The sequence below is a fragment of the Cyprinus carpio genome, chromosome A24 (assembly GCF_018340385.1).
Source record: "Cyprinus carpio isolate SPL01 chromosome A24, ASM1834038v1, whole genome shotgun sequence".
NCBI lineage: Eukaryota > Metazoa > Chordata > Actinopteri > Cypriniformes > Cyprinidae > Cyprinus > Cyprinus carpio.
Genome location: NC_056595.1, coordinates 5,451,302 through 5,523,390, shown reverse-complemented (window position 1 = coordinate 5,523,390; position 72,089 = coordinate 5,451,302). Strand labels below are relative to the sequence as shown.

The following is a 72,089-nucleotide window of genomic DNA, read 5'->3' as shown; positions in this document are numbered from 1 at the left end:
GAGTGCAGCCTTCGACACCATATTGACCATGACATCCTCTTAAATCGACTCAAATGTGTAGTAGGAGTTCAAGACATGGCATTACAGTGGTTCACCTCTTATTTAAAGGGTATGACTTTTTCAGTAAATATTGGGTCGTTCACCTCACCTTCTGTGCCCATCCCTTATGGTGTTCCTCGGGGTTCTATTCTTGGCCCTTTATTCTCGCTCTACATGCTTCCCCTAGGCTCCATTCTCCAGAAATATAATATTAACTCATTAAATCATTGCTACACCGATGTCCTCCAACTTTACCTTCCAATCAAACTTAAATATGTCTCTCCTTTACAGCTTCTTTTCTCATGTTTTGACGAAGTGAGAACTTGGATGGCTAAAAATGACTAAACACTGACAAAACTGAGGTGCTTCTGCTAGGCCCTGCTGAACTCAATACTACTCTTACAAGTATGTTAGGTTCCCTTAGTGTTAACTTACAACACCAGGTAAAAAATCTAGGGGTCCATTTTGATCCATTACTACAATTTAACAAGCATGTAAACACTAACACTACTCATAAAGAGTAGCTTCTTCCACCTCAGATCTATTGCGAAAGTAAGACATAAGTAAGACAGAAGAGGCAAGGGGTACCTGTTCTTTGTAGTGATGTCGTTCAGGCCTCGATGATCTATACAGGGATGCAGGGAGCCGTCCTTCTTCTTGACAAAGAAGAACCCGGCACATGCAGGAGATGAAGAGGGTTGGATGAGACCGGCTTTGAGGGATTCATTAATATATTTGTCCATGGCCTTTCCTTCAGGACCGGAAAGGGGAAACAAGTGACCCTTAGGTGGAGAAGTGCCTGGGAGGAGCTCGATGGCACAATCATATGGGTGATGCGGAGGCAAGGAGGTGGCCCGGAACTAGCTGAACACCTGGCGCAGGTCGTGGTACTCCGCTGGGGCCCCGGTCAAATCAGCTGTCTCTGGCTGCAAGACAGGGCACACAGACACAGAAAAAAGAGGCAGGACCCAAACGAGATGCAAGACAAAACTGGCTATGTCTAGCTATAGTAGCATTCGGGGATTCAAGAAGGTACAGCATGGTCACCTATTGGTGATTGCCTGAGACTCAAAGATTGACAGGAGGGGTTGCATAGGAGAGGAAGTGATTAAAGGGGTCATATGATGCTGCTAAAAAGAACATTATTTTGTGTATTTGGTGTAATGAAATGTGTTTATGCGGTTTAGGGTTAAAAAAAACACACATTATTTTCCACATACTGTACATTATTGTTTCTCCTGTATGCCCCGCCTTCTGAAATGCATAGATTTTTGATCCGTGAACCATGGCTGGCTTGAGTGAGCAGAGGCGGCCGGCTTGAGAACGGTGCGGCAGGTGGATTCTACGAAGGAGCATACCTTGGGATTGCAGCAACCTCATGTGACGACCCCAGGCTGGACTCTGCATCGCCCATGGTGAAAGCCGATTCAACGATCCACAGTGCAAAGTTGATGTATTTCCTCAGCGACCATCACGGATCACCCCAAGGCATGACGAAGCGGATATCTTTTGGAAGGACAAACAAAGTAGTTTCGCTTTCACAGTGAAACACACAGCGTCTATACGACATGGCGGCGGCGGCAAAAACAATACTACAACGAGAATAAAAGGTATGCCTTCTTTCTTTGCATGAACATCTGGGTGGTGTTATTCAAAACTTCCCACATACTGACGTAGATATGTGGGGGTGTGTTAGACCAAGAAATTGTATCATATGACCCCTTTAAAGTGCCGTTCAGGGAATGGGCAGGAATAGGTTCAGGAAGAGGAATGGCAGGAATCCTCCACTGGGTGGCTAGAGAGCTATCCATAAAGTTGCCCTTGGCTCCTGAATCAATCAAGACCCAAAAAGGAGTTAGAAAAGTCACCAAACTGAATAGAAACAGGAAGGAGAGTATGAGAGGAGGGGGAATGCAATTAAGGGGTAGTGCTCACCAGGATACCCCTCTTTACTGACGAGCCTTGTCTTTTAAAGGACAGCCTGCTGCAAAGTGACCAGGCTCGTCCCAGTACAGGCACAGCCCTAGGGCGAGATGTTGCTGCTTCTGTTGGAGAGTGAGGCGAAGGCGCCCCACCTGCATATGATCAGGCTCAGTGGAAGAAATATTCGAGGAGTCTGTAGGGGAAACAGAGACAACTCCTTCACCCTTCAGGATGGATGAACTGCCAGGCTCTGACAGCTGAGGCAAAGGCAATCCTCAGTCCGCAATGCCATATTGATAAGGTCGGCAAGTCATGAGTGGCCAGTTCATCCTGAATGTCATCCTCCTGCCCTGCACGGAACATGGATCGGCAGGTCCTTTTATTCCAGTCACAAGAAGCTGCCAGGGTCTTGAACTGGATAGCATACTCTGTCACTGAACGACCCACCTGATGAAGCCATGCTAGTTGGTCAGCTGCTTCCTGAACCCTGGCAGAGTGGTCAAACAGCCTCACCATCTTCTGGCAGAAATCATCCAATGATGCACAACAGGGAGCTTGCGTCTCCCACATGGACGTTCCCAAGTCTCGAGCCTTTCCAGTTAGAAGTGTCAGTACAAAAGCCACTTTGGATTCCTCAAGTGCATATGTGCGTGGTTGTAGAGCTAACGCCACAGAACACTGGGACAAGAAGGCCAGGAAGGAGTTGGGGTCTCCATCATAGGGCGGAGGGGTTGTTGCATCGTGGCTCAGGATCATGACAAGGAAGAGGATGAACTGGGCCACCCTGGGCAGCTTCTCGCTGCAGCTCTTGAATGCGAGTGGTAAGCTCAGCTACTTGGTTAGCCAGAAACTCCAACTCCCTTGTGGTGTTGGTCAATCTGGCTTCATGCTGGCCCAGAAGAACTCCCTGCTGGGTGACCGCGGTTTTGACAGAATCTGGGCCTGCTGCGTCCTTCTTGGTCAGATTGTTCTGTCATATATATATATTTAATAAGTTTATTAATAAGTCCAAACAAAAAGGGAAATTCCTCAAAATCCTGCCAGGGTATTAGGAAAAATAGTGATGAGCAAACAAAACACGTCCTTGCAAAAACACCCGGCAGAGGGTGTTCAACGGAGCGGCCATGTGGGTAATTAGAGAGTGGAGAGGGAAGGAAGAAGCGAGGGAGCTGGCATCTGAGCAGAGCGAGAAAACTTCTGAGGGAATGCAGATGCCCGGCCTAAGAAATGAGGAAGGAGAAATGGAAAAACAAAACAACTAGAAAAAGCAACACAAACCTGACAGGGAACCGACAATGGCACAACTAAACAGGACCAGACAGAGCGGCTGAGCATTGGCAAACTGGCGAATAACTATCTGGCACCAGACGACACACAACAGGGGAATAAATAGAGCGAGAGATGAACAAAACATTGAATTCAGGTGAGCGAAATCAAAAAATGATGAGCAGTAAGGGTGGTAACGAGAGGGAGGTAGGAATGCCACAGAGGAGCACATGGTGAACGATCAAAACAAAACACCATGTGCTCACAACATGCACACAGATACAAAACACAACAACTGAAGGACAGGGTAGACAAAATGTAAATGTTGAGAATTAATGTGATGTGCAGAAAATCATTGAATCTCCTCTTCAGAAAATGCTAAAATACCTTGAAAAACCTTGTCATTTAGTACAAGAACATTTAAGATCTTTATAATTACATTATTTGAATCAGTTAATCAATGCATACAATTGTACATAATATCCCTTAACACATCATGTAAGGTGGGGACAGCTGATACAAACTTTTGGCTTGCAGATAAGCAAAATTCTTAGTGCATTATTAATCCTTTTATTTATTTATTTATTTATTTATTTATTTAACTACACTTGAACTGCAAGTATGCTGTATAAAGTGAAGTACAGTTTGTTCTAAAGAGAGCTATTTTAGCATTATCTGTGCACATATGGAAACTGTAGGTAAGCATGTTTGTTTGTGCATACAATGATGATGCATGTCATCATTTAAATAACTCCCAATGATTTGACCCAAATATTTTACTCTATTTGCCGCATTTAATACTTGATCTCCCATATAAAATAAAGGAAATTTTAGCTTAAGGTCTTTAGTGTTATCCATCATGACCACACTCTTTTTTTAGGGTCTCATTTAATATCCCACTGCATACCATACTGTAGTTTGAACAAACTCAAATCAGTTGTTGTAAACCCACACAATAAGGAGACATACATCAGATGGTATCTCCCACCATGCATCCACTCTTACATTCTTTTAACTTTCTTTAAGAGATCATCCATATATTCAAATAAACACAATACTCCACCGTGCCGAACCCCACTCGCCATATGGTACAAATTTGTATAATATAGGGAGCTAAAAAGTCAAAATTACAGCATTACATCTAAACAGCCATACAAGTTAATATAACCTCAAGTTCTGCTTTGTATGTTACAGTAAATTATTTCTGCACATGTTAACACTGTGTCTGGAAATATTGTTAGAGGGAACTAACAAGATCTTTTAATGACATGGTAATACAATGATAAAAAATAGGGATAAAATGGATATTATAATATTAAAATTATTTTGTTACTAATACATAATGGCCAAAGCTCATGCACTCAATATGTTAAGAAATGTAATACATACATACATACATACATACATAATTAAATATATAAATAAAAAAATAAATAAATGTTACGCTCAGTCTGAGATAAGAGCTATGATGTAAGCTCATTCATTCTAATGGGTTTCGCAGCCGTTCCTTCTTTACATTAACAGAATCCATTCCACTTGGTCAGCACTGTCGTGTGAAACTGAACACCAGTTATAAAATACATTACTCACATAATCTCTTGGCTTTCATTCAGCCTTTCTGAATAGCCCACAGTTTGCTGTTCTCAAAGCAGACACACTTGGCTCCCACAGGCTGGCAGTGGGTGGAATCAAGCCTGCTGACAGACCAGAGGGGTAATATGTTGTCTGTTTCTCACACCTTTGTCTATTTCATGTATTTAGACCTACCTAGCAGTGTTGTTTTGGATAGAGAAAGATGTGTAAATTATACTTGCTCATTCACAGTTCACCCTGAGAAAGCCAAAGCTCTTGTTACACTTATTACTAACTTACTAATAAGCAATGCCTTCTTACTTTTCACCATCCAATGTGGTTTTACAATATGCAGTGTTGTGCAGTCCAGAAGCATGAAAAGCTTCAGAAAAGAAAATGCAATCTCCTGCAAACCAACTCTCCAACAAAGGTTCATTATCATTAGTGGTGTTTGCTAAAGCAAACATCATTATTACTATTGCTCATACTTAGTGTTAGGGTTTGCTGTTTACTCCAAGTACTAAACTTCGACTGCACATATTAATTGTCTAAGCATTTTGATAAATGGTTGAGAAAGCAAATAAATACAATTGACAGAGCAGCTATATAAGACCAGAAAATCATAAACTTCCAGGAGGGCTCTTTTGACTTGGGACAGTAAGTAATTACCTAGCAATGCATTTGCAATCGCTAACTAACCACCCATAACCCATAACTCCTTAGCAATGACCTAGAAACCAGACTGAACACCTTAGCAATGGGCTTTGCAAATGCTGGGAAATTTATTTCCTCATTACAGTTGAAATCGCCTCAATATGCTAAAATAAACCTTTCACCTTTATTCAGCTCTGATATGATTGTGTTCTTCTCCTATTGATATAAGTTCATTCTTACAGCTAAATTTAAGTTTGGCCTATCAGTGGAAGTTCTATTAAATTAATTTTCTCAAAGAATTCTATTAATCTGAATTTCTGAATCTAATTCCATATACCTAATTAGTCTGAAGTTTGCTAGGCCTTGGACTCATATTCATTGAATCTGTAAATATGACCCATATAACAACCATATAGGAAATTAATGTAAGTTAAATTGATTAAATCATCAATGTATTCTGGGTTGTTTCATCCTTTCATGTATTTTGTGGCTCTTCTGTCCATTTACCTGACAACAGAGAACATTTTGGCCTGATCAGGGGTGCGTTTCCCGTACAACTATGTAACTCGCTGATTAACCACCATAGTACGATGCATCGTTATGGAAACGAACTAGCTAGTCACGACTGTTTCCCGAAACCATGGTACCTGTGTCGCAGATCCATCGTTCAAACTATGTTGGTTTGAGCTGTCGTTCTTCTTCTTCTTCGATCTAATGGCTGACTGGAGCCATGAGCACATACCGCCACCTACAGTAATTTGGTTTTATTTTCTCTTTTCTTCGACTCGAATTACGCTTTTGAAATGACGTTACGTAGGAGTCGAGTAATAACGAATCATTCATTTGTTCTGCAATATATTATATACATAAAAGAGCACATTTTTAAATGTGTGTGCGTATCTGATCCCAATGTCTATAATTTCACAATTTCATATAAATACCATTTCTAATTTAATATTGATAGGCCTACATAACAGCACAGTTGAAAAAAATACATGGGTGTTTGAAAAACTGTGATGAAGTGTTTTACTACATCACAAATTTCAATATGTAAGTCTTCTTGCCATTGAGCCATGTGTTAATAAAAATTGATGATTGAAAATGAAATTTCTGTTCTTTTGGAGGAGGTGGAAAATAATAAAGTCCAGCTATTTTCAAAGCTGAAAAAATACTGCATTACAAATACTGACAAAATATAAAATCTGGACAGAAATCACTCAAAAAATAAATGATGCTGGTTATGGATACGAACAAAGCCCAGAAGAAGTCAGGAATAAGTGGAGGGACTTCGCAAGTGTGACAAAACAGAGGGCTGCGGCACGTTTTGGCCATCCTGGGGCCTGTTGCAATGGAAGGATCCTTGGAGGTATAGATACATGTGCATCAACTAGGCCTTTGCCTTCAAAGTTCAGGCCTCCAACATCAGGCCCTTTCCACCCTGGGCCTCTAACATCAGGCCCTCTCCAGTCTGGCCCTTCAACATCAGGCCCCCTCCTGCCTGGGCCTCTAACATCAGGCTTCACATTTTCAGAGGGCAATAAGAAGAAACAACGCCTTAAGTTCAGTTGTTAGCTATACACTGCATTATTATGCTGATAGAAATTTTATGGAGGTGGTGGGTGATGGCCTGGGACTCAGCAAATCTTCAGTCAGCAAAACTGTGACAGCAGTAACACCTTTGCTGTTACAACTTATGAAGAACATCCTGATTTGCCCCCAAACTCCTGAAGAAATTCAGCTGGCCAATCAACAGTATTGACAACATCTCCAGAGTTATTGTCATCACTGATGGCACCCTTATCCCAGTGTCAAACCCTGTGGAAAATGAGCCCTTGTACATTTACAGGAAGGGATATCCAGCCATTAATGTTCAAATAGTGTGTGATCACAAGGGGATGTTCAATGACATTGTAGCAAAATGGCTTGGAAGCACACATGACTCTTTTGTGTGGGCCACTTATGCAGTTAGCAGGTGGCTGAAGAGGGTGCATGGCTTTGGTGATAGCTGGCTGCTGGGAGACAGTGGATATCTTCTTCACCCATACCTCCTGTCACCTGTGCAGCATCCAGCCACCATTGCAGCTTAAACCATTTGTTTAATCTGACATAACATCTGTTAAATATTTTGTTTATTTGCCAATATGCCCCCTGCCCCGCAGACTTAAATGAACAAAAATAAAAAATACTTTTGCAAACAGTGTATATATGTGTATGTGTGTGTGTGTAATATATATAGTATATATATATACATATATATAATTATATATACTATATATATATATTATATATATATATATTATATATATATATATATATATACATATATTATATATATATATATATATATATATTATATATATATACAAAATACTCAGAGAATATTCTAATTCTGTATATAGGTACATTTTTGTTACTGATTTGGGTACATATGTGATTTGAGTGTTAACATAATATAAGTGAAAACTTTTATATACTGTTTTACCAATACTGTTATATGAGAAATATTCATGATGTTTTAAAATACTCACTATCATTAAACAAAATGAAGTGTGTTCCAATCAGCATGATTAATGCTTTCAGAGGGCACTTCGAAGCGAGGGCCATGCTGCTATATAGTTTCAAACTGAATTTGTGATTTAAATATTTAAAGGTGAATTAAGATCTACGCACCACAACTTTCTTCCAAATCACTCAAAGTGGATGGTGAACGCTTCGAAAGGAATAGGGCATAGGGTCGATAACTCTGAATAGAACACAGCCCAGGTGCGGCGCAATCAACGACGTCGACACACCAAACTAACGACGAACTATGCCTCTAACCACAGGTGAAGAACTGTCGTTCCAACGACACAAGTTTGCGATGCAGTTTGCAAAAGTTCGTTTGAACTATGGTTTTGGGAAACACCGAATCGTTGAACTAGGTTGGTAACGACGGAACTTGCGACCATAGTTGGCTAACGATGCTTTTGGGAAACGCACCCCTGCTTAGGTCCTCTTTGGCTAATTTAAAAAACTGGTATAAATTGAAAAGATGTGCTTCTTCAACATCAACTTATACCTGTACTGAACACTACCGGTCAGCCATTTGGAAGGTCTGCTTCATTACCCAGCAGTAATGACACTCATTTCTCATAAAACGTCCAACAATTTCCAGGAACCTTCTATCCAACTCGATGCGGTAAATATGGAAAGAAATGCTTTTAGTAATAATTCCAGAGCTGAGGGCAGAGAACAGCTTGATCCATTAAACATCACTCAGTGTGTTTAGTGCTGAGTTTGGTAGAGAAAATTCCACTTGCACAAGGTAATGACATCATGGAATGTGAACAGGGCCGGTCTGATAGACTAGAAGAAATTAGAGAGCTGCCAAGAATTTGCTCCGGAAAAGTGTGAGTCCACTGCTTACAGTACATGTTCACTAGGAAAAACAGCCAACTATCAGAAGCAGCCATTAGTCCCAACAGCACAGTGTTTGGCAGGAGCAATAGAACTGGGAAAGGTATAAATGAAGGACAGCGAGCTGTTTAAAACCCTGGGTAAGAAACAGCAAATCTTGTGGTTAAGAATATCTCTGAGAAATTTGAAGTTATTGTTTTCTTTTTATTATAATTGTTTTTTCAGGGTTTTAAAGGGATACTCCACCCCAAAATATTTTTTTTTGCCATTAATCACTTACCCCTATGTCGTTCCAAACCCGTAAAAGCTTTGTTCGTCTTCTGAACACAATTTAAGATATTTTGGATGAAAACCGGGAGGCTTGTGACTGTTCCATTCAATGCCAAGTAAGTTACACTGTCAAGGTCCAGAAAAGTATGAAAGACATCGTGAGAATAGTCCATCTGCCATCAGTGGTTCAACCGTAACGTTATGAAGCGATGAGAATACTTTTACGCAAAGAAAACAAAAATAACGACTTTATTCAACAATTTGTCTCCTCTGTGTCTCTCTGCATCAATGTAGCTTAGTTTTGGAAAACATCGGCTGAACGCAAGCAGCTTACACTCTTCTGTGTCACGCGCTGCACGGATGCACTGTTTTCGTTCATATCAAAGCGTAAATACATGCCCTAAGCACACATTATGAAATGCCGTCCGGGCCAGCAGCCTTGCGTGATCTGGCTCAATGCAGTGTGGACATCTGTGGAGGTGAGTTTGAGGGGTTGGTGGTGTGCTGAGAGTCTGATCTTGGTGTTACTTGGTGTTACAAAACGGTGTTACTGTGATGCGGAGAGACACAGAGTGTGTCTGTTCTGAAGTGGCAACCTATTGTTGTTTAGTCTGACTGCTTTTCTCCAGCTCATTTTCCTCCCCATGTGGCTGCTTTCCTGGAAGACCGTGCTGGTTGCCATTAGCTATTGTGTTCTTCAAAATCCAAAAAGAGCAAAGGATCAGCCCAGTACATCTGTTCTTGCTGTAATGATGGGGCTAAAATGAGAGGTTTCCAACTGACAGAGAGTTGGAGTGGACAAAAAGTAAGAATGCAGGATGGCATGGTTATTTTGGTAAAGGCCTTTGTTGTTAAATTGGGAATAATGCAGTATGGTTCACTCTATGCATTCATCACCAAGACTGTACATTTATTCAAAGAGATAGAGAGAATGGAAAGGGAAAGGCACAGAGCCCAATAGTAAATTATACTTGCCACACGACAGAACCTCAGGGTTTATTTATTTTTTTTTTTTTTTACAGTTTCTAGAGGCATGCAAGCAAGTCTTGAAATATATGCGAGGGGAAAAAAGTGTCATCAGTATATTTGAATGCTTAGTGAGTTTCTTTGGAGATTCTGGTGTCAAAGTCACTGGGATACAGCTCAGCCAGATTTGAGCTTCAGGTCTTTGTGGTCACAAAGTTGAGCTGTACTACTCCATTTTCACAAGGGGAAAAGGAAGGGTGATGGGTTCAAATGTACAGCCCCAAATGTACTCTTCTTTCCTAAACTCTGCTTCTGCATGCAACTTGGAACTTGAAGAAGTGCTAAAAGCAAATGAAATAAGCACTGAGCCAAAAGAAGCATGCAATTGCCTTATACTACCAGAGATGCACAGCATTCACAGAACTGGTCTAAGTATTGGTGCATGGTTGGCTCTAATTGAATGGGTTATTTGCTGTCATGGATAGTCAGCTTTGATTTAAACCACAGCAGCAGAAAAAAATCAGTCTGCCTGTGTGGGATATTCTCTCTCTCTCTCTCTCTCTCTCTCTCTCTCTCTCTCTCTCTCTCTAACAGTGAGATAATTTGTCTTCCTTTCTAATCATGGAGACCCGTGATTAGCATCCCAAATTTAGGGTTGACTCAATGTTAGGTTTGTACAAAATCTGATATGCCTGGAGGTTGTAATGCAATTGCACTTCCATGAGGTTTTCTTGGCTAGATCTAACCATTTGATGATATACTCTATCACATGTTGTTTTTTAATTACTGATGCTAAATATTTGATTAATTACAGCAATTATTCCAACTGTTCCCTAACTTTCCGTTTGAAGTATTTTCTATTTCTTCTTGCCAGAGAACTCAACATCCATCTCATTTACTAAATTTAGAGGAAGCTGATTCATGTGATACATTTATCTTAAGCCAAGCAATCATTACATGACTGAAGCTTGTCGCCCATGCATGTCTTTAGTCTGCTACAAAAAGCCCCGGGTTGTAGCCAACTCTCAGCATGTTCCCATCCGGTCTTCTAGTCTAGTATAAGCACTTCTTGGTGCCCCCCCTCTTTTATTTTCCCCAAATAAGTGCAAACATAATCACAAACCCTTGTTATGTGTATTTGTGTGAGAACAATTTCAGAATAATATCTATAGCTGGGGAGGACAGTGGTTCCAAAAAAGGCCCTTTGCACATGACGTCACGTGACTTCCGCTTTGACTCGAGCACTGTATGTTTGTTTTTGAACAGCAAAGTGTAATGCTAGCACCACTAGCACGGAGTTCACCCAGTTTCTTGGACATCTGCCACAAATCCGGCTGGAGAATGACTGCAGCCACCTACTCTCATATGCATTGTAAGGTACTATACAACATAAGTTTAAACAAGATGAAGTTCAACATAAGCCTAAATACCAATAAAGTGAGGTCTATACTTGTATCATTTTTATTTTGATAAACAATACAGCACGTCATTATCAAATCATTATTTTACAACTCTGACAGCAATTCAGTGACGTCAAAACTATTAAGTTGCTAAAGTTGCTACTAGCTATACTTTCCCAACTATCAGGCAGAATGTTTAATTGTAAATATTATTATTCTAAACTTTACATTTCATATTTCAATTTGTTGTTGAGTACTCCTTTATTCCTTCATACACTGCTTTGCAGAAAGCCTGAAGTTGACTGGCATGATTGTGAAAATTCTCGGCCTATTCATCGTTCACAACCCTGCACCTGGAGATACACAAACAATAAAATGTTGGACACCTTCCTTACCTAAACCACATTTTTAAATCTTGGAATCTCAACTAACAAGCTAGTGAATTTAAGCGTGTGTGTTTTGATTAGGAATAGTTTGAAAATGTGTACTGTTGGTGTGCCTCCAGGGACAGGGTTGGGAATCACTGCTGTACTTGATGCCCCTAATTAATGATTAGTTATATGAAATGCACATCAACACAACATTAAACAAGAAACTGTCTTTAAATGTGCACGGGACAATGCCTTTCAGTTCAGAAGATAAATATAATATGTAATTTTCTGATGTATAATTTTTTGAGAGAATGTGTTTTGTATGTTTGATGCGTACATGTGAAAAGTACTCATTTCAGACGTCTCGAGAGAGACAGAAGCAATAATCAGTAATAAACACTGAGCAGACAGCCGTGAAACAAGACAACACAAACACAAGATGACAGCACTGCAAACTATTATGACAGGGATGCACCAAACACATGCAGATTTTTCCCACTGTTATGCACAATCTATAATGATTTATAAGAAACGAGTCCAAATTGGGTAGAAAGGAGTGCCGAGATAATATTTCTCAGACTCACGTTTTACATACCTCAAAGAACCTGTTTGAACACAGCTGTCTTGATTGAAAAATCAGTTTTGCTTCTCCCACAGGTTGTTTGTTGAATTACTGTACAGAGGACTAGATTTTTGTTTTGTCTGGTCATTTGTAGTTGCTTGCACACATGTGGTCCGATTGATAGACAAAGTCCAAATTGCGTAGAAAGGAGTGCCGAGGTACACTTTGTGGAGTTATATGACTCTATTGCCGTCAGATTTGATGGAGGAGTGTTTTGGTTCGCTGCTCAAGCTTGAAAAACACATTAAATCAACTCTGAAGTCTTTCTCTTCCTCTTAGTCTGGCAGCGCAGAAAGAGAAACACTATTGTGAAAAAACAGACATCATTGGGTCCATTCATCCTGTAAAACCACATGAAGTTTGTGTCTGTGTCAGAACACATTCTTTGACACACAAACTTGACTGATTTTCTATGTACTCAGTGTCTGGCTGTGTTTGGCACAGCATGCTGACAGATTGGACCTGTAGGCATCATACTTTTATGATTGCGCACACAAACACACATGTGATCTCTTCCAATTTCCAGAAACACCCCAGTGTCAACATCATAAACCCTTATCTCTCAAATAGGAACTCTTGCCAACGACCCTTTTACCCTCAACTAGACTCATGTATCCACTCGAGAGAGAGGGGTAGGTATTAAAAAAAACTAAGACAGCCTTGGAGACAGTACCACGCACCCATGCTCATGAAACTGTTTGTGGGTAAAGATCTCATTTTGTGTCTTTCCATTAGTTGAAGGATATACGTCTGGGAGTGTTCTAGTTTTAAGATTGTTTTTCCAGAGTGTTGCTGTGTAATTTGGGCTAAATGGGCTTTGCCCGGCATTTAAAACAATCCGGTTGAGGACCTCATGGTTGGAAAGTAAATAAGCTGATGCACTCACAACCATACAATCGGCTCTAATTACTGTTTAGGAGAAAGGATATACCACTCACCTGAAAAAGTAGTAATGGTTCTGGGCGTTAGCGCCAAATGACTGGTCTTAACTATGAGGGCAGTAGGCATTTTTTAACACATATTTTGCACAGTGTGGTGTCTGTGTTTAGCTCTATGGCCGTGAGTGGTCTGAAATAAACATACAGGGTCCCAGTGGCAGCTGCCCACATTCACTGCCCTCTAAATAAAAAATAAATTAAAAATAAAAATAGCAGTCAAGTGTGATGACATATTATTATTATTATTATTATTATTATTATTATTATTAAGCAGCTAGCAGAAGTTAGCATTTTTTTTTTCTGAATGTGCGAGTGTTCAGTTTAATAAGCTACTTTAATTCAATAACTAGAAGAATAATAAAGTGCACTAGTTGTGCTTAAAACTAGTGTGATTATGAATGCTAAATTGAACTAATATGATTACAAAAATCAGGTTGTAATATAAAGCAGCTCAACTGTAGGGTGGCCATTCGTCCTCTTTTTTTTTTTTCCGGACTCAACTGGCTGTTTTGTACAACTAAAAGAACTGGAAGCAATCGACATCGGAAAACCTTACACATTCAAGTTACAATAATGTAATGTAATGTAAAAAAAAAAAAAAAAATATATATATATATATTATTAATAATAATAATAATATATTCACTATATCTATCTAAATATCTATCTATCTATCTATCTATCTATCTATCTATCTATCTATATATATATATATATATATATATATATATATATATATATATATATATATATATATAATACTTATATAAAGCCTAAATTGTTCCCCTAAAATGCTATTCTTCCCCCTCAAATTACTGTTTTATTTCAAATAAAATCACTTGAGCACACATCACATGGTAAATACTTACAAACGCATAAGTAAGGCTTGAGACAGCATAAACTTAAATGCTTAGCATGACTAGAACCTAAGAGTCTGTTTTTGTCTTGAAGTTTATTGAATATTTATTGAAAAACCAAAAGCACCATCTATACCACATTCACAACTGCACACACACAATTATGTGTACAGGCACATTAACATTCACTGTTATTTTAATAGGACAAGCTCCTCCTCGAGATCTTGTCCTGACCTTCTGTTACTCATCATTTTCCCCATTAGTACTTTTCCATGTGTCAAAATAGCGACTGACACACTGATTCATCTTTTCCCCCTGAGCTTTCCATGCCTGTCCAGCTGTGGTGAAACGTCTCATTCACTGAAGATGCACCAAAGGCCTTCCAATCACACTTACCATTCCAGATTACATCAGAGGGTAGCTGAGTGAATTCAGGTCTCATTTAGGTGGTGGGCTGTTCTTCAAACGTCTGAAATGTCTACATTGCTCCTCTCACACGCCTGATGTCATGTCTGAGTTTCAGACCTCTGATCATTCTCTCCAAACCAGGAAGATCTGTATGTTCTAATCCACTTTTACAAAATGAACTAAGACCAAACCCAATCATGGTCACCGAATTCATTTCATTTCTGAACATAAAACTTGAAAAATAAGGTTTTATTTTGTTTCTATGTTGGAAACTAACAAGATAGTTTAGATAGTTTAGACCAGTACAAATTCCCATGGTGGTCCAGGCTGGTTTGGAGTTAGTCATATATATTATCAAGTTAGTTAGCTAAGAATAGGAACACCACAACACAGTAGACCAGTATCCAAAACATGCTAACCTTTTAAGTAGAAAATACTTTTTTTTATTCCTCTAGTGGTATGAATAGCTATGCCGTAAATTGCAGAATATTTTCAATACCTAAACTCCAGCCTCTAGGCACACAGTGTTTGGTTAGTCTGCTGTGTTGGATGTTTGGCACTGGTTTGTGGGCACTGGCTTTCATTCTGCCAACTGTTAAACAAAAGGCTCCACCCAGATCCCTCAGAATACAGGGTGGTTCCACTCAGTGATGACTCTAGAGACCTGAATTTGTCTCTGCTCTGCCCCATAATAAATGTGTGAGAGTGTAATTAGAGAAATGGAAAGGGTATTTGTGTGTCTGGATTTCTTCTTAGACATAAACAGATGACTGGCCAAGTTCCTTATGTGGTCAGGCCTGCGCTGTGTGATCATTACCTGTCAGTGGTCACTGCAGTTAGAGGGACACGTCAACAGACTTACACGTTCAACAACGACTCTCTGGTATTCCCTTCACCAAACCATGATTTCCTGTCTTTGACCTTAAATGGACACCATGAATGTAACATTTCTTTTTTTTAGGAAACTGTGTAATTTATCATAGATGAACCTAGGGTGAACATATATTCACTTTTTCACGGAAATGTCCTGGCCGGGATTTCTAAATTGTCGAAATTGTCCAGGTTATAGGTGTGTTCGGCTTGAAGCAGCAATACGCAGATTGATCGGTGTTTGACAACAAAGTACTGCGAGAGTGTTTCGACAGCATGCAGAGCATTTTCTCTCTATGACTCTCATGGTACGTTGATGTCAACATTGTCAAAACAATCCCTTTTCACATGAAATGTGACTAAATTACTAAAACCGCTGTATAATGCATGCCAGGCCAGTAGTTGGCGATGTCACTTTATAAAGAAACACTATGTGCATGTGCACATGTATTCCTATAGACTGAACATGTAATAAGCATGTTCATTATGTATATGCATCTACATTTTCGCAATTCACCGAGACACCAACAGTATAGTTTTCAAAAACTTGCACTTTGAAACCAATTTTCAAACGCTTGCAGTTTCAGGCTCTAAAACACCAATGTTGTGTAAATTAACGGCCAAAATATAGACAATATAGAATGTAGAATATAGTGTCATCTAAACACCACCTTCAGTCAAAATAAATAAATAAATAAACCTAGCCAAGTGGCCTGATCTGACTTCACACTTCCTGTCCACTTTCACCTTTCATACTGATCGCCTTGACTACAGCTTTCCCTCTCAGCTCTGTTTGATAAGTTATCCTCAGCAAACCTGTAAGTTTATTAGCCTTGTGTGTTTCCTGTACCACTGCCCTGCATCGATGTAATCTTTCAGAGCCGTTAGCAGGCGGGAGAGCGGCTACAAAGGGATCTTTCTGTAGCTTGCTGCTGCACTCCTGTCTCTGACCTACATGCCTCCCTCTCTTGCTGCATTTCTCAGCAGCTTCTCAAACCCACAGACCCAGACGGAAACATTGAACAAGTCAGGGAGTTCTTCCCAGCAAGCCTCAACCAAGAGACGAAAGATGAAGGAAAGGAAACAGATCTCACACTTCAGCATCAGAGGGCATATCCGCCACCTTCTTTTGCTATGGCAATTTTAAAACTGTATTCACTGAAGGTGTGTTCACATTTACAGTGATTTGCAGTTACAAAGAATTCTACAGTTATTTATTTTCAGTGACATTTGGAGCTGATCTGAGAGACAGAATCCACTGATAAAAGTAACACTGTAAATGTGACATTTGTTTGATAAAAAAAAAAAAGGGAGTTTCGTTGCTTTGCTCACTATGAATTGGCAGTCCTAATTTAAAGTTTATAAACTTATCTCTGGTTCCAGTTAAAATGATCCAGCTGCATAGGAGGAACTACAGTTTCAACTCCCCCGTACATTCCTTTAATTGTTGTGCTAAAATCCCAACATCTCATCAATCTCAGTTAAAGAAGAGTTCAAGTATGTGTCATTGAGCGTGTATCATAAATTTGCTTCAATCTGTAATCTGTTTCTTGTTTACGTTCACTCTTTCAACACTTTAAGTTCTAAACTGTGTTGATTGATTTTAAGGTGACTTGCGGTGTTTGACAGGACAAGTGTCTGGGCATGTTAGTGTTCACACATGTTCTATATTACATTAGTATGAAAATCAGAATGTTAATGTTAAAAGGCATGTAAGTGTAAAAAGGAAATGTCTATAATTTTCTCAAGATGCACTGTGTTTACACTGTGTTTAAGTTGAACAGTTTATTTAACAAATTATTGGATTGTTCCCAATTTTGATTTGTCTTCATCATATTTCTGTGCAAAATTATTATTATATATATTTTTTTTTACATTAACAATTTTCAGAATGACACATTTCAACTGAAATTAAAAAAGCCTTTTCTCTTTAAAACATTTTATTATTTCGACAAATTTCAAAATAAGTTAAGAGACTGACCTGGCAGAGACATTTGTAAGGAACAAGAGAAAGTAAAACATTTTGACATCTCTGAGACATTTTCAGTTCAGAAAATAAGGCATATTTACCTCATATTGTACAGTAAAAAAACACACCTTCAGACCCCCCCCCCCCCCAAAACAAAAAAAAAAAACAAAAAAACAAACAAGAAAAAACAACTAGATTCATTTAAATCTTGCCATTTCTTGTTGTGCAAACATACAAAACTATTATTATTTTGTTGACAGTATATATAATTAACTTCATGTCTTTTAAAAACATGGTCAGCTGCTACATGGAAGAGCCATTGAAGTCATATGTTATTTCATTGCCACTTACATCTCTCAGATTTGTAGAAAAACGTCGATGGTACAATTTAGTTTTTAGACATTTAATGTGCTGTTGAAGAAGAATAGCACTAAAGTTTGTAACGATAAAGCACAATTACACAAATAATGTGCTTCATTTGCTCCTAATTTTGTTGCACTGGCACTAAAAAGCTTTCTGTATTTTGTTGGGATGTTAAAAATAAGAAAAATGTTATGTCCATTTTCTTCCAATGAGTATGACTTAAATGCACATAATTTCAAAATTACAATTTCCAAACTAGTAAATAGGATTTTTTGTGAACGAGTGCTATTGCTAAACGCCCTGAACCAAAGTTGTTTAAAAGAAGAGTTACTGACCTCACCTGATTTCTTTTTTGCTAAAATACAAAAATTATGGTCAAATCTCTAATATAATTTTAAGTAATGAAACAAGGTTTATATGTATGAAAGTCTACCAGAGTGCACGCACGCGTGTATGTATGTATGTGTATGCATCAGTCGACTTTATTAAACTTATGTTGAACAGCATTTTCTCTCGACAGTAGTAAATGTTTCAAAAGACAGCAAATACAAACAGCCACACAACACATAAACCAAGAATAAATCAGTAAAAACAGAAAAACAGCTGACACTACACAAACATATCAAGACTAGTAAATTCCTAGTGTAGAACTACTAGAACTATGTGGGAGTCTAAGGATCTATGAAGGACACTGCTATGTAGCGTGTACCGTTGGTCGTAGGTAGTCCTTCGTGAAGGTGGGTGAGTCTACCTGGATGCATGAAGCTCCAACCTTTTCTAGGAGACTCTATGGAACAGTTATATCTGTGAAATCGACAACCTCCCCCCTGAAATAGAAGGAAATGGGTTTAACTACATGTGATTCTACAATGTATTTAAAACCTGTTTTAGAAAACGTAAGACAAGTGTATCAGCTTGCCTGGAAATCTAAGCCCTTGTTGTTGAGAGCTATATTAATGGTGAAAGTTGAGGAATCGTGATGTGGTCTTAGATAGGCTTGTCTGTTTGGAGTGTACTTCACCACAAAGTTCATAATCGCATAGCCCTGAAAGAAAAAGAAAAAAAAAAGGGGACACAATCAGAATCCAAATCTCAAAAGTATCTGACAGATTTGCTTACATATTTGTATAACTCTTTTTTTTTTTTCTGTGGAACAAACAATTGGGGAAGAACCTCCATGTAGTTATTTTCCATACAGTGACAGATCATAGTTAAACTGGCTTTTTTGTACCTGACATAAAACTATTATGTCACTTTGGATGACTTGGAATGGTACAGTATGGACTACTCAGAGTGTATGGTATGTTTAACAGACTTGGTCACTTTAAACTGTTGTTGAATGGAAGAGACCTTCGTGAACATTCTTCTAAAGTTCCAATGAAAACAACGGCGTACAGGTTTGGAAAGACACGAGTGTGAATAAATAATGCTATATATTTAATTTTTGGGTCTACTATCCCTTTAATGGATGACCTACAAAGAACTCAGACTTACGGTGCCAACTAGAGTTCACATTCCATGAGTCAAATGAACCAGGGAACTAACAGTGCTTATCCAGTTAATAGTGGACAGAGCCCACCTAAAAGAACAGCATGAGAAGGAAAGTCGAAAATTATAGAGAAAAAAGATGACTTGACTCATTTCATGAGTCATGTCAACCAAAAACCAAACAAAGCCCATCTAGCAAGCTGTGTTTTAGTTGGCTGCTATAAAACGCCTTCGCAAATCATGCAGATGTGCAACGTACTAAAAAGATCCCATTGGCTGACAAAAAAAAAAAAAAAAAACTAAAAAAAAAAAAATATATATAAATATATATATATATATATATATATATATATATATATATATATATATATATATAAATATAAATATAATAGTTTAAACCGTGCAAATTATAGAAACATGTCTGCATTTCTGCCACGTGCCTTGCGCTGTTTTATTTAACTTTATTTTTATTATTTTTTTACATGCTCTTTTTTGTAAAGTTGTATTTTATATTTTAAATTTGATCTGTATCTATCTGCATTTTTAGGCTCTACTGTTAGTGTTATCTGTATGCACCATGGGTCTGAGAGTAACGCAATTTCAATTCTCTGTATGTATGTATTGTACATGTGGAAGAATTGACAATAATGCAGACTTGACTTGGATCATATTTCACCCCACAAAGAGAAAATAAGATTTTTAAAACACATGTTTCAATGAACAGAAAGTTACCTTACATTTACTGTGATTCATGGTGTCTGATGATTTTTCAAACTGGTACAAATCACAATATTAATGCAAACACTGACATGCAAAATCTGAAATTAAATCTTCAATAATTAAACAATCAAAAAAAGAAAGAAATCCTCACACTCAAAAGATTTTACATGTGTAGGGATGCACCTGGCCTTAAGTTCTCAGCAGGATTTTTTTTTTATTTATTTTTTAACCATTTAAAGTTGGTAAATGATTTGTTGAAAAGATGCACATGCCATCTGTGTTCAGTTTCACAAAACACACAAAAAAGTGTCTTTCTTTGGTTCCTAATGGTTATAATGACCCTAAATCTTAAAATATTCTGATTTGGGGGTGAAATATATCCATATACTTCACAGGCTTCATGGATTTCACCCTAGCAAACATTAAATGACAAAATGCCTTACAAAAAGATGACAAATTCCTTAATACATGCTCAGACATTCTGATATAACAGCTAATTAAGACTCGGTCCAGACCCAGATGGTCTGGCTCACCTTGGTATAATAGCCAGAGAAGACCTTGAGAGTGACAGGGGAGATGAATTCTCTGATAAAGTGCAGCCATTCCTTATCGAAATCGATCTGTTTCATATGAATATCATCTGTTGGGACAGTCTCATAGCCTCCGTTGATACGCTTGTCCTGCAAAGAGAGAACAAAATGACTGGGCAAAAAATCAATGATAAAAACCTTATATATTATCAGCAATTGTGCTACTGTGTAAAGTCTACTAAAAGGTAATTTCCACTAGCAAAAATTAGGATTAAAAATGTAATTGACTAAATATTTACACAATTTTGTCTATTAAGATTAAACATCTGTTTTTTGTATTTACACATTTTTAAAGATATATATATATATTTATATATATATATATATATATATATATATATATATATATATATATATATATATATATATATTTTTTTTTTATTTTTTTTTTTTTTTTTTTTTCATGGCCAATCCTTGTACAAAGTGTGCAGACTGTTTTAAGGCCGGCAGGTTTATCTGACCTCGTGTTTTCCACCAGACCATGAACCATGGTTTTCCATCTCCTCCACCAGCTCATCACAGGCTTTCTCCGAGAGCACAGGGAACCAGAACACATCTGGGCATGGCTGTAGAAACATAAACAGGTGCTTAGTATCATCAGGTCAACTTTCAGCTTTAACACCTAGCACAAATGTGGCTATTCCAGCATGACAAATTTTCACTCTAAATAATCCTAACTCATACAAACATTGATGGGAGTGTCACGCAAAGAACAAATGCTTTTCTTTTCACGGGTGACATCATGGAAACTGTACTTTCCATTACTTTTACATATTTCTCTGACAATCATCAAAGAAGTAATTTTACATTTAGAAGTCTAAAGGCTACAGCAAAAACAGCTAATGTAGGGATCAGAGAGAAGATGAAGAACAGTCCAAATTACGATATAAAAATAAGTTACAGTTCTTTTTGGTGCATGTAACGACTAACATTATAAGTAGACATATTTAATTATGGTTTATGATGTCCTAATTCTGTTGGTCTAGTTTGCATCTTTTGTAAATCCACAGATCTTCCAATCATCCTTCTCAACACCTCAACATCTCGGAAACTGCTGGTTTGAATCCTGCCTCCCATGTAGATTCTTTAGGGCAGGGATCTCCAAACCTGCTCCTGGAGACCTACTGTCCTGGTTGACTGGAGGATCTGTGGGTTTATAGTCTCAAAAGATGAAAACAAGGCCAACAGAATGGAATCTCCAAACCTGCTCTGGAGAGCTACCGTCCTGAAGATTTCAGTTCCAACCATGCCCCAACATGCCTGTCTGTAATTATCAAGTAATCCTGAACTCCTTTATTAGCTGGTTCCGGTGTGTTTGAGCAGCTTAAATCTGCAGGGTGGTAGGTCTCCAGGAGCAGGGTTGGAGACCCCTGCTTATGGTATCATGGAAGGGAACTGTATTCAAGTTATATCAAGTAACCGCAATGGTGACAAAAAGGATCAGCTTTTTGCCTCCTCTTTGTCTCAATGTACACAACATTGCTTGGACCTATCATGGACCCATGGTTTTCCTAGCACTTCTATTCTAGTCTTGCACAGCCAGACCTTCAGACTGAATTCATGGCAGCTTTCTTTGGCCATGAAGGCCGCCCATGAGGCCATTTGACTGACATGTCAAACAACCAATCACAGTTCGTTTCGTTCAACGGCACATTTCAGGGCATGGAAATGTTGCCACAATAACAGACCAGTGTGTAAAACTCTCAGACGTATTTGAAAGATTCTATGCCGCAAACTTTAAATATTTCACATACTTTTGAAACTCCAGTGTTTAGTTAATCCTGATCAGCGCTCGCCGTCACATTTGTAAACACGACGGCTTTCTTTTTTCGTGAGGGGTTTTGGCGCCACGGCATCTTTGTTTCCAGGCGGAATGTTAAAGAACGCGACACACAGGTCTCCGAAAAATCCTGTATAATTCAACGAATCTGATGACGACTTTGAAAATCCTGAAGTGTTTCCAGTTTTGTGTGCCCTATGCATCAGACATTCAGCCAACTATCTGTGGACGTGACGTCTGAGGCTGAGACTACTTCTGTGCCAACGACACATAGTTCTACTTCTCTTTTTTGCCTTGGGCTTCCCGAATCATGGCTTGCCTGGTAGACTTCTTGGCCTGTCAACCTAGCAAAAGCAGAGCTCCTTGTCTTCTAGCAAGCCCACAATTCAGCAACATTGTTCAGCAAGGCCCGTCAGAGAACACCACATCCAGATCAAACAAGAAGTTGCAGGTAGTGTTTGATGACTAGTTCAGCTTCACAGACCCCTGCAAAGGCTGCATGGCCATGTAGATTTGCAATGTACTTTATCAAGAAGATCAGGTTCTACCTGGGCAATCTGCATAGCTCCTTGTTCAGCCAACTCTAGATTCTGGTATAATGCAATGCTCATCAAACTTCTACAAAATTTCAAATATATGGTCGTTCACTTGGTCTTCAATCAGACCAAGAGTATAGAACAACCACTGGTTCTACATCTGTACCCTCTACCTAAATTCACTTTTGCAAATTTATCCTTATCCCACAAGTCTGGTTGGTAAGTGAGTGAGGCTTTCTGGAATATTAACTTTACTAAACCTCCATGGTGGAATGATCTTTCCTACTCTACCCGAACTGCATCTGCTAAATGAATAAATGTAAATGTTTGCTCACCTGCTCCAAGATGTTGTCAGTGAAAATTCGGGTATAGTTGGGATTGATGTATTTCTCTCTCCAGTCCTGTGAAAAAGAAATAGGATTAGTACTTTAGCCCAATGAGTGACCTGCATTGCAAACAGTGATTAGCTCCTCTGCATTCATCCAGCAGGCGGACTAAAACCTAGATGGAGGTCAACACAGACGTGTGTTTACCCTGTCAGCACTCCACTTCATTATTGATGACAAATGTAGCACTAAATGAACACTTCTGAATCCTGATGTTTTGGAATTGTTATAAACACTTTGTATACAGAAAACATTCACTCACCAGTGGGTTTTCAAATATTTGCCAAAGGTCATTGTTATAATGAGATGTGTTATAGTTGGCAATCGAAATAAGCCTTCCAAACTCATGACGATTTGTAACATACATGAAAAGTCCCTGTGGTGGACAAAGAAAAGGTAGTTAGATACTACAAATTCTGTGCATAATTGAAAAAGTCCAATGTTAACAAAAAGTAAACAATGTAAAATGAGCAATAAACAAAACACATCATACTAATAATTTTAAGTCAATGATAAAAACAAATCACAAATAAGCAGCATAATCTGTGATAATATGTAATCAATAACAATGGAGGTCAGATGTTGGGAAGGGCTGTGAGAGGGGATGGAACGGGAACACAGGGAAGTGCTGGGGAAAGTGCAACTCCAGGAATCAACATTCCTGTTTACTTTACTAGAAGCAGGGACAAGGTTTCTTGCATCTAAGTCTGGGAGGGTCAAGGCTTACTCTCAGTCTAGGCTTTACTAAAACATGTCTTGCACCAATCTCAAACATATTAGCCTAATTGTTCCAAGCAATGCAAAAATACAAAGGTAACATGTGCTACATAAATACCTAGACTGAGATAAGTCATAGAGGTAGTGAGGGTAAGTTTCATGTTACTGGTACTAGTGTGCTTGGAAGGGGGTTGCTCTTGGATATAGATGTTACTGCAGGGAAAACTATAATGCAGGACATCTATTAGATCCTTCATTGGCCTTTCCACCACTGTGTAGCATAGTGTGTAGAATTTCATGGTTCAGTGTATACATATATATAATAGCTGGTGCTTTGTCCAGGTTAACCCCATCAGAAAAAGCAGATGTAGCTTATCAAACTCAATAGCATCACTTTTCCAAAGGGTTCCGCTTGTTAGCTGAACACATCAGTCAGTGCAAGATGTATTCTAAAATGGATATAATTTTAAATCAAATGTTTGAATGCCTACCAGCACATGCACATGAATTTATGGAATAGAAAAACCATGAAACAACTACATTGAGCTTGAAATGGAGATTTATGGTTTTCCAACATGCATAGTAATTCATTTCAAAATTCATGGTTCACCAAGTCTTCTGGGATTATATGTTCTGACAACACTGCTTGTGATCTTGAGATTACGCGTACTGTAATGAACCCTAAGCAAGCAAATATTAAGTGTTAGTAGACCTTTCCCTTCAAAAATGTGCTTTTATTACTACATTTATTAATGCTTGGTTGGAATATCACTTTCTAACCATTTGGAAAAGTGATGCCTTGCTTTAAAACATTTGAATCTTAAATTATGCATGATAGAATAATCAAAACGAGAGGAACCTGTGGGGGTCTGAGCATATGGAATGATTCCGGAGAAGGAGATTCTCTTTCTCTCTGTACTGTCTAAAATGAAGGAAAAGCACCATGTAAATTATATAATGAGACATAAACAGAGTACGATATAAAGAGAGAGAGATAGAGAGAGAGAGAGATTAAGAAATTAGAATATTAGAGAAGATATGGACACAGCACATGTACAATATTAAACTCTACCAGAACAGTAGAGATGCCTGCAGACTTGTATAAAGTTTTTAAATTGATTTTCTGCTCAGAAAAGGGGTATGCACAGCCTTTAGGTGTCCTTAGCAGTTAGCTTTAGACAATTAGAAGAACATCATACAGTAGTTAGTTATTAGTGGTGTATATTGTTTAAGGAGGACTAACAATCGCACAGCCAGACATTCCCATTGGATCAAGTTCACATGATGGATGTGAAAGAGAGGAAAATGATGATGGGCAGAGAACACTTTGAATGCATCACAGAGGCTGCCACAAATTAATGGAGATGCCATGCCTTCACAACAGCACATTGATGTACTTTGAATACTTGCCAGTTACATCTTGGTCACAGAGTTGCAGCAGATGTTTCAAAGCATTGAGAAATCAGGCTAAATTGTCATATGCAAACTAATACAGAACAGTTTCTGTTTTTAGAGGTGAATGGCTTGATGATGTACATATGGAAGCCCATTTCCTCAACTGAATAAAAAAAGGTAATTGTGACTTTATATCATAATCCATTTTTTACAAAGTCAGAATTGCGAGACATAAACTCACAATTCTAAGAAAAAAAGTCAGTTTCCCTTTCCCTTTCTCTCATTGGCTGTGAGTGTCTTGATCTCCTTTGGCAGGAGTGAGGAGGAAGTTGTCGCTGATGATTCCATATCGCCGACAGCTTCATATGCTGAAGAGAGGGCATGCTCTGGCGAGGACCCAGACGTTCTCCCTCCGAACCAACCAACATGGCCCATTTTAGACAGTGAGCTGATCTGCGTTCTCTTTAAGGCTGTGGAGGACCTCGGCTTTGATTGTTCCCACCCATGGCCACTTAGACGAGTGGTACCTGAAATGGCCAGCCCCGTTCTTCTCAGGGGTTCACGGCAAACTAACCAGGATGTGGCGTACCCCCTACTCAGCATGTTCATTCCTCCACTTCTGCCCCTCTCACCACTGTTGACAGCACTGAAGAAAAAGGTTGCTCCACATCTCTGCCCTCAATCAGCCTTGGGATTGAAGGCCCATGCAGCGCACCCATCTAAGCTCTGCAGGACTACAGGTACCTCCACTCTGGCAGGCAGGGCTTATTCAGTGGCTGGCCAGCTTGGCTCAGCACTTCACATAAAGTCGGTGCTCCAAATTTTTCAGCCAAATAAAAGGTTTTCAGTTTTTCTCTGCACCATGGATGAGTCCAGCCAGACTTTCAGTGCATTCAAAGAGCTGCACACAGTGACTGACCTGGCTCTGCATGCTACAAAGCCCACTACACAGGCAACTGGAAACTCTCTGACCAACCTGGTGGAGGTGGAGTACCACCTTTGGCTAAATTTAAGGACGCTGACAAGATTATCCTCCTCAACTCCCCAGTCTCTCCCAAGGGACTGTTTGGCCCTGCGGTGGATGGATTTGCTGAGCGGTTTATGGCAGCACAGAAGTCATCGCAGGCCATGCATCACTTCCTGCCGAAACGCTCCAATTTGGTGACTGGTACAGGTCGCCAGAAGGCTCCATCCGCCCAGCAGCCTGCGAAGCCTGTGCCGCCTCCGGCCCAGCCTCAGCCTATATCTGAGCGTAGGCTTTAGCAGCACCTTCAGACGACAACTTTCACTGCCCAATTTCAGTCAAAAGATTCTGATGAAATGGTGCTCAGAGCCGACTTATATAGCTCAGGCTCTGCCCCTTTTGGTGGGTGGAAGCGCCTTTGTTTGTGCAGCTACACGGACGTGAACAAATAAGGCTTCAGTATTCAGAGAAAACAGGTGTTTCCCATAGTATACAATGCAACGTTTGTTCCCTTATCTCAGGGAACTGAAGTTACATTAGTTACCAGAGCGATTTCTTTTTCCCTCAGAATTGGACTTTATAACTCAGAATTGCAATTCTGAGAAAAAAAAAAAGTCAAAACTGCAAGATATATACTCAGAATTGTAAGAAAAAAGCCATAATTATGATATACTGTATGTTGTGGCAGAAACAGGCTTCCATATCTACATTCCTCCCTCATTACAAATTCAGCTCTATCAACAGAATCCATGATATTTTGTGACAATACTTTTGAAACATTAAGTATATATGTTTGTATTTTTTTTAACATTAATTACACAGCAACAAATTACATGAAATTACATTGCACACCTAACTAATTAAAACTCTAGACTATTATAAAATAAATGCTATGATCGTTGCTGATCTAGATTAAATATATAATTACTATAATTGAACAGCTTTGTGTTTCAGCGGTCATACCAAGTCTCTGGCATTCCTGCACATGGCCATGTCGGGGTCCAATCTCTCCAGCACAAAGACATTCCTCTCTTTGAGCTCATTCCGCAAAGTATGGCCCTTTATGAGGTAGATGTGGGCCATGAAGGGGATGTTCCAAACACCACTATTTACACAAGGAAAGACAAAAAAAATATATATATATATAGTAACATTGCTTGGTATTATAGAGTCATATGTTAATCCAATGTTAAAATAGACTGGTAGAGACATGTCCTGGTGAGCAATCGACATGCTACAAAGTAATCTGAGTTTGAACAGAGCAGATTGATTTTTAACAATTGACATGCAAAAATGTAATCTGAGTTTATAATCTGAATAGAGTACTCTTGTTTGATTCAGAGAAGGATAAATGCAATTTCTAAATGTTCCAATAAGATTATATACAGTGAAATATCAGATCTCCGTCATTTCTGGATTGCATTCTCCAAGAAACTCACACACGCTTTCCTTGCACAATGTCAATGTAGTCCTCAGATCTTGCATAATAACCATCCAGGCTCAGGGCTCCCCAAAAGTTGGACCACAATTTTCCATGACGGGTGACAAGAGGGCCAATTATTTTTCTGTGGTCGAAAAAGGAAAAAAAATTAAATCAGCACAGAAATCAGCAACAGTCCATAAATTTCCTATGATTGGCCTACTATGCAATATACAATGCTGTTTTTTTTTTCTTGCCACCACAGGAGGCGGGGTTTCATCTAAAGTAGCATACGTAACATAGCAAGTTCTTTTTTTTTTTTTTTTTGCTTGCTTGTTTTGTTTTTAGAATAAATAAAAAGAAAACAAGTAGATACTGTAGAACAGAAAAAGATTAGGGAATGCTAGTGTTAGAGGCTAATTTTTAAATAAAAATAAAACAAGTCAATAGAACAGAAAAATAATAGATAATGCTTGTGTTAGAAGGTCATTATTTTTTAATAAATAAAAAGAAAATAAGTAGAAAGAATAAAGAAAGAATAGAGAATGCTAGTGTTAAAGGCTCTTTTCTTTTTAAATAAAACAAGGAGTTAGAATATAAATAGAATAGACAATTCTAGAGTTAGAGGGTCAAATGAAGATGAAAGAGATATATTTTCAGCCGTTTCTTTAAAATCATTAAGGACTCAGCTGCTTGGATTGAGTTGGTGACAGTTAATGAAAAAGTCCATTAAAGTTTTATCACAGGTTGAATGCAAAATGTTTCAATACAGGCATTTCAGTCAAACGTATTTTATGTAATATTTTAAACCTTTAACCCGCTTGGGAAAATCAACCCATGCCAACAGTTTAAAAGTAGCCCAATTTTGTGGAAAAAATGTGGACTTGGCAACCCTGCATCCAAGAAGAGCTAGAAGTCAGATCTGACTGATCTCAGGTTGAGAATAAGGAGAGATGGCTGACATGACCATGATGGAGTATTTGCTGCTCAGAAGATCCTGAGCTCATTGACAAATATCTTATCTTGTAATAAGTGTGTGATATCATAAAATCGAAAGTGAACAGCGTGAACGCTCATTCAAAAGAGATTTTAATACTCTGTATACTGAGAGTGGCTCCCTGATGCGAAAAATTATATACGATATTAGAATGTTTAAAGGAGTGGACACAAAATCGCAGGAGCGAAACACGTGTTGTGGGAGCAGGCGTTATTCAGCAGGAGCGAGATTAAGAAAACAGCCGAATCCCGGACATTTAGGGCAATTAAGAAATCCTGGCCGGACGCATTTCTTTAGGTCCAAAAAGAGGACATGTCCAGGGAAAAGGTGACGTATAGTCTTCCTAATATATATATATATAAATTTTTCTTAAATCATCATGGCGACCCACCCGAGGGATGCAACCCAGGGTTTGAAAACCACTGTTTTGGTTCCCCGCACAATCCAAAAGACATGCAGTATAGCTGATTTGGACTAAATAAATTACCTGTAGGTGAGAATGTGTGTGTCTGTGTGTGTGTGTGTGTGTGTGTGTGTCTGTGTGTGTGTGTGTGTGTGTGTGTGTGTGTTAGCCCTATGATACATCCATGATGTCTCCTTATTGCAGCCCGAGATGCTGGAAAAGGCATCTCTGCGACCCATAGAGGATGAGTGGTTTGAAAAATAGGTGGGATGGATGGAATGGTTTAATTAAAGCTTATAGCACATAAGTGGTTACCATGATCCATGTGAAAACTTATACTTGTGAGGTTGTGAAGAAGGCATACTTTTATCTGGGCACATGAGAGCAGCTTTATATGGTATAGTTCCTATAATTGTGAGAGTGACCCTGGAGTAACACAGTCAAGTCCTTCACCTCTCTTGTGACCTTAAACTTAACAAACCATGAATATCACTTTACTGAGGTAAACATGTCATTCAAAACACATTAGTGGAAATTATAGTGTTGGTCAACAATGCGAAAGCAAGTAAAATTCCACATTTATATGGTTACAACTTCACTACACAAGCCAGAAGCCAGCAGAGAGAGTTCCCAAGCCATCTTAAAATATCAGAAAAGGGCTTCCTCCACAGTCACGCGAAAGAGTGCTTAAGGTTGTCATGTTAAATGTGACTGAGTTCAGCCTTGTTCCTTATTTAAAGTCAAGTGGCATTATAAGAGTAAATGCAATGTGGAGCAGACTGTTTCTATGCACCATGGGAAAACAGGAAGCCACCCGTGCTTATTTTTAAACCTTGAGGGATTTGCAATCAGTCAGCTGTAATGTTCCTGTGGTTTTAGCACATGAGAGATTCAAGCCCATTCCCTCAGACAAAACGGTTACTGTGGAAGATTCCAGATTTTTTATTAAATGTTTGGCATTGATTAAAGGGAAACTACCTGTTTTGCTCGATGAGGAGTTTTATGGTCTGTCGGTTGGTGAGCATCACATCTGCATCAATGCTGAAGTAATAATCACAAGAAAGATCCTTCCGGCACAAATCACTGTTAGAAAATAGTAAGGGTGTCATTATTAATTCTAGCAAAATTCAGGGCAATGATGTTTCTCATGAACAGCAATAAAACTGAATTGAGAGAATTTTGCTAAACTTATTATTTCCTGAAATGTGACAAACTGCACAAAGTATGCAATCAAATGTCAGATATCTGATTATTGACACAAACATTTCTTATCCTATTTGGCCAAGACCAAATTGCATGAGCCCGTCTGAAGAACATCTGAGATATAGTTGATGCTTAAATGAAACATAACTGTGTCCTTGGCTATGAAAGTATACAGTATATCTGAGCAATATAATGTTCCTCTGAATATCATTCCGTGATCATGTGATTCTAAGGATCATTCTCCTAATATTTCTTAAATATTCTTAGAATTCTCTGTTCTGAAGCACAGTGGAAGGTGTCTGTAACCAACATCTTATAATGTCTGCTCTGACGTCTTATGCAAACCAACATTTCTTGGACCTAGTAATTAAGACAAACAACTTGAGTGATATCACCATGTCAACAGCTACTGTTGCCAAACACAGACATGCAGTAGGACCAGAGAATCAACATGTCTACCGCACATCCTGTAGAGTAGGCCTAAAATATATGTGATAATATAACTTCATACATCCACTAAAAGCTTATGGATTTCAGTTATTTATGGTTTTCTGGGCAAAATTCATCACCAATCCAACAAGTCACACACTGAAGTTTAATATGTGGGGTTAGGGGTTTATTCAAATTACTAACCCTAAGTATGAATGATAGTAATAGTGACACTTAAACAAGCAGCAATAATTACTATTTGAACCAGCTAGTTAAAAGTAATTATAAAAAATAGCTCAGAGAAATCAAGTGAGCATGTCTAGCAGCATTTGTTTGCAGATGCCACTTGGTTTGGTATTGTGATAGCTTTTGTGGTAACTGTTTGAAAGCAGACATGTACAAACATTAGTTTTGAAGCTGGTATGGGACTCAGTGTTTTGATGAATGCTAAACTGAGAGCAAATAGAAGGGCTGACAGGAGTTTCTTCTGTATTTCTTTGGTACATTGCTATAGGATGGGCAGATTTACTGCTTTGTGGTGAGTTGGATGTTGTTTCTTTGTTTTTTTTATTTGTAAGGAGTTGAAAAGTTTGCTGACATGTGGCAAAGGTTTGCGTTTATCTTTGATCAAGAGTTAGAGCTTGCTCAGATTTGCATTGTAATTTACTTCATTATTTGCATATTTTCGAGAGTGAAATTAAAGGGATGTTTACATTCCCATGTTCCTTGCTTCTCCTTGAGTTAAGGTCTCCTCTGGGCCAACAACTTTAAAACTGCGGAATACATCCTTGTTCTCTTCCCAAAACTTCTGTATGTGCTTCTCATGGTAAACCTCCTAAAGAACAAGACATGGAACAAGCACGGTCAAATACAGATGCTAAAATCCAAAAGGTCAAATGGTTCTCATTGCTTTGTGAGCCAGACACTCACACTGTTATGAACAAAGACATTCAGTTTATCTTTGGGATAATCTAGACTCAGGAACCTCTCCAGGAACTCTGTCAGGAATGGAGTTGGTTGCTCAATGTATATACCAACAGTCACTTGTGGAAACTCCTGTTTAGATAAAGAGAAAAGTCTGGTCAAACATTAATACTTTTTCATCCAATTGAATTATTCAGTGTTTTCACCTATGGTACTGTAGGTGATATAACCCCCCAAAAATTATTACTGTAGGAGTCTTTTTATTGAACAGTAACTGTGTATTGCAATATGAATATTTTGCTGGGAACTCAACAAAATATTATTTAGATTTTATTGACCAGGTTCATCCATCCATTCTCAAAAGAGCTTGTTCTCTGTAGGGTCATGGGGATGCCGGATCCTATCCCAGTGTTTGGTTTGTTTGTATTTTTGCTCTGTATTTTCACATTACTTGTTTCTTTCTCACATGTGAATAATGTGTATATAAGATAACGAATATATCTACCATGGCTAAAAATTGTATAGTAAAAATAACACATACCATCCAGTCTTATTTTTCACATAGCAAGAAGCACTGCTGGAGGTCTGAGAGAAAGTAGAAGCTTCTTTCCCATGACATTGAGCTTAGGGTTACACAGATCTGTCACCACTACTTTTGTGGTTCTTGACCAGTCTATACAGCTCACTAGATGAAATGGAACCTGAGTGGCACCATCTAATTTCCCAGTTCCGACCTTGGCTTTGGGTTCCTGAAGGGAGTGTCCAAGAATCGAGCCAGAGGTCTTTAAATTGTTACCAACAGAAGAGCGAGGACTAAACAGGAGACAGGGGATTCTGCAGAGGCTAAACCAGGCCAGTTTCCTTTAACGGGGCCTTTTCAACCTCAGCATAAGCAGTGTGAGAATGTAAACTCTTGTCCCTTTTTCAAGAACCAACCCAAAACCACTGAGCAGATGAGAGTGGTACGACCCAGCCACTCCCTCGTCCTGACAAACAACAGACTCTGGGCTTTGTTTCATCATCCTTTCCAATGCTTCCAAGAAATGAATCAAATGTGTCTGATTGGTAAAAAATAGGCTTTTTTTGTTTCACTTAACCAGTCATCTGAAGTTCTACCAGTGACCAAAATGAAAAGGTTCTTCCATTTGTGCTTTAATGTACAATATGGCCTAAGTATACCTTTTTTCCAGACCAGACAAAGAAAAAAATAAAGTTCTACTCTACTCTCTCAATTGCATTGTTTCAATTCAAAATCTTATCATACTGATCTCTGGTTTTGAATTTTTCTACTGTCCTGGGCTGTGTTTCCCAAAAGCGTTGTAAGCCTAAGTTGATCGTTGCTCCATTGGTGGCAATGGTTCTACGATCAACTTAGGCTTATGATGCATTTGGGAAACGCAACTCTGCACTGTTTGTTCTACGGACATATCATCTCTTATCATGCAGAGTAATGAGGAAAGGTGTGCTCTTAGTTTTTTTAAGTGATTGGACTTTCTAAATGATTGGACTACAGATTTGTGATGGACAGTTCAAGACATAAGAAACTAGATTACCATAGAGGATCTTCTGACTTGGACCAGTAAGCACCTACACAGATCCAGCTAAAAAACTAGCAATGCCACCAAGCAACCAACCTGAACCAACCAGTTAATTTATTCTTGATATGATATGCAACTTTAATAAGATCCTAGAAACCACTCAGAAAACGTTAGCAGTGATAAACATGTTGATGTTTATTATAAAAGAAAAATGGTCAAGTCAGCTCAACGCTGTGGTGAATTTTGCGCTGACAAATTCTACAAGCAAAAATGTGTTATTTCCGCATCAGTAACTCCAGCTTATTGGAAAGAACTCAAAAACCTTTTTGCCAACCTTAGTTGAACCCCAAATTTTCAGGACAACCACTGTAAGTTACCCTGTGGATAAAACCCCACACTGAGCAGCCTGCTAAAGAGAGGTCTGGTTGACAGCAACACCCCAGTGAAACCGTCCTAAAACCAAAAGCCATTTCCTGCACCACAGCAGTGCACAACTTTCTCTTCCTCAAGCAGCTCCTCATGGGCATTTATAATTTAAGGAATGTGTAAAGAGACATAATGCGCATACAGCACATAACGTCCAAGCTCCACTTCTCTTGGCTTATCTTTGAGTGAAAACTCAAAAGGAATGGCTAGTTATTTAATTAACATATACAGACATGTATTAATAGAGCTGGAAATGTTTCATTGTTTTAAATGGTGATTTTAGCCTATAACTTCCTAGTGCTTAGAGAAAAATGAACAAAGTCAGCTACTTTGGCTTTTATTGGATGACTCACTTTAAGCTGAGACAAATCCACCATGTCTTGGTCACAGATGGTACAGCCTTGCTCATAGTTCCACACATTGGGGATGTAGTTGGCCAAGTAATTGAAGTATATCTGTGGGAGAAAATAAAATTACATTTTAGGTATTATTTATTTTTATAATATTTAAAAATAAATAAATAAAATAACATCGTAAAAATAACCTTTAAAACATTTATTTTTCATGGTCTAGATCAGCAGTTCTCAATTCCAGTCCCCGTGCCCCCCAGCTCTGCATATTTTGCATGTCTCTCTTTGCTAACACACCAGATTCAGATAATCAGCTCATTAGAAGTGAGCTCCATGCATGAACTGTGTTCCCACTGACATGGTCCCTAAACATTGTTCATTGCTCCCAACTCTCTGAGCAGTGGGAATCTGTTGAGGTTTACCTCACTTCGGAACATTCATTCACGGATTTGCGCTGCACAACGTCTTCACACACGGACAAGTGTGACATCCTATACCTCTGTAAATAAATACAATTTAAATTCACGTCTTGCACACTTCAATGCACTTTGAAGGACTGGAACTGAGAACCGCTTGTCTAGATGATTTATGATCTAGAATATGATATGTACACTCTTATTCCATCCCAGATTGTAGTAGTTAAATCCAATTTTGGTCACAACAACAACCCCAAAATGAATCCCGCTATCAAATTTTCATGACCTACAGTAACTAGAATGTCTCGGTTATGTATGGTAATCTTCGTTCGCTGAAGGAGGGAACGGAGACGTCACATTGGATGACCGACGAATTGAGATCTCAATTTCTTCGGTCATCCAATGTGACGTCTCCATTGAAGAAACGTCAAGAGTGACCGACTGAAAGGGAACTGGAATTATTGCTGGACTGTATAACACAACATACATCAAAGAATGAGTTTTTTATCTCATTTGGAAATTTATAGGACAACGTTGCAGGGAGGGAAATTTTGCATCTGATGTTAATTTTGTATTTAAATAGTGTGACAGATCAAGCAGATTAACTGTTCTGAAGGGAATTATGTTCTTGAAAAAACAACTGTTTTTATCTTAGATCAGGACACTAAAACAAAATTACTTGTAACCATAAACAGGTTGCCAATAATGTTGCAGAAAAAGTAAACCTTAAATATTTATCTTTGATTGATGCGATAAAGGTGTGCATTTTCCAGGGACCCACCCTCTGTGAAGCCCATGGGACACCACCCCAAATGTTATTTACACCAACAGACATTTGCTATATTTACCCCTCCAGTACATTTGTCAAACACAAACAGATTAATACTGCCATGAACATTAGAAATAGAATAATCTGGCAAGATACAATGACAGCATTTATTAATTTAGCAGATACTTCTATCCAAAATTTATGTATTTAAATGAATGTATTTATTTATGTATTTATTTATTTTTAATTCAGAACTGTCCAGTGCCTGTACTTGGAAACCAGCTTTGAGTTTTTGTTTCCTGGAAGACAAGTCTGTGTTCCCTGTTATTTTGTTTACTGGCTGTTAGATACAGTTTTTTGGAAAGACAGCTGTGCACACTCTCATGCTGTTTTCGATTACAGGAAGTTATAATGTAATAGAAAAGAGAAGATTTTCAATTCAATCACAACCACATGGTATCCAGATGCTTTCTTTCTAATCCATCCCATGTTCAACCATGTAAGATAGTTTTAAAAAATTTTACATTTATAGCTGGCTGCTAAGACTGACAACCCCTTGGAGATGCAGGTTGTGACCTCAAGTGCTTTGAGGTCAATTGGTTAAAGGGGTCATATGATGTGATTTAAATTTTTCCTTTCTCTTTGGAGTGTTACAAGCTCTTGGTGCATAAAGAAGATCTGTAAAGTGGCAAACACTAAAGTCTCAAATCCAAAGAGATATTCTTTATAAAAGTTAAGCGTCAAATGCTTTGTTTGTAATGGGTTTTATTGGTTTTGTCTGGTATTGCCGGGAGATAGCATCACAGTATGGTGAGGGGCGTAACATTTCCATCACACGCTTGAAGTATTCGGCCAATCACAATGCACTGGATAGCTGGCCAATCAGAGAACACCTTGCTTTTCAGAACGATGAGCTTTGTAAAAATGGATGCTTTTCCGAAAGGCGGGGCATAGAGGAGCAACATAATGTACAGTATGCGGAAAGTAATGTGTTTTTTGAACCTTAACCTGCATAAACACATTTCATTACACCAAATACACAAAATAATGTTATTTTTAGCAACACTATATGAACCCTTTAAACATTACTGACAGCAAATAGGAGTTGCTCACTGATTCCAAATAAAGAGAAGCCATAAACCAAGCCACTGGCTTCACATTCAGGTCATACGCTACTACTGTGTATCCTCAAGCCTTGTTACTTTTATTGGATCTTGTTTGAGTGTTTATGAGAACATCTGTATTCTCCAGAGCATGTTAAAGACGCTGGAGCTCAGAGAGATCCTGCGGGATGGACACGGGGCAGTTTGAATGAATCATTGAGCATAAGGGTAAGCTCTGGATGGATGATTATTCATTAGAAACAGCACAGATGGTTGAGCATTAGGAGAAGATGACTCCACACAGTGCTGTGTTTGTTTAATCCATCACTGAAGTGCAGAAGGAAAAGCTCTACGGGTTTGAGATTACATTATCATCCAGACATCCTGCTAAAAATGTCAAACTCTACAGCTAGGCAACGGCAACTGGGCAATGACTGTAACATTTTCAGCCAAAGGACTGTCTAGTATTTAATCACCAACTGTATTGTAAGTGTATTACAGTAAGGGGTGTACTATTGATAGTAATTCTGTCGTTTTCTATTGGAATTGTGTTCTAGCAAAAGACAGAACAGAGAAAATCAGTTTTGATCAACAAGAGGGAAGGTGGATGACAGAATTTTCAGTTTAAATTAAACTGAATAAGCCACGGAAGGTGCGATTGAATGGATACACAATTTTAGACATGCAAATATGAGTTTTGCCATTGACAAACATTTGTTTTACCTACAATATTAGTGACAATTATTGATCAGAATTTAAAACTTCCACCATTTAAATGACACTTCTACTGACCACTTGAAACCCCACTGAATCTACATTTAGAAGACTTCCAGGACCTTAGTATCAGTTATATGGTGTCCTTATGGAGCGTTCACACCAGACGCGAATGAAGCGTTAAGCGCGAGTGATTTACATGTTAAGTCAATGCAAATACGTTAATAGACATCCTGCGGCGCGAAAGACGCGGTGCGAATTGTATGTGGATACCCGGAGCTATACGATACTCGTACTTTTATAGAAACAGTGGCTCTATCATTTGAAAACTATAACAATCTAAATTTGAACAAAAAACACCACTGCCTCCTTTAGTTTTCATTGAAACATATTAAATTCCCTGTAGTTCAGGGAAATGTGTAGGCATATAGCCTGCATTACAATGAAACAAAATATTATATCAAACAGTATTGCATCTTTTTATTTTTATTTTAACATATTAATAGATTAATTGAATAAAGACCAAAGATTACCTGTTAGATTTACCCAAAACAAAATATATTTTATGTTTAACCACTAAAGAGACATCAGAGCCAGCGGCAAATGTCAGAAGGACTAGCCGAGTTGAGAGTGCTCTCATCGGTAACATTAGAACTGAGCTCCCGCTGATCGCGTGGAGCTGATCGTCTCCGAAATCGGAGAAACACATTTTCAAAAAGGCACAGTCATAATAAATAAACCGCATATTTGAGTTTAAAACAACTACATTCTTGCCTGAAATACTTTTAAAATTACATTTCATGACACGATAACAGTACTATTTTGAAAATGATCCGAATAAATGGTGGTTGAAATGTTTGTAATGCTGCGTGAACTCAACTGGCAGAATCCCCTCCCATGATGCAAAGTGAATTTCACATGCGAATGAAGTGAATAAACTCAAAATGTTCAAGCATCCAACTACGCGTGAATAGCGCAATTTATTCGCACAAGTCGCATCTGGTGTGAACGCACAGTAATAGATAAATCCTATAAATCTGTGCTTGTCTTTGCCCAAAGTCATAACATTAAGCACACAGGAATTGGATGTTAGTTTAAGTCAGGTTTACTTTTAAAACGGATTCCATTATTCATTGATGAAAAGAAAAAGAAGACATTTACCTTGGTGTTCACATTTCCATGGATAATTGCTGGCAGACTGTTGTAGACAGTGTTTCTCACTCGCACTCGCTCCTTCCCAAACTTCAGGAGAACTTCATCTAAATTCAGAATAAGATTTGAACATTTTGACATTTAGTACTTCTGCTGAATAATTCTGTCGAGTGTTTTATTATCCAGCAAGCAAACAACTGTAAACCTGAGCCCTGAGACTAGACTTCACCTTGACTAGGCCATATGATTTGCGGTGTCACTCATGTCTACAGTACAAAAGTTGTGCGATGAGTTATGCTCATGGATTTTTTCAAATCCCTATATGCCTGCCTAACAAGAAGAACTTAAACTAAGACCAAAATTGTTATGATGAAAAATCTAAATCGCTTTGGCATCCCTTTATTCATCAGTTATGATGCAATATATGAAAGAAAAAAAAAATGGTTGTTTACTAGCGAGTTTTATACACCATCTTGGATTGACTCACCCACGGCTCCGTTCAAATTCTGGAAAATCTCACACTTGTGGTCCAAGGTCATATTAAGTTTTTCCTAAAATAAAGAACAGAACACACTTGAGTTTGTGTAACAGTGACCGTGTGACCTTTGTCCTCATGTAGACTTGTTTATAGTTGTGTATTTTTTAACCAGTTTGTTGGCTTTTGAGTGGTATGATACATTTGCAGGCGTTTTATAAGTGCATGTGGTCAAGTTACAAGCACGTTTATGTTCTCACAGAGTGCAAAGACTTTCTCCACTCACCCTCTGAAGTGGATCCACGTAGATCTTTGTGTAGAATAGCTGATCATCATCATTATCATGAAGGTCCCACTGGTTCACAATCTTCTGAATGTATCGAGTGTAGCCAATAAAGCCTGTGAAAGACATTGCAATGTTAAAGTATAGGATGTAATGGAATGTGAGAAGCATTGGCATTATGGGATGCCTGGACAGTTCCAATTTCAATTACATCTCCTTTGAGAGGTTTAAATCTCACTTCCAATTTTGGTGTGGTTCCTTAAACCCTCAGAACAGTTGGATGTCTGGCAGAAGCATCTGACCAACCAGCAACAAGTGTTGTGTGTGACTTTCTACATCTACTCAAGAAGGAGGACTGTAATCAGTATAGGACCTCAGCTATGTGCTGGCTCTCTGTGTTTATGTAGCAACCTGCTTACGGATTTCTCATCATTTTCCTGAAGCTCTGACCACAGATGAAAATTTTAGGGCTTGGATCCTTAGATACCATCATTTGGCAGGAAACAGGAACTATGTTAGGTTACCGCCCTAGACTATTACATTTTTTAACTCCTAATAACCTTATTCTATAGCCTACATTCATAGGCTGATCTAAAAACCATCTTCAACACAGTTTCCAATGACTTTAGTTGGAATTCTTGACAGTACAAATCTGTTCAGAAGCACCATCACATTTCTAATGATTTCACTGGAAATCTAGACCTAGAGCTCTTTCAGTCTGCCAAAAGCCAGAAAAAGATAAACAAGGCAATTTTTCAGGCGAGTATGATTTAAATTTTAGTTCATTCGCTAAATTAGCGGATCGTGGTGACATGAATCTTGTTTTATTACAGTGCAATAAAGTAAAACCCTTGACATAATGCCCAGGTTAGAAAGCAATAGTTGAAGCCAGATGTAAGGCATTATGACATGTGGTTTTAAACTAGAATCCAGAATGTTTTTGTTTTTTTTCCACCGATCGAAACAACGCTACTTTCAAGAAACTTTAATTTGGGCAAAGTAAGGGATGATTGGAAAGAGACTGGCCATGCCGTACAGTCTTTCTTATTTCCATAAGCACACTTGTCCACATGACATATCTGGTCCAACCGAAACAAAACAGTAGCCACTGCAAACTACGGACCAGCAGAAGGGATAAAATTAACCTTCAATTTTATATTAATTGAAGGGTGAACCTTCAATTTTGTACAGACCATAGAACAGTAAGTCCAACCCAAACAAACTTGCCCTGTTAATGACACAGCCTCAACGCCCTGACAGGACACTACACAAGACAAAGTGACCACCACAGTCAAAGCAGTAATTGACCAGATCAAAATAGATGGGAACAGGACAACAGAGTTTAGACGAGCAATGACCACAGAGTTTTTGAGTAAAGAGGGGCTGACATTACTGTTCTTCAATGGAGAGACTAAGATGGATGCACACGTACACACTCTCAAATGAAAGCACCATTCATGAAGACCCCTGAATGAATAGTGCACTATGCCTGGTGGCCCTCAGGAAATTCCACAGGGTGAGTGACCGCTGCTTGCCAGTTTACACAGAAAACATTTTCTCTATCATTTTGTACTGATAATGAAATTCCGCTGTTTGTCTTTTGCTCTCTCTTAAATCGCCCTGCTTGCATTGTTCTAAATCCTACCAGACAAAACAAACCCACTCAGAAGCATCTGGTGCAAACTGTGCTATGATGATATGGCTAATATGGCAGCTGGCCATGACCTATCCCAGTGATATGCTGCCTGAGCTGAATTCGTAAAGACTGACCTCTCAAATGCACGATGAAACATGTGAATGTGTATACATAACATGGAATGCTAAAAGAGTATAAACCATTAGGTTTTATAAGCTGTGAAGAACCAAACGTGCACACATTAACTGTGCACATTCTTAACGTACCAGTGCCTTTAAACCAGATTCAGGCAGCCTGTTATATACACGCTAGCCATTTAACTAACTTGCTTAGCAAAATTGTATTTAACTGTTGCTCCAACGTGGCAAGATAATGATGCATAAAAGCCGGAAACATTTGTGTTTATATACATGAATGGTTTGTTTCAGACTTTACAGTACATTTACAAAATGCAAAATGCATTTACAATTGAAAAAAAAAATGAAAAAAAAAAATGAATGAAATGAAATTAAATGCGCCGTGTTTTCCGCCAACTGGCAACCCGGGGTACTGAAATACAGTTGGGTAAACTGGCAGTGGGTGGGTTTCACAAACCAAAACAACGACAGATATCCCGGCCCAGAATGCACATTTTCAAAGTAGAATAACTGACTGTAGCATTGTTTTTCAGATAAACAAGTATGTTAACTTAGCTTGTTTCTTAAATATCTGCAAACATATTATGGTAGCTTTAGTAGAGTCAGAATCTTACATATAGCGCCTTTAAGCATAATCAGTGTACAATTGTGCATATAAATGATTTGATACAAAATGAGAGCTGTGGAAATCCAACTGAACTGAACTGAATGAGTTGAAATCTCAATAACACAGTGGCTTATTTGGGCCTGCAAAACCTTGATGTGTATCAAGTAAGAAGTAACTTTCACATCAAAACAGAATATCCCATAGAGATGGTATTTCACATTTTTACACACCTCCAGAGTTAAGAAATCGTTTCCCATTGCGGACAGAAGGATACTTCTCTGCCAGTCGAGAGTCTGGCCAGATGATTCCCTCAGCAGCGAACACCAGCTTATGATTGGTCTGCTGGAACTTTCTGAGAATCTCCTCAGGTCCACCAGCAAAGATGAGGTCATAACTGAAGAAGGAAAGGGAGGAGTATATTAGTTATCCCGTTCACTGCAGCTGATTAGCAATTTTCACATTCAAGACAATGTTTGCTAATCCAAGTCCAGTTTATTTAACCAGCTATGTTTTCTATTTTAACTGAACTCATAAAAAGGAGGGAAGGGCATTTCGTAGGCATTTAGGTCTTCCATTTCAGACACTATTAATATGCCTGGTAACATTAGTAACTATAAATGTCATCAGAGGAAGTAAATTGTGAGGGAGGCACCATGAAATCCCTCTCACACAATTAATTTCCCTTTTCTAGCATGATTTCATCTCTGGAATATGTGACATAACTACAACGTGGCAAAATGGTCTGAACTGCAGCTCTAAAGGATCTATTACTGTAAAAAAATATTTCAGATGAACCCTGAACTCTGATTTGCTAGCTGCTTACCAAAATAGGTAACTTTAGGCTATGCATAAGGGTAACTATTCTCTTACGTACAGCCCTGAATGTTATTATTCTGAACTTTCTGAACTCTACGCTGTTTAGGAGACCTAGAAATATGTGTAATTCCTGATATGGGTGTGTATAAATTGCTGCTATAGAGCTCAAAGAGTTCTGTGATGAGGACTTGATTCGATTTGAAGTGTTTTATAAAAATGACCCCTTGATAAAACAACACTGCACGTGGCATGTACGTGTGAAGTTAACTTGAAGTAAACACTAATCTTTTTCTACTTTGTGATCATAATAAGTGCTCATTTCTGCAGAACACACCCAGACCTGCACCACAACAACTACAAAAAAAAAAAATTACCTCTCGCCACACTTTCATTATAAATTGACATGCCGTAATTTCCCTTGAATTATGAAGTTAAATAACAGGCCATTTATTATGGTTGATTATCATAAATTGAGTGAAAAGTCACCATTTTGGCAAGAGCATTAGTTATAAAGGTAAAATTGTTGAACAAATGCCCAACCGGTTTGCCTTCACAGAGAGTCTTGTTGTTTCCCATTGAGTTGGCAGTGAATTCTCTCACTGAGGCTGTTGAAAATGTACAGTATAAGCATGGTACATTTGCTATAGCTGATGAAAAGATACTTTTTTACATTGTACAAAGCTCTGTATTTAGCCAGTCATTTTGCCTATATCTAGACTAGATATTTTCCTGGCATCATTTACTTTCAATTACAGGTAATTACTAAAAAGTAGTGGCAAATTAGAGTCTATTCACAGCTAGTCCCCACATAGAGAAATGAATACTGGATCTTTTTTAGTCTATGGTATATTTAAATCTGATGCCATTTAAATCAGGGGCATTTCACACATGAGATTGTTAAGAAAGGTTTTTAATCCTGGGCTATCCTGGTAATCATAATCCTGCATATTTCAGACTGTTCACACACTATTAGTAGTTGCCATTAAGTTCAGTTTAGAGTTATCACAGGCTTGATAACAGAGTCCAAAGTGGTGCTAACCCAAAAGTGAGATATTTAGGTAAAATGTTTCTTAAACCAGTCATTTAAAGCACAAAACAATATGTTAACCCAAGATTCATTGTTTTGAGAAGTCTGTTAAAAGTACACCAGCTGTACATCTTGGCTGAGCATCCTAAAAAAAAAAAAAAATACAATGTTTTTCCTGTCAGAATAGCTAGCTAGTTAATTTTACTAAGGGTTAAATCAGGTAGAAAAGGCCATATTTGCAGATTACATTTGTGGTATGTAAATTGTATACATTTGGTTTACTTGACCATCTGAAAAGTTCTCAATACCTCGATAAACCTATCTATCTATTAAAAGAAACCAGCTTCATGGCCATTTAATATCATCCAGCCATTGTTTTTTTTTTTTTAACCCTTCAAATGACAAGCACATTACCTGTCCACAAATAAGACCACAAAGTCCTCTTGGTCAGCCAGAGACTCCATGGCTTCCTTTAGCAGTCGAACCTTCTGGCCTCCACCGATGGATCGACCCACATCACCTCCCTTCCACTCCTCTCCCATCCCCAGAACCTGCGTTCAGAATGTACCAGTTCAAGCAAGAGAAGCAGTGGTCTTGCACAATGGGATGAAAGCGTGTGCGACCTTGCATTGTGTGATTGATTAAATTGAGAAATAAACCTTACCTTCACATTGAATTTGAAGTAGTTTGCTGACTGCATGAAGCGGTGGAAGCCATCCGTCTCCTGTGTTGCAACAGTAAGTACAAGTAGTTTTTCTGGTGAAAAGAAAAATGAGAAATAAAAAGTGTATGTTAGAAAAAAAAAAAAAACAAGGAAATGTCTAGTAAAGTAAAACAGTATGACATTTTTATGAGCGTAGAGTGTTTAAATGTAGAAACACTACTATTCCTGGATTGTATTCCTCAAAAACCTTAAGATATTTAGAATTTGTGGCCTACTGGTTAGAGAGTCAGACTTGTAACCCATAGGTCACAGGTTTGAATCTCAGGTCTGCCAGGAATTGTAGGTTGGGGGAGTGAATGACCAGTGCCCTCTTCCACCCTCAATACCATGACTGAGGTGTCACACATCCCGTCCTTTCCTTTCCTTTACAGCATAAAGTAGAGTGTATCTTGTTACTGCCCACTGCTCTGGGTGTGTGCTCACAGTGTGTGTGTGTGTGTGTTTGTTCACTTCTCACTGCTGTGTGTGTGTTCACTTGGATGGGTGACAAATTCCGCACAAAGTCCAAGTATGGGTCACACATCCCGTCCTTTCCTTTCCTTTACAGCATAAAGTAGAGTGTATCTTGTTACTCCAAACCAAACCTCAAACCTATGTCAACACTCGTAACTCTGATTCCTAAAGTGCATCCCTTCCTCTTGTTAGAATAAATGCACAGTAAAGTTAAAATCACCATGATTTGAAATGGTTTTGGCAGGATATGTTATATAATGAGTAGTAGTGGTGCTGATGGTTAGTTAGCAGAAAAGGGTCTTATTTTCGCAAACACCCACTACATTTCCGCTGGACGTGCCAGTGAGCAGGTACAGACTCTCTAGTAGAGCAGTGTGGGGAAATAAATTCCAGACTGGGATGTGAAGGGCCGGTTAACTTCAATTATCCGTCATCTCTTGGGTTTGGAAAACAGCCCCAGAGAAATCTTAAACAAACTTAAGAGAAAGAAACAGGATGTGTGTTCGTCATCTGTAACACTGTAACACAGTGCAGGTTTTACAAACATTTTAACCAATCACACACATATCTGTTGAGCTTAGGAATGCAATGGCCAATCAGAAGCGTTCAGATGAGTCATCGTTCAAACTCATCAGTTTTGTTGAGTGAGTGCGCGTTCACTAACTGAATTCCGGACTCTTGTGAATTCTCTCATCATAAACAACAAAGTGCAGATGTACGTACAATATAAGAGATTCATTTCACAGTGTATACAGCCTCAGTGATTATAACAATGTTTTTTATAACAACTTTTTTATTAAATTGTAATCACGTTAAATACAAATTCAATGCATGTAATGGTGTGGCCTTCAGAAAAAAAAAAAAATGCTTAATTGTTTTGATTTATATTTTTTGGTTCAGGTTATTGGCTAAAACAAAGTGGTATACAGAACAAAGAGCCCAAGTCCAAAGGTGTCAAAATACAAGCTGTCTTTGCACACTAAACTTGGTTAGAAGAAAATATTTTACCACTAAAAAATAAATTAATATAATAAATTAATAAATAATTTTCTCTACAGTAGGGAAAACATGGATAATTTTCTAAATATCGCTGGTGGGAATCAGGTTGAACGGGAAATCACAACAGGTCAGCGTCTTTTCCTCATCCATGTCTGAATGGAAAACATTATTAAACATTCAGCAATAAAATGGGGATTTATGGCAGGAGCTACAGGATTTCTCACCTCATAAAATGGCTCAACTGAACCATTTCATAATATAGCGTGAATAGTTCTGAGCCAAGCATGGGAATGTAATGTTAACAAATATTTGAAAAAAGCCTAATTACATTTTGATTTCTTGGACAGAACATCCTTAAACTTTGTGTCCAAGAGATGGTGAGGAAATTCGCAAAAAAACAAGCCCCAATTTTCTCATTCAACATTCTGTTTTACGTCAGAATACTGAAGTAAAGTCTTAAGAGAGTTTTTCCCTAGTCCCTGCTGCTTTTAGCTTGCATTCCGTGGCTTTAGGCTCTTATCAGCATGAAATAGACATCTGTTTGTACACTCTAAAACAATGATTCAGGGACCTGTTACAGCAGGTTAAAAATTCATTTTTTTTTTTTTTCAGTTGACATAATAATGTTGATCATTACATTAACTTAATATTGTGTGCAATTTAAATACAAATTTATTGCTTGTTTTTTTATTACGTTAGTATTAAGTAACTAGTATTTTATTACTTAGTAATAACTTGTATTAAAACTGTAGTAAACACTACATTGACTATATTAGCAAAGACTGTGCTAATGCCAATGACAAATAACATCTTACTTGTACATTAAATATAAATGCTAAATAAGTTACATTTAGCATGTGCTATGATAGCTGTGGATTTGAAAAAAAAAAGGTGCAATCTGTTGCGTTATTTATATATTTATTTGAGCTAACACATTAACTTTTAGTGTACTATGATCATTCATATGGCATTATAAGTAAAATGATTGGCTTAAAAAAAAAAAGTGTCAGTGATAAAAATAAAAAAAGATGGCAGCCTCCGCAGGTCATATAGACTTGATCGGTGTCGCATCATAGCTGTGTGGGCAGAGTCGGCGTGGGGGAAAACAGTCCTTTCCCCCTCTTTGGAAAAGCATGGTGTTGACTCAGAAAGGCCTACATAAAATTATTTCTACCGCTCGACAGAACAACATACGCTTAAAAACTGAGCTGTATTGGGTCAGACTGTCCGTACAGTATCTGTGGCTGGACAAACGACCCAGCGGAATGGCCAGAGGTGTCGTTTACCAACATTTTTTCTTTTTTACCTAATTGAGTAAGAGACAGCTGAGGCTACTACAAGCCTGCTTGTGAAAGTAAACATTTGTCGGTTTGTTTTGCTTAATTTTAATAAAGTGATAAAGACTTGAGTAAAAGTCTGTTGTGGGTTCTTATTGATATATTAAAAAAATTAACATTGACAAAACAGGTAACATTAAGGTCAACTGAAGTGCCTTGAAATGTGCAGCGTTATTCTGTGTGGTGTGTGCTGCGTCTGCCTAATCATTTTCACAAATAAATGCCGTAAAATAAAGATAACATGAAAATATGTATATAAAATACCAAAAAATCTGGTTATTGGTTACTATAGTTAAACCATGGTTAACAACAACAGTATCCATGGTTTTTGTAGTAAAACTGTGGTTATAGGCTATATTTGGTAATAAAAAGCCCCCCCCCAAAAAAAAAAAAACAAACAAACAAAAACCATGGTTAGCCTACTATACTTTTAGTATAGTAATAACATTGCTAATTTCCATAAAGGATTGTGTATGATAATGTAAAATAAATGATTTAATAGATTTTGACATTACAAAATATCAGGGAGTGAGATTTATCTGATTGCGATGTGAAGAAGGGTTACTGTAAGTCCCATCAGAACTGGGTTGTGGTCAGAGTATGTCAGCGGAGTGGAGGGCAACAATTTCCCCTCCAAGCATTCAGTAATCACTCCGCTCCAGCTCCGCTTCGGGTTCACTATTTTCCACTCCTCGCTCCACTGATCAGAAACACCGCTCCGCGGTTAAATTACTTCACTATGCTTAAAAAAATCTATTAAACGTAAATTATATTAAACATAAAATAAATGCATTATACTAGAAGAATAGTTTTGACATGGTTTATTGGATTACTACAACTAGCCCAAGTCTGCTTAACTCGCTTAACTTACTTGTCTGTGGAACGTCGCTCTCTGCTATAGCGAAGCTAAATGTGTAGTTATTTCAGATACAGAAAGAATATGCTGTAACTTTTCCGTTTTTCTTCATTCCTGAATGTATGCACGCATTCTGTACATTAAGTGCAAGCCTGCTCGCTCTGTCCATGTGCATCAATGTAGCAGCACATTAGTTTGAGTGGAGATTAACAAACTGTACAACTTACAACATGCTTTAAATGCAGGGGAATGGGACTAATGACAGATCACTACAGGGTATCAGTCATATACATCATCAGATCAGAACAGAACACCTCACAGCAACTTTTCAGCATTGCACCAATCAAAAATCAATCGAAATCATCACAGAAAGTAAAGATCAAGTGCCTAACAAGGTCTCTGTGCATTAATTCAAATGGTTTGTTTTCCCCCACGGCATAAACGGTTGTTCAATGTCAAACAAGTCCATATTTCAGGAGGTCTTGCACAATTCTACTAAAGAATTGCCTCCACAGCCTGCACTCAAAATGCACAGCTTCCATGAAAGCATACATAAAGTATGAGTCAAGGTATAGGAAAAGAGCCAACATATTCTGAAGAACTCATATAACTGGGTGAACACTTCTCAAGAAAAGCCTGAAACCCTTGGAGACTGTCACAATGCAGGCTTCGTGTTTTCTTTTTTTTTTTTTTTTTTCTTTTTTGAACTGGAGCATGCTCCATCTGATTCCCGTCTAAACTCCAGACAGAAGGCCTGGTTTCTTTCACATACATAAGATATATGCTGTTCTATAACATGCTGGAAGTGTTTAATCTGCTCATCTGAGTGCTTAGACGGTAATGTTATATCCAACAGAAGGCTGCTAGAGAGTCATGCTGGTCACGCCATGTGTACACAGCATCCTATAAATGTCCAGGTCTCACTGAGCCTTGTTGTCTGAGAAAGCCCTTTTCTGTGAGCAGGATGCGTTTAAAATAACAGCTGGGGAAATCCATACAGTGAAAGTGTCCGGACTGCTACTCTTGATGAAATGTGATATTTGCCAGGCTTTCTCTAGTTCTTGTTCAGTGGTTACGTCAGCCTTAAACATGAGTCATGTTAAAGAAAATCTGAAGAGTTTTTAATCATCAGACCCCAGTAAACTCAAATGCATATTCTCTAGGAGTTTCAGAAAACATGTGCTCAGATTTGTCCAGTTTCAAGTGTTTTATCAAAAGATCTCAATATGAACTCAGACATTTCTAATACAATTCTTGCAAGTCCAAATAATCTTGGCTATGATAGTCACATCAATTTTAGCTCAATTTTCTTACTGTCTCCCAGAAAGTGTCCAATTTGTATCGATTTTATTTCTCTTATGAGATTTTAGGATAATTATTTCATCCAACATTGACACTTCAATGAAGGTCTCAATTAAATCTTTAAAGCTTTGAGAAGCAAGCTTTTTCATTTTTCTCTGGGATCTGTAAATCACAGACAAATCAATGATTGAATGTTTAAACAAGATGTACTGAGCTATGTTTCTTGGTCAGAATCAACATCCAAATGTAATTATTTTCTGAACACGCCAGTGCTTCTTTCATTCGTATATACACCATTCTTTGCTAATCTAGAATTTATTACACCATTGGGACTGGTGTTTCTGCAGGCATGCATGCATCTTTCAATATTTTCTCCTTGTACTTATAATAAAGTTTCACACTAATCCATTTCAGTGTATAATTAATCACAACACAATATCCATCTGACTCTATTCCATTGTGGCTATAAAGATCTAAAAGCCACACCAAAAATAAACCAGATTTATGTTGTTCTTTTGCAGAATTTGGAGTCTATTTCCCAGGATGTCTGAAACATTTGCATAATGGATGAGTGTGGGAGATCGGGGGTGGATAGTTACATTCTCTCTCTGTAGTCTTCCCCTAAGGCCAACAAGTAATCACAAATTGCTTTGACCTGCAATTGACCTGACCTTTGCTTGATCCCTTAAGACAATAGCAATAAAAAACAACAACAGCAAAAAAAAAGCAGGCAAAGTGTACCCTAGCCACTGTCTTCCTTTGTGCTCGAGGGATTGAGAGAATCAGTTGCTATGGCTACAAATATACACACAAGCATGTGATGACACACAACTCCTGCTGTGATTGCCGAATGGCATCGTCTGCAATCATGTGAAGATAAGCAGGTGACTTAGACATTCCACTCAGCTCAATTTGCCAAGAAGATTTGTCTTATGTCTTGTGCTGCATTGTAGTAGTAGTTGCATTGATGTGCGATTGCAAAGGTGTTCTGGTTGTTTGTGTTAGGGGGTGTTGGTAGATGATCTTCTAGTTGTTAATAGTGTGTTTTAGGTGGATGCTTGGTTCTGGGTGGTATATAGGACGTTTCTCAGTGGTTCTGGATGGTTGCTTACTAGTTAGGTAAAAATAGAAAGATTGATCACTTAGAAAAGCATCAGTTTGAATAATTTGAGGTATTGGTTGGGGCATTTTGGATATACTGTACTATTTCAGGTATGGTCACATTTACCGTTATTTGTAAAAAATTTCAGTCAAAATTGAGTAATTTGAATGGAAATCTGTGTGATGGGAATTTTTCTTGAGGGTGGAAGATTTCCCTATGCAGATTTTCCCCTGTAGGGAAATAATGTTTGTTAATGGAGTCTACAGAAGTGCTAAATGTAGTGCAAGCAGACATTCAGTGCAGACAGAGAGGTCACTGTCCAATACTCTGAAGAATTTCATTTTCCGCCCCTTGATGTAGGAACACTGTTTTTAGAGCTGAAACAAAAAATTGTGGAAAAAGCAGTTTGGGCTTTTAAAAGATGGCTATTTTTAATGTAGTAGATAGTCTGGGCCGACCCGAGGAGACAGTGTTTGACAGAGCAGTGTGATCTGCTGAGGTCCACAGGAATGCTGCTTCAGACAGGCAAGCTGTTTCTTTTCTCAGAGAGGAGCTTTGAAAGTGTTCCTGGGCACACAGTCAGCGCCATCTATGTAAACTCTCACACTGCCCTGGAAGGCCACCGTAGTACAATCAGAACTTCTACCAACAAAGAACACTCAAGTCTCAGTGGGAGAGTTAGAGTCAAAGAAAAAGTGAAAGTCTCCCCTTTAAAGAAACTCTTTTCTCAACTCTATGACTGGGAAACTAGAGAACACACTTTGGTTTCTCTGTGGCCCTCTCAGGTTATCTTCCTAGTAATGGTTGGGACAATGGAGACAAAGTATGTTTAAGAAAGTTCTCAGCCTTCAATAACATGGCCTTTCACACTTTTTGGTCAGCTCTGATGGGTTGACATACATCAGGTGGGTAAATCATACTGGGGGAATGAACAAAGGATAAATTGTGCTCACTAATAGCATCCTATTAAACATACTGTCTGCATGGTGTCATTTATTATTATTATTATTATTTAAAGAAGAAACCAATCCATTGTATAGTTGACATTTGAGGCTTAATGCTACAAAAAAAAGAAAATCAGTTTGACTGTTTTCAGCTTGTTTATGTTCATATGGAAATATGGAATGCAGTTGCTTCAAACAATGGTATACAAATCATGTAGTGTAAATTGTGATAATCATATATATCATATAATCAAGTAATAATCGCAATGACAATTTCAAGGGAATAATCAACAATTATAGTTTGTCACAAAGCTAAGCCTGACAAAATCTCTAAAAAACTCCCTTTGGGGACATCCACATTAGTAAAACTGGTATAAAAATAAATTAAAGTTTTCTTCAAATTGTAAAAATGCAGAAGATTTTCTGTGAGGGGTGGAGTTAGGGCATGGGTTAGGATCAGTTTATAAAATCTATAACTATCTGTGTATAAAACCAATAGAATTCTATGTAATGTCCCTATTTGTAAATGTGTTTGGGTGTTTGTTTCCTGCCATAACATCAGCTATAACATCAACTAAATAATCAGTTTCAAACAAAGCCAATTTCAATATAGTGCACTAAGCACCAGCAGCAAATAAGTCAGATACTAACAGAAGTGATCTCACTTCAGTTCGGTTCAGTTCTGGGAAACATGAAAACATTGCTGAGTCACATAACTGACCTCGTTAGGTGGTCTGATCCCTCAACAGCCAGACTCTACCACAGCACCCATTCATTCATACCGTAAGTATGTTACTGTGTTACTCCAGCAGACCAGCACTTCCGAATTGGTGAAGGGAGTACCCTGTACTGCCCGCTTAGCATGAGCACGTTAACACAATCCCAACCAAAATCACCAGAATCAACTGCCAGAACATATATACACACAGATATCTAGAGCTCATACTTACACCTCATTACACTGCGAAAACAAATGCCAATGTCAGATCGGAAGAATTTGCATGTAACCAAAGGTAGCTGTGACTCGAAAATGAGGTACTTGTATGTAAACACAGACATGCAGATATCCCATAACACTTTCTAAATCTCTGTGGCTGTAGTCACTTAGGGACCAGAAACCAAATTTGAAGGCTGGCCGCAGAACAAACTAGGAGGAAAAGGGTGGTGGGGTTATTAAAGACAGGCGTTATTTCAGCTGTCCACAACTAAATTAGAAAAGCTTTCTCTCTTGGGGCTTGGGACATTTCCTTGACTGTTTAAACATGCCCTTGTGTCTATAACCCCAGAATCTAGTAGTACACTGGCAATGGTGGGTGGGGGGTGTGTGCGTCAGTTGCACCCCTCCAGTACAGTTGAAAATGCCTCTAGAATGGAACACTGCATGATGTCATCAGCATCTGGTTTTACATGGGCTTGGCCACAATAGTTCAGTTGAGTATACAACTTACCAGTAACTCTTATTTATTTTTTCATTGGCTGGAAAAACAATCACAAGTATGAAGAACAGAGAAAAAGAAGGGGGTAATTTGGTTGACATCACCAAAATTGTGCCTGCCATCGCCTAATGCTCGCAATTACTGTGGTCACTTCCTGTGCTGAGCCGAGTTGAGCGTTGCCTTGGAGTTGGAATGCTGTACTGGCCAGAGCAATTAAATAAGCCAAACTGAGGAGCAGCTTCTGTTTGATTCTGTAAACCCTCATAACCTTGAGTTTTGAAGACCACACGCAGTTATAGGAGTTGGATAAGGATATAAAATACAAATGCAAGCTATCACTTTTGGTTATTCTTAGACTGTGTTTACACTTGGCAGTTTTGGTTTGAATAAAATAAACTCTGATGTGATTGCTCTGTTAATGTAGTTCATTTGAATATGTGTGAACGCTGTCACCTGAACCTAAACCCCACCAAAACACCACCTGACATTATCAGCTCAAAAACAAACAAAACACAAACACAACACTAAACAAAGAACTCTACACAAGGCAAAAACAGTATGTAATATCACAATATGCAAGCATAAAAAGGACAGAATGCTCAAGCATACCTGCTTCTTCTCACCATAGAAGCTGTTGCCCATTAGAGTTCAGTACAGGTGTAGGAACTGCCGTCTGCTGACAGCAGATCTTCATGTGTGCAATGGAGGCATTCCTGGTGCTGGTTTGACTCCTTTACACATTTTATACTATCTTTGTGAGTTATCAGCTGGTTAAAATACCGCCATATTTTGAACATACATGCAACAAGCACATTTAGCCCAGCATACAGCGAGTTTGCAAAATATAATTCATAAAAGATGTCCAATCAGGTTGGGACTGTATCCTTATGCCTACTGTTTTTTATCTGCAGTTTTGGTTTAAAAATGACAGTGTGAATGCTAAGTGAACCAGGACTAAATATATAATTTACTTTTTGGTCCGAACTAAACGAATCAAGAGAGCCAAACTACAAGTGGAAACACACCCTTAGAGATTGGCCTCATGCATACACTAATCATTAATGTCAAAACTAATGTATACTTTGGGATTTATGATGCATGTCAGTCTAGTGGTGCTCAAAATTCAATTAATCAATGAAATGCACTTTTGTTATCCCAACCAGTCTAGTCGCAATGAAAGCATCCAAACTAAATTTGAAAAATGCATTAAATATAGTAATAAGTATAGTAATAACATGACAGATATCACTACCTACAACTGTCCAGCTTTTCATTTGCATAAAGTTGAGCTTTTCTCAACTTTGGGATGCTCTGAATCGCTCTCAACACTTCCTCTGTTCCACTATCAATCTCATACTAACCCACATGAGTATGTTGCTCAGCTCTCATAAGAATTAGTCATGAATCATGAAGATTCCCACAAGTGGACACTCAAATTTGGACAAGCAACTCATTAAAGGCTTGTCTTTAATGCATAAAATAATGCATAAAAATGACTTTGGACATTAAAATGTTCCCTGACATGCTTCTCTGTCTATGGAAACAGACACGCTGAAGTATCCCTCAGATCTCATAGTTAATCAAATAAAATCCACTGACAAATCTGGGCAGCTGTCTGCAAAACCTGATCAGAGAATAAGTAAAACCAGGGACTAGAGAACAAAAGGTTGTGGATATGACTGTACAACTGTACTTCTGTTTGTGTCTTTTGGCATTTAACGGTTTGAAAAAATACAGCCGACATCCATCTAAACTGCTTAAATAAACCAGACTTCTTAAATCAAGTGTGTGGATGAATGACACCATGTTGCACAAGACTGATTACAGACTAGTGCTACCAGGTCCAGCAGTCAACACTATAGACAAGCATATATGTTCTCTTTTACTGGGACTCGGAAGTCGTAAATCTTACACTGCAGTTCAACTCATAGGCCAATGTTTCATTGTGAAGTGCTCACAGAGGTCTAAACGTGGGCGGAAATTGAAAACTCACAGGAGGTGATAGTTCTCCCACAGGCATTTAATAGAGACGACCTCAAGAGTCATGAAGCAGATTGTTCAGAATTAAACGCTTCAGTTTCTAGGTTGTTAAGGCTGAAAGACTACAGTGAAATCATGTGCCCTTCACTCCCTTTCTGTCTAAAACGCACAATCAATACGTGACCATGGCCATTATTACATTGGTACAGGCACGTATGTCCGTGTTTTATTATGTTGCTTCAGGTACATAGTGTGGTGGTTCAGAATTCAAATGTACTGTATGGGGAGTGTCACTAAAACGTTAATGCTCTATCATGTTGGAAAATAGCATAGTCCTTACACCAAACCCAACCCTAAACCTACCTGATAGTGTAAACGAATGCATAAGTGATATAAAAACACATTCGCTGTTTCAACTGTGGTATTTGAACTATTTTAACTTCCTTCTATGTGGGTTTGAGGTCAGGTGTTATGTCGAACTGTAGTTTCACAGGATTTGTACCGGAGCGCTTCACCTCACAAGAGTTACCGAGCAAACCTACTGCGTTAGAAAACCCAGACATATGAAGATTGTATATGTAATGATAACAATCTAAAGTATCCGTTTTCAGAACTTGCAGCATGTTATAAAATTTTTTAGCTCATAACATAAAATTGTGTAAGGAACTGTGTGCAAATTAGGCTTTCTTAATGAAAACTTTGGCCCTGTAAATTATAATTTGTGTGAAAAGAAACAAAAGTTGTCAGAGTTTATCTGCCTTTAGTGTTCATTTCAACTGGAAACTGCTGCAATTTGTATTTATGGATTTTTGAGTTTTGCAGAAATGTAGGTAGAGGCACGTATTTCCAATGACCCTGGTAGCCTGATTGATGAAATTAAGTCCCACACTTTTTCTGGTTTCACTCAAAATTTTATTTGATTATGGAAGTAAAATTGTATTTCATGTTGACCGTCAGTCCATGATCACTAATGCAAGCTTCATATTTATAAAATAGTTCATGTGAAATGTCATCCGACTATCTGACCAAACAAAGGAGCATAAACTGGTACAGATACATTTGGTAAGTCAAGATGTCTATCGCTGTCCCCTCTTAAACCAGCCTAAACTGGTTTGGTGGTCTGGTCTACTGGCTGTTTTTAAAGGCTTTTGGTCTCTTTTCAATTCTTAAACTACTTCAAATGGAAAGACCAAAAGATCCAAACAGTTAAAGATTAAAGGAACAGTTATAATTGGAGTAATACAAAAGGGAATTGAGGAAATACATACTTAAATTGGCAGCAAATTTATTTTGCCATACCATATATATAATTTTATTTATTTATTTGTTTCAATGACAATGCAATGGCAAGGCTCACTGACTTGTATTCAGACAATGCTTTAAACAGAAGACAAACATTACTGCCTCATAGATACACAGTTTTGCTTTTGGAAAGTTTTACCCAGTGACCTTTCTAGAAAGATACTTCTCAGACAGTAAAGCTTGCAATAAAGTTCTGTAACTCCATTTTCCCACAGCTTAACCTAAATGCAATGCTCAGTGACTAACGGCATTGACATTTGATGTGAAGGAAATGATGCATGAAAATGAACACAGCTTGATTATATTCTTAATTATGATCCAGAGGACATAGGATTGTTTAGAAAATGTTTGTCATTTTTTCAAGCTATAAACTGCACCCTTAAGCACACATCACTTTGTCCCAGAGCTGGGTTGATAGATGGGTTAGGTTTATCACCTTGTTTATACAATGTAAATGCAATTCTAGAACTGTTAAGAATAAAGATTACTGCAGTCATGTTGCATGAAAATGATGAATGCCAGAAACAAGTATAACCCACTGAATATTTCTCACACCCACCCCCCCACAAACACAAACCACAAAGCCAAAAAGAACCAAGAAATAACTAATACAAACCTTAAAGGGCTACTGGACTTAGAACTAACTAACTAAATACATAATGACCTATTATATAATGAATATTAAGTCGCTTTTTTTTATTTTTTTTTAGATTTCACACACAAACAAAAATGTCCTAAATGATCCCCTTGTGGCAACTTCCCCATGTGACTATAGCCCTGGTCTCCCGTAAATGACTGAGTAGCAATTGTCAAATATTAAAGATCATTAATGTTAATTCTAATAAAAATGGCATGGATTTTCCTTTATATTTTAAGATTATGAATATTTGAACGCACATTTATTGATCGGTTAATGACATAAAAAAAAGCTTATTAATAACAGTTAAGTGTTATCATCACATTAGTTAACTGTTCAGATAATAATTATTTTATATAGCCTAACGCGAGCGTTCTAGACTAGTCGCGTCGCGTCGCGCTCAGTGTGAATGACGCAGCAGATTGCGCGCGGTCCCAGTGTAACGGGCTCTTACCTGTTGGAATATCCTTATTTCTCTCCATGCTCAGGGAATAATGAACACAAGACATCAGCGTTAAAATAAGCGCGTAAAAGCACCGGTGATGCTCCATCGCCGCTTCGGTGGAGTCCTCAGAGACGATGTGAACGAACAAGTTTGCGAAGCTGCTGCTGGTCAGCGCGCGGTGAGTCCGAGAATCCCCGGGGTCAGCAATAAAACCTCTCTCGTAGATCACCTAAGTAAAGTCATTTCTAGTGAAAGTCAGTAGTAATAAATGTGCTGATTAGTCCCGCAAGAACGAGCTGACTGTGGGATGTTCCCAGACAAGGTGACAGGAGTGAGTGTGATTGAACAAGTACAGCTGTGTTTGAGCACCCCTCCTCCAGCAGTCCTCAAGCACGAGCTCAAATAATGCCCCCTGGCACCGCCCTCATTCACATGCCTGTGGCAAGTTACATGGATGAAGAAAAAACTTAATGTTAGAATAAACACTGTATATCTGATATAAGCTGAATGGATATTATCATAATAACTGTTTCTAAAATCAAAATAAGTCAAAGATTAAGCAAATATGGCACTATATAAAACCCTAAAAATATTGCCAAAGGAAAAGCTTTATAAAGGAAATGTCCTTTCAAATGGCAACATTTGAGTGCAGTCTATCAGAAGAATGGGAGGTTGGCATCATCATATAAAACAAACCTAATGTATGTATGTCTTAATAAACATACTAAATATAAAACATTTGGAAATATAAAACATTTAAGGGTTATGTATATGTATATATATATATATATATATATATATGTAAACATAAATATATATATATATATATATATATAACAGGGTTATGGTAGCATTTATGGTAGAAAATATCATTGGCTCAGTATGAAAAAGTGGAGGTAAACATAAAGTTCTCACTGTGATAGACAAACAAACAAAATACAATACAAATGTGTGTGTTTTAGACATACTGTACTAAGCAAAACGTATTAAAACATATGTTTTTAGGACATAGTGCATTATGTCCAAAATTGACCATTAGCCCTTTAAAGCCTGACATATGAAATAATACTCCTTTTTTTTTTTTTAAGTAGCAGTGTGTTGTATATATATGTAGACAAAGGGAAGAAAAACAAACAAACAGCTTTTTATACAGTCGGTGTAGAAAAGAATCACCCCCCTTTAAAATAATCACATTTTGTTGCTTTGCAGCCTGAAATGAAGATGGACACAGTGTTTGTTTTATCCAGCTGTATTTACTCAGTGCAACTTATAACATCCAAGTGAAAGATATAACACCAACATGTCAGAAAATAAATAAAATAAAATAAAAATAATAATAAACGGAATCACTGAGTTGGAAAAAGGATCACCGCCACCTAAAAATGACTTGTAAACTCAGTAATCACCTTCTCAATGGCACACAAAGCCATTCAGCTGAGCTCATTTGTATTAGTTCAGCATGAAAAAAGCTTTCCTGGAGCTTTCCCAAACTGAGCAAAACTATGTAATTTGGTACAGTTGTTAGTATTTTCTTGGCCAAAAATGAGATGGAATTCTGATAGCTTGTAATGTAAATCAATGAGATCTTTAAAACAGTATAGCAGACTACTTAAATAATGCATATGCAGCACATAACGATTGTCATGCTATATCTCCCAATAATGTGTCTTATTAAGATGACATTTAAATGCTTAGTTTTATGAGTGCATTCAAAGCTCTGTAGTTTTTATTGTGCAGTAGAAAACATATAAACAATAAAATGATGATTGAGAGATAACAAATAAACATTCCTCAAAAGCCTGATGGATCATATTTGATACTCATTTTAACAAGATTTTTGGTTAATCAAGTAAACCTAAGTTGCTTCAGTCCAGTAAGTGTTCATCTTGAGGCATAACTGACAATGTTAAAGGGTATTCTTATGCTTACTTTATGAAAAAAAGAAAAAAAAAAAAAACATTAAAGAAAGTATAAACTATATCAATCAGACAACCAAATAAGTCACTAAACTAAATAGTCTTCTCTCTTTTTTATTTTACTTACAAAAATCAGCTGCATTGTGGGAACCAACAGCCCCCATAGGGGAATAGAATAAACTTAATAAACACACTAAATAATCATGTAATCCAATAGTTAGCTCAGTATTAAAACAACAGAAGTAAAAAACTCCCCAACTTGGAAAAAATAAATGTGTTAAAACTGCCCACACACATCCACTGACCACTTGATTACTGCTGTACTTAAAAAATATATATATATATTTTTCCTTGAAGGCCATTTACTATACCACAATGACACTGCAGTACATTGAAAAGAAAGATACTCTGTGCCAAACAAACGCTTTATGGCAGAGTTAGATCTTGACCATGCAATTTATGTTTTTTATTGTGGTCTCAGGCTTTCAGACATATGGTGTTTTTGCACACAGTGTTATAATGAGGTAATCTGGTTCAGTCCAACACTCTTAATAGCCACTGATTGATCTCACTGAGGCCAATGTATTCCCATGAATTCTTTTTACAAGATTCAGTTTCACTCATGCATGTAGCTATGAGTAGTACAATACTCAAAATATACTGTAGGTTCACCAGAGGTTCACGGTTCTCTGTGGGCCATTAAAATGTCTTGTCGCAGTCTTTGTCAGTGCAGATAGAAGAAGTTTCAAAGCACAACAGTGGAGATAAATAAAGGCAGATATACTCAATGCATCCCTTGACATTTCACAGCTTTGTGAAACAGAGGGGTTTGTTTGGACGTGTTTGGGGGATGGAAGCGGGGGCTACTAACATGAACAGCTGAAATCACTTCTGTATTATCCAGTGAGAAACACTTTGACTTTGCATTGCATTCATGAGTGACAATATAGAAAATCTAAGTCCAAATGAAAAAAAAACAAAAAAAAAAAAAAAATTAGTGTTTTGTGTGGCCAGTCAAATGCACAGTATGATATTGCTTTTACATTGTTAGAAACTTTAAAGTGAAGTTAAGCTAATTGATATGCGGATAAATAGAGGCAGAAGACTGCCAATGATTCAGAAAAGTCTGAAAAAAAAATGACATTATGTTGTCTAAAATCTGTAAAATAAAAGCTTTGTTTACTATTGTGGTAAATGGGTGAATCTCACAAAACCATATTTCATACTTCAACCCAACATAACAGCCCAATAATCAAACAAAAGTATTATTACTAATTTAAGAATAAAAGAAAACAGCCTATTTACAAGATTTTTTCTGCATTGTGACAAGAATATTCATAATTCTCACCAGTATAACGAGTTAAAAAAAATTTACACAAAATAACTATTTAGAAATGTAAAATATTAATTAAAATATATAAATTATGTATTATTTTATGTCATGGTATTACTGTCTTTAAAGTTTATTTTATGCATTTTTAAAAGTATATCATGTATTTTACGCCAAGTTAAAAAAAAAAAAAATATATATATATATATATATATATATATATATATATATATATATATATATATATATATTATGATATGCATAATTGTCATGGAGATAAGTCTGAATGCAAAACCCCTTGATGTTATTTTCGCATGTAATGTAACCTTTAACATGCTTTTGTCAGATACACCCACATTTTTATAATAACTGACAAAAAAAATATGGTTTGTATTTTAAGTGTTTCTTGTCAAAATTTCCTTAAAATGCAAACACATTAGTTTGAAGAGATGTCAAAGTCTGCAGGCAATAAAGGCGATCATGAATCTCCATCTATATTTCCATTCATTGAAAATGTCAAGTACAGTGAATGTCGATGTGGATGACAGAGTCAGGCAGTCGTACAACCAATAAATGAATCAAGACTAAACATTTTTACAGACCGTGGGACCTTTTGTCTTGAACCACACAGTAAGACAATCTAAAAGTTTAAGCCCACCTAGTTTTTTCCCCATATGCATGGAGCAAACCGAAAATACATATACGTGTCTTTTTGTGGTATTGGCCTTGCCTGGCAATTGGTTTCTCGATTACGATAATGAGTCACCCATCCACGACGACATGATCTCATGGACCTGATGAATCCTTTGCTATAATTACTTCCAATAATAGCTTTTTTTTGTTTCAAATGCGTGCCTTTGAACCTGCCACTTCGTGTTAATTATAAGCTGGCAAAGATAGAAGACCAGTCCCTCTTGATAGACCAACCGTCGTCAGTCTGACCACCTCATTTCCACATCTGTGCACTGGTTTGAGTGAAGTTAAGACGGGAAATCCCACACTTCAGCCAAAACCATGAAGAGAACTTGACCTCCAGGAAAACACATTTGTCATCTTGCTCTATAAGCATCCTCAAGAACCCATCATTCATATGGGTGGAAAGGAGGCAATCTTTGCATCCGCAATGGTGCCATTTCACAACACATAAAAACAGGCAGATAGCATGTTGGTCGTGGACATTTCGGAAAGAAAGAATATAGGGTGGAATATATGGAGTCTATTGGCCACACATGCAGGAAAAGTAATTTGCATTAAAAGACTATCCTTGTGAAAAAGAAGTGTGCTTAACTATACTGAATGTGCACTTGTAGTGTCCTTAAAATCAATCTTTCTTTTTATAAAAACTGTAATTACAGATAACATTATATCAGTGAAATAAAAGGCCTCTTAGTGTACACTTTCATGGACGCTTCCAAACATACTTTTAGTAGTAGTGCACTTTATTATGTCAAATGAAAAATTTTACATTAAAGTAGACTTTAAATCGTTATGTGTTAATGATCTTTTGTCATGCTTTAAAGAAGTGCACTTATTATGTGTTGACTAACAGACTAAAGCACATGTAAATAAGCAATTGATTATAATTTTATAATTAAAATTTATAAATTATTGTTTTATGCAATATTAAGTTAATATTTAATATGTTTTTGATATATTGAGTTAATATATTTTAAATGCACTTAAAATATATTTGCAATCATACACAAAGTTGTAATGAATACATTATATACAAGTTTCAATAGAAATGACATTAAAGTAAATGTTAGCTTATCCTAAATGCTTGTATAAATCAGTCTTAATTCTAAAATAAACTTAAACTATAATACATGTAATAGTGTTCAAAAAGCATTCCATTCAGTTCACACTTTTCTATAAAAAAATAAAATCTCATCAAAAACCACCATTATTAAAAGAGTGTGAAAAAACAGAGAACTTGGGGGCATGGGGGCAGCTGTGGCCTTATGGTTAGAGAGTTGGACTTGTAACCCGAAGGTCACAGGTTCGAGTCTCGGTGCTGGCAGGAGTTGTAGGTGGGAGGGAGTGAATGAACAGCGCTCTCTTCCACCCTCAATACCCATGGCTGAAGTGCCCTTGAGCAAGGCACTGAACCCTCAGTTGCTCCCCGGGTGCTGGGTATATAGCTGCCCACTGCTCCGGGTGTGTGTTCACTTCTCACTGCTGTGTGTGTGCACTTGGATGGGTTAAATGCAGAGCACCAATTCCGAGTATGGGTTACCATACTTGGCAAATGTCACAACTTTCTTTCTTCTTCTTCTTCTTCTTCTTCTTAAATAAATAAATACATACATACATACTAAATCGGTTCCACTTTTAGAATTAGTGTACTACTTCATAAGTATGTACTACTCTAGTGCTTTTTTGGTGCTTTGTGGAGCTTGACAATCTCTAATCCATGTATGCTTTAATTGTACAGAAAAGAACAGCATCAACATTCTGCTAAACATGCCATTTTGTCTTCCACTGAATAAAGAAAGTCATATGGATTTTGAAAAACATGAGCATGACTTTTCTTCTTCTTCTTCTTCTTTCTTCTTTCCAAACCCTACATTTCAGTGACAGTACGAGACATAGTCACACAATGGCACCATAAGGTTGACCAAAGAGAGAGATATAAAGGAACAAAAACTTAGGTGGGTCCAAGTAGGGGCTCCATTGGGCAACTTCAGTTGTCCTCTTGGGAGACTTCTTCATTTTAAGTTTAATTATACAGGGTGAGCTTCATGAGCAGTCTCTCATTAGAGTAATACCAAAAGTGATCATTAGAGAGGCCAGCCTGAAATAAGATGCTCGGATATATTTATACACCCTGACCATCTCCATTTCCAGGAGGAAAAAGAGAGGACAAGCCTTTTGAGGAATGTGCATTTTAAGCAGGATTTGTATTGTCAGTTCCACGTATATCTGAGAAAATCTCAGAGGAGCACATCATATGTGGACGAGACCCAAAAACAGAGTTCCGGCATGTCATTCGTTAACTCTGAACAATAACTAAGCTTGAGTGGATGAGTGAACATCATGGTTTTCATGGTTTCATTCAGCTGCACTGTATCTTGAGCCAGTTCTCAATGTCCCATCCCACTGGACACTATCTTCAAGCTTTGTTTGCACAGATGTGTTTAGGACCTCTGTAAGACTGTGTGGTCTTCACACACTGATACAGGAAATTCCATACAGTATGATGTTTCGAAGGTTCCTTGAAGTTTGTATATGTAAGCAATGACATAATTAAATTGTTTGAAAGTATGCCAGCACATCCCTAATAATTCCTTACCAGCCATCAGTTTGCCTGGAGGTTGAAAACAAATTACACTCAAGCAAAAAAACTCACACTGCCGTCATTTCTGAAATGTGTTTCAGCTGAACCCTATAAATCAAGATAAAGTGCACAACGTATATGGAGCTGAGGTCATATAAAGCTCTCACTCTTGTGTAGGGGTGTTCTGGCATCTTAGTATCGGCTAGGAGTGTTGTCTATCACAGAATTAATTTAATAAGAAAAGTGATGAATGTGTTTGGTTATATTAATTTTTTTGAAGGATGATATAATTCACTGTATCATAGACCTAGTCACCTAAGTATATTGCTCTGGGTGGCTTATTGTGATTTTGCCAAGTGTGACATGTTGCTGGATCAGCATCTTTGTTGGTTTTGGAACAGCATTCCTATAAACCAGAATTTTCAAGGATTAGGGACTTAACATTCTTATCAATCTATTCCCCACTGATTTCAAGGATAGTGTTGGGACTGGTGTTTTGGCATAAAGGTTGTTCTAGAACCAACACAGCATTTTATCCAGGACGTTTTGGATTAGAGTACATGGATATATAAAATCTGACCAAGCCAATCTCACGAGAAAGCGTAACCATTTTGCGAATGGTTACAAATGGTCATGATAGTGTTTTGGCTTTGAGACTTGAGGCTTTGAGTCTGTCCAAACAGACATGACATAATGCGTAATCAAATGTCTGAAGGATATGCAAGCCTATCTGTCTTTCAGAACAGCGAGGCCAACTGTAGCCTGATTAAGATGTATAAATATTGGATGAAGCCACGGTACTATCTAGGTCTGTTAGTCCAGCTGTAAGTCTATTATTTAGTTAATTCATTTAATTGGGGTTGGGGGTATTTGGACTCAGACTGCAATTATGAATGAACTCCTACTCGGGTGACTTGGGTGGATGTGATACTGTCAAGAGAGACATGTTGCTGGATCTGCATCCTTGTTGGTCTTGGAACAGCATTCCTATAAACCACATTTTTTTGGAAAAAGGGCGAGGATTAGTGACCTAAAAACATTCTTATCAGCATGTTCCCCATTGTTTTAAGGATAGTATTAAGGGTTTGGGAAAGGGTTGAGACTGTTGTTTTGGCAAAAAAGGTTGTTCTAGAAACAACACAACATGTTTCTCCAGGAGGTTTTGAATTAGATTTCATATATATATATATATATATATATATATATATATATATATATATATATATATATATAGCACATCAATCTGAAAATAATGAACTTTTTTACAATATGCTAATTTTTTGAGAAGGACCTGTATATATATATATATATATATATATATATATATATATATATATATATATAGGTCCTTCTAAAAAAATTAGTATATTGTGAAAAAGTTCATTATTTTCCATAATGTAATGATAAAAATTAAACTTTCATATATTTTAGATTCATTGCACACCAACTGAAATATTTCAGGTCTTTTATTGTTTTAATACTGATGATTTTGGCATACAGCTCATGAAAACCCAAAATTCCTATCTCAAAAAATTAGCATATCATGAAAAGGTTCTCTAAACGAGCTATTAACCTAATCATCTGAATCAACTAATTAACTCTTAACACATGCAAAAGATTCCTGAGGCTTTTAAAAACTCCCAGCCTGGTTCATTACTCAAAACCGCAATCATGGGTAAGACTGCCGACCTGACTGCTGTCCAGAAGGCCATCATTGACACCCTCAAGCGAGAGGGTAAGAGACACAGAAAGAAATTTCTGAACGAATAGGCTGTTCTCTGAGTGCTGTATCAAGGCACCTCAGTGGGAAGTCTGTGGGAAGGAAAAAGTGTGGCAAAAAACGCTGCACAACGAGAAGAGGTGACCGGACCCTGAGGAAGATTGTGGAGAAGGACCGATTCCAGACCTTGGGGGACCTGCGGAAGCAGTGGACTGAGTCTGGAGAAGAAACATCCAGAGCCACCATGCACAGGCATGTGCTTTTGAACCAGAAAACAGCGGCATAAGCACCTAGAGAAGCAGCACTGGACTGTTGCTCAGTGGTCCAAAGTACTTTTTTCAGATGAAAGCAAATTTTAGCAATTTTGCATGTCATTCGGAAATCAAGGTGCCAGAGTCTGGAGGAAGACTGGGGAGAAGGAAATGCCAAAATGCCTGAAGTCCAGTGTCAAGTACCCACAGTCAGTGATGGTCTGGGGTGCCATGTCAGCTGCTGGTGTTGGTCCACTGTGTTTTATCAAGGGCAGGGTCAATGCAGCTAGCTATCAGGAGATTTTGGAGCACTTCATGCTTCCATCTGCTGAAAAGCTTTATGGAGATGAAGATTTCGTTTTTCAGCACGACCTGGCACCTGCTCACAGTGCCAAAACCACTGGTAAATGGTTTACTGACCATGGTATTACTGTGCTCAATTGGCCTGCCCACTCTCCTGACCTGAACCCCATAGAGAATCTGTGGGATATTGTGAAGAGAAAGTTGAGAGACGCAAGACCCAACACTCTGGATGAGCTTAAGGCCGCTATCGAAGCATCCTGGGCCTCCATAACACCTCAGCAGTGCCACAGGCTGATTGCCTCCATGCCACGCCGCATTGAAGCAGTCATTTCTGCAAAAGGATTCCCGACCAAGTATTGAGTGCATAACTGAACATAATTATTTGAAGGTTGACTTTTTTTGTACTAAAACCACTTTTCTTTTATTGGTCGGATGAAATATGCTAATTTTTTGAGATAGGAATTTTGGGTTTTCATAAGCTGTATGCCAAAATCATCAGTATTAAAACAATAAAAGACCTGAAATATTTCAGTTGGTGTGCAATGAATCTAAAATATATGAAAGTTTAATTTTTATCATTACATTATGGAAAATAATGAACTTTTTCACAATATGCTAATTTTTTGAGAAGGACCTGTATATATATATATATATATAAACTCTGACCAACCCAAGCTTATGAGAAAGTGTAAATATTTTACAAATCAGTGATTTTGAAGATTTTTGTACAATTTGTTACATACAAAAAAGTGTGATTTTTATTTTAAAAAGTCAGCATGAAGCTCCAACATCCTAACTCTGCGCCTTAAAGGGATACTTTGATGCTTATCTGCTTACCCCCAGGGCATCCAAGATGTAGGTGACTTTGTGTCTTCAGTAGAACACAAACAGAGATTTTTAACTCAAACTGTTGCAGTCTGTCAGTCCTATAATGTAAGTGGATGGAAGTCACAGCTGTGAGAATCATAAAACATACACAAACAAAACCAAATTAAACCCTGCGGCTTGTGACGATACACTTATGTGTAAATACACAAAACGATCAGTCTGTGCAAGAAACTGAACCGTATTTATATATTTTTTTCACCACAATGTCTGAACTGTCCTGAGCGAGTTCGCCTCTTCTTCTTCAGCCTGCTCATGGCGCGTCTTCTTCTTCTTCTTGCTTTATGGCAGATCGCAGACTTATAAGTGCATTACCGCCACCTATCTCTCAAAAAATACCAATAAAACTCCATATACAATTACAATCTGTATCTTACCAAAAACATTCCAATTCATAACAATACACTTCACCGATCCAGGGAGGATCTGTGTTGTACCAAATACATTCCATTTCATAACAATACACTTCACTGTGCTTCTAGGCATTGATAAAGCCTAGAGAGAATCTCATGAGAAAATGTAACTATTTTATGAAAATTTGATTTCAAAGGTTGTACAATTGGATTTGAACCCCGCTCCTAAGCCTAACCATCAGTGGCAGGTGAGCAGAACCTATGAAAATCTATGAAAAAAAAATTATAGAAATGCATACGACTTCACCAACAATTTGCCAAAATATAAAATATTTATGTATGTCATGACAGTGTGTTGAATTTGGTCTGACACTTTCAGGGAATGTTCTCTTTCACTGAGGAGGTTATAACTGTGCTGTAGTGGGTTTTATCATTTTCATCAGTCTTTCCCAACAGACATGAAACAACATGTAATCAAATGTTTTTGAAGGATTTGCTTGCCAGTCTGCCTTTCAGAACATGCTCACAACGGCGAGGCCAATCGTAGCCCCGATTAATAGGTATACATGCTGGATGAAGCCAGTTTGTTACAATTTCAAAATGTAATCAAGTACAGTGACTCCTGACAGTTACAATCATGGTCACCCATGTAATTTTATCGTCTCGGATGGCTTACCGAGATTCAGCTAGTAGGACATTTTCCTGGATCACCATGCTTTTTGGTCCTAACAGAACATTCCTCACGACCAGATTTTAAAGACAAAGACTTTTCTTAGACATGCAAACAACATTCTTATCAACCAATTTACTTTGATTAAGGGGTTGATATAGTGGGTAGGGTTTAGCCAAAACTGTTCCAGAAGCAACAGAAAATGTTTTGCCAGGTTTTAGATGAGAGTAGATGATACTTCCAAGGACCATTTTCTTCCGTTGTCATAACACACGAAAAGAGACACAAGCAAGAGATGTTCTCCAAAAGCTGTTTCAACCCAACCCCGCTATTAAGGTTTGACAAGTTCAGTGATGAACACTTTATTTAGACAATTCAGAGGAGAGTCCAGTACAGCTTCAGGAGTATATATTAGTCCTTGTCCAAAAATCTCAAAATGTTGGCATCATGCTGAGAATGAGTCCACGAGTCTACCTTCAAAAAATCACACAATGGCTGTCTCACAGGGTTTGTCACTCAATTAGAAAGACAAATGCTCAAACCATAAAATCTGGGTCATTGCACATGATTATATACTGGTCTTGACATAGCTTTTAGTATATTTTTTCTGGAAAACTCCTTTAGCCAGAAGTAAATACTGTTTACAGAAAAAACAGTATTTACAGGGCGGCGGGTTGTTTCAATCAGTCATCCGATTTGTTTTGTTACTCATAGTGGTTTGTGGTAAGGCATCGCAACACTGGCCTGTAATGCTACCTGAGCAATTACAATCCATTTTAAAGACTTGATTTTTTTTTTTTTTTTAATTGTAACTGAATATAGTGCATACAAACCAAGCTTCACCCATATTTCACAGGAGCATCCGAGAGGAAACCTTCACGTCAGCATCCTGCTTGGCAGACTGGTTTGGCTCTGTCCAATCTTCTTATTTTGAGGAAGCCATGAACACAAGTTTGTCAGTCTAAATGACTTAAAAAATCTTCCTTTTAATAACAAGACTGCTACAACTGTGACATTTGAGCCTCCAAAAACTTTCCAAAAAAACACAACATTATTCCATTAAGTCTAAAATCTATTTTGCTCCCTAAAGGCATTCCTGCAAGTGAATATAAACTCCCAGTGACCAATAGACATGGGTGATTAAATATACATGGACGTGTAATGGACTATAGAATAGCATTTGGTACATGCAAACAGTACAGATATCATTATAATAGAACATTACATTAAAACTACCTGTCTGCAGTGCTGTAGAAGTTCTGTCATCGATTACTCTCAGTCGTCATATGACTACCTTTCTACTGTAGAGCACAAAATGGAGATATTTACAGCAAAATATCTAAGCTGCTCTTCTCTATTTAGTGAAAGCCAGATGTTGAGCAAAATGTCCAGTGCAAAATAACTGAACACTTTTATGTTTTTTTTTTTTTTTTTTTTTTTTTTATGGTGCTTTATCTACTTTCATTGAGATCTCAATCTGTTTGTGTTCCATGAAGGAAATAAAAGGTTTAGAAAATACAAGGGTGAGTAAATGATGATAGATGTTTCTTTTTGGGCTGAACTGTTCACTCTAATAGTTTCCAGAAATAGTGGATGCTGTTAGAGACTTTCTAGTTTGCAACAATATATAATTCTATAAAACAAAAAAAAAAAAAAAAACAAGCAGTAAGACATGCAGTAAGTGTTTGCTTTGATGAGCTTGGCATTATGTTGAAGGACGCAGGTTGAGAACTGAATCCTCAGCTAAATAATTTTCTTTATTGCATTCCAGATAAGACTTCAGTGCCTCATGTGTTTCCATTACGCTAATACCATTTTAAAATGTTAATTTCTTCACAAGCCGAGGTCAGATCAAAGCCTGGGCTGTGTTGATGCCATGCTTGACTGAACACTCTCTGCTAAATGGTAAAATAAAGATATTTTCTTCTCAAACCTATAAAAAAAAATGAAATAAAAAAAATACATAAATGACGTACTGCCACATTCTCTTTCATTAGCATCCATAACTCACAGCTCATTAGGAGGCATTATTGCCAACTTGTTTACTGTAGCTTTAAGAGAAAAGTTCAGTTTCCACCAAATATCCCACTTTTTTTCCCCAACAAATACTATTTTGGTACGGTTTATGCAAGACACAATTTCCGTTTCAGTTCTTTTTCTTTAAAGACAAATTCAAACAAAACAGGTTGAATTATAACTAAAAGTGACACAAATAACAGTACATTCACTACACAATGATTAGACAAACATGTGTAGTTTATAAAATTGTTTTGAACTACATAGTGTGACTATTTAAATATAATGCTGAAATTAGTAATCTGCCAAAATATTCAAAAAGAACAGTGCCCTGCTAGAAATACATTGTGTTAGTCAGACATCAACTATTACAGGCATTCATGAAGCGTCACATACAGTAGAGATGTTTAAACTGCAAACCAGAGTCATAAATAATAATAATAATAATAAAAAAAAAAAAAAAAAAAAAAAAATATGATGGTGACTTAATACTTATTATCCTAAATACTGAGCCCCGCACATGGCATGCAGGAAAAAAACAATAGCAGGCTAAGTTGTGTGCATGATTTACTATTTCGTTCCCTCGATTTATAAATTGTGCGCACAATTTACTAATTCGTTCCCTTGATTTATAAATTAGGTGCACAATTTACTAATTCGTTCCCTTGATTTGCGAAATCGTGCACACGATTTATAAATCGAGAGAACAAATTAGTAAATTGTGCGCACTACTTAGCAAATCGAGGTAAACGAAATAGTAATCGTGTGCATGTTTTAGTACATCGAGGGAACAAATCAGTAAATTGTGCACACATTTTATATATTTTTTTCTTGCATGTCATGTGAGGGGCTCCGTACTTAAAGGACCTAAAACACTGCAAATTTTGTGTGTACTTAAAGATCAAGATTGCCCTCTTCTGGAGACACTGAGTACTATAAAAAATAAACTAAAAAGCTCATAAATTCTAATTCTTATTTATAAGCTTACTGTTAACATTACAAATTAAACAAACGATAGATAAGCTAAATCACACAATAAATAACACATTACTACATTACTGCAAATTACCTCTTTCTTTTTACTTTTTTTGGACCACTTTTAGCTGTTTGCAACATCTGTTTGCATGCAAAATATATTTTTGGGAATTAATAAAATTAAAAGTGTTGAAAATACTATTTCCACAATAAAATATAACTTGGTGTTGTAAAGGTGTATATTAATCATTCAGTGTAGGTATTAATGCAAAACTGAATATGCATAGTTGTACTGACAGCTCTTAAAAGAAGAGTTCACTATTTAAATTCTGTCATATGGCTTATTTTATGGTGCTTATGGGGGTTAATAAATAAATAAATAAATAAATAAATAGTGGCCTGGACATGCTTTTAAATTGTTCCTTTCATGTTAGAAAATAGGAGACCATGAAGGAAAGAACGTAATATGAGCTTGGAGTAAATAGTGGCAGATTTATTTATTTAATTATTTTGTGGTGAGCTATTCCTTTTAATGCCATATATGTTAATCTGTTATGTATAGATGAGAAAAAAAGAATAAAAATTAAAATAAAACAATACACTTAAATCGGTACAAGCAGCTATATCACACACCTCAAACTACTTCAGTCTCTAAAATCACAGTTCTTTACACCCCTGGCTTGATATTCACATGCATTCCACTGGATTTCACAGATGTATGATGTGCAAGGGTAAACATATTCTCTTTTCACCCGTTTCCACAAAGCCGTACGTTAAATCACCGTCTGCATTGCAACTAGTTATTCGTCTCAAAAAACATGAAGTCCTGGAAAAATGAAAATAAAACAAAAATGATTCATAAGCCACACTATCAAACCATATTCTCTGTTCGCTCATACTCACAATGAGAAAGCAGGCCCCGATCATCACTGCCTTCATTCTCACATCAAGATCCATGGGGAACTGGATCCCAAAGTTGTCTGAATCTGTGAAGGCCTCCCGGAGAAGTCCTGTCCACTGTTTGCTGATCTTTCCAATGCTGACTTCATCCATGGTCAGAATTTCAAGGGGACATGATAAGTAATAAATAACATTTCAAAATATTCAAATTGTGGGATAAAAATCCATGCTTATTTACTTGAAATGACAGTTCCCCCTAGTGGACATTTATACAAAGAGCAGAATAGCCAGCAGACATAAACAGAAAGAAAGAAAAAGTAAAAATCTGAAGTTCTCCAGTCACATGCCATTGTTTTAACAGAGCTGAATTATTATTCACATATTTACATACTGACATATTCTCCATAAAGATGCTTCAGTAGCACAACACAAAGAAGAACATTTGTCTACGGATGAATCGTATAACCAACTGTTTTTTTTATTAATCTATGTAATATTTCTATTGTTTTTCTGACAATTAAGAACATTGCCCCACACAAATTATGAGTGTATCGCAAAAATAAAATAAAATAAAATAAATGGTAATTTCAACTTTTTATCTCATAATTTACTTGCAGTGTTGAGTTTATATCTCATCTCTTTATTTTTATTGCAAGAAAAAAGTCAGAATTATGAGATAAAAAAGTCCCAA

The 72,089-nt window shown here is 37.6% G+C and overlaps 2 protein-coding genes across 3 annotated transcripts in view; both read right to left on the bottom strand.

Moving 5' to 3' along the window:
- Nucleotides 1–17,474: 17,474 nt before the first annotated feature.
- On the bottom strand, nt 17,475–57,167 carry LOC109109134 (procollagen-lysine,2-oxoglutarate 5-dioxygenase 2-like). Of its 2 annotated transcripts, XM_042714079.1 has the most exons (20): nt 56,812–57,167; nt 43,950–44,041; nt 43,700–43,836; nt 41,673–41,836; nt 39,066–39,178; nt 38,792–38,855; nt 38,314–38,411; nt 34,154–34,255; nt 31,843–31,968; nt 31,626–31,747; nt 30,259–30,363; nt 27,900–28,025; nt 27,424–27,565; nt 24,961–25,023; nt 23,647–23,760; nt 23,334–23,399; nt 21,144–21,248; nt 20,626–20,772; nt 18,804–18,929; nt 17,475–18,711 (listed from the first exon to the last, which is right to left on the bottom strand). In XM_042714079.1, the coding sequence occupies exons 1-20, from the start codon at nt 56,906–56,908 to the stop codon at nt 18,556–18,558; spliced, it is 2,265 nt and encodes a 754-aa protein (XP_042570013.1). In that variant the 5' UTR covers nt 56,909–57,167; the 3' UTR covers nt 17,475–18,555. The 2 variants fall into 2 exon arrangements, with proteins under 2 accessions (XP_042570013.1, XP_042570014.1); XM_042714080.1 differs by lacking the exon at nt 24,961–25,023.
- A 13,064-nt stretch (nt 57,168–70,231) lies between these two features.
- si:ch73-206p6.1 (phospholipid scramblase 1) overlaps nt 70,232–72,089 on the bottom strand; it is a 4,064-nt gene continuing 2,206 nt past the window's right edge. Inside the window, exons 5-6 of the mRNA XM_019117599.2 lie at nt 71,402–71,560; nt 70,232–71,324 (exon numbers count right to left, since the gene is read on the bottom strand). Of these exons, the coding sequence (XP_018973144.2) occupies nt 71,295–71,324; nt 71,402–71,560 (189 nt within the window). The 3' untranslated portion in view covers nt 70,232–71,294. The remainder of the gene's footprint in view (nt 71,325–71,401; nt 71,561–72,089) is intronic.

Bases quoted from the DNA above. Each gene is read 5' to 3' on its own strand.
- LOC109109134 (XM_042714079.1), bottom strand. From the start codon at position 56,908: ATGGAGCATCACCGGTGCTTTTACGCGCTTATTTTAACGCTGATGTCT. The intron at 43,837-43,949 runs GTAAGGTTTATT...TTCTGAACGCAG, and splicing joins ACTTCAAATTCAATGTGAAG to GTTCTGGGGATGGGAGAGGA. The intron at 38,412-38,791 runs GTGAGTCAATCC...TTCTGAATTTAG, and splicing joins GAATTTGAACGGAGCCGTGG to ATGAAGTTCTCCTGAAGTTT.